Source organism: Nerophis ophidion, linkage group LG28, assembly GCF_033978795.1.
Source record: "Nerophis ophidion isolate RoL-2023_Sa linkage group LG28, RoL_Noph_v1.0, whole genome shotgun sequence".
NCBI classification, from domain to species: Eukaryota; Metazoa; Chordata; class Actinopteri; order Syngnathiformes; family Syngnathidae; genus Nerophis; species Nerophis ophidion.
In genome coordinates this window covers 19,432,524-19,498,310 of record NC_084638.1, presented here as the reverse complement: position 1 = coordinate 19,498,310, position 65,787 = coordinate 19,432,524, and the positions used below count along the sequence as shown (strand labels likewise).

The following is a 65,787-nucleotide window of genomic DNA, read 5'->3' as shown; positions in this document are numbered from 1 at the left end:
ATTAGGGTTGTACGATATACCAGTACTAGTATAGTAACGCGATACTAATGAATCATGTTCGGTACTATACCGTTTTCTGAAACGTAACCCCTGCTCCCTCGTCAAAGTCACGTCGTGACATTGCTGGTTTACGAGCAGACGAGCATGTTCGGCAGCACACAATCACGGAGTACTTACAAGCAGACACAGTGTGTAGACAGAAAAGGGACAACGGACGCATTTTGGCTAAAAAACTAACAATAAAGGTGAAGTTATAAAACTGAAACACCCTCAGGAAGAGGTGTTTTAAGACATGGCTAGCTATCTAGCGGCTAACGTCCATCCGCAGTGTTTTAGCTACTTCTAAATCACTAATCCTCGCCTCCATGGCGACAAATAAAGTAAGTTTCTTACAAATAACATTATCACTGCAGGACGTGGAAAAGCTAAACATGCTTCACTACACATCGTAGCTCACCGGCATCAAAATGTAAAAAAAAGGCCACGTATCTAGCCGATACTACTATGATTACGTCAACATTTTTGGGTATCACAACATCTCTTTCATTTTCTTAAAAAGTATATTATGTTTGAAAACCCAGGAAATATGTCCGTGGACACATGAAGACTTTGAAGATGACCAATGTATGATCCTGTAACTACTTGGTATCGGAATGATACCCAAACTTGTGGTATCACCCAAAAACAAAAGTAAAGTATCAAACAAGAGAAGAATAAGTGATTATTACATTTTAACAGAAGTGTAGACAGAAGATGTTAAAAGAGAAAGTAAGCGAATATTAACAGTAAATGAACAAGTAGATTAATAATTCATTTTCTACCACTTGTCCTCAATAATGTTGAGAAAATAATAGGTGTATAAATGAGACAATATGTTACTGCATATGTCAGCAGACTAATTAGGAGTCTTTGTTTGTTTACTTACTACTAAAAGACAAGTTGTCTAGTATGTTCACTATTTTATTTAAGGACTTATCTGCAATAATAAACATATATTTAATGTACCCTAAGTTTTTTTGGTCCCCTTTATTTAGAAAAGTACCGGTACCAAATTATTGGTATGGTTACAACACTACCACCTATAATTGAATATTTTCTAATGGAAATTTTATTTAAGGACTTATCTGCAATAATAAACATATATTTAATGTACCCTAAGTTTTTTTGGTCCCCTTTATTTAGAAAAGTACCGGTACCAAATTATTGGTATGGTTACAACACTACCACCTATAATTGAATATTTTCTAATGGAAATGACTGCTGTCTGATAATCACATTAATAGCCAGTGTTGGCGTTAACACACTTTTTATGTCTTTGTACGCATTTAAATCAAAAAGGACGTGCATTTCCGTAAGTCCGCGCGTCCCTGGGATGCAGAGTTTTATTTGTTTTAACCCAGCTGCCTTCTCCGGGTTAAAACTCCAGTTTGCCTGTTAGTTTTTTATAGATTATTGCTTTCCGCCGGTGTTTTGTTTTGTTTATTGTGACGGTGCGCTATTATCACGCCGTCACTTGAGGACCGGCACGTCAGCGGGAGCAAGCGCCCTGTCGGTTGGTAGAGTGGCCGAGCCAGCAACTTGAGGTTTCCAAGTTCGATCCCCGCTTCCTCCATCCTAGCCACTGCCGTTGTGTCTTTGGGCAAGACACTTTACCCACCTGCTCCCAGTGCCACCCACACTGGTTTAAATGTAACTTACATATTGGGTTTCACTATGTAAAAGTGCTTTGAGTCACTAGAGAAAAGCGCTATATAAATATAATTCACTGCCCTAATTCACACAATTGATGAGAATTCATTTTTAAATGGACGAGTTAAAAAGCAAGTATATCTCCATCTTTAGTCATAAGTGTGGCCCCCAGATGAACATGTGTGACAAACATTGTATTAATTGATATGTGGATGTTGTGCTTACTTGGACTGTGATGAAGCTGTGAGGACTCAGGTGGTTTGTCTTCATGCTCTTCAGTCTTCACGGAGACAATAGTCAGTGGATACTTGCTGAAATCAGCCTGCTCCTGCCCTGGAACAAACTCTTCCTCCAGAGTAACCCAGAGATCCTCCTCTTCCTCTTTAATGTGGGGGGGCTGTGGATCCTCCTGCTGCTGAAGGGGACGATCTTCTTGACGAGCGTTCATCTGTTGGACGTCCGCAAGACAACACAAACAAACTTCAGCTCACATGTGTCAAATATTTTTTAGTCTATCAAATATAATATTTTCCAAGTGGACTGACACCACTTTTGGGTGATGGTCTTCTACACATGGAATAATAATCAGTTATTGATTATTATGAATTGATCTTGTTTTCTGCATTTACATTAATTATTGACAAAAAGTTACAACTTATAGAAAACCTCCTTCTGGGATTTTAATACCGTCATGACTGCATTAAGTCAGTCTGCACAAATAAAAGTGTCATTGTGCTGCAGCATCAAGTGACGCCAACTCGCTCCTCCCACTACCAACCTACCAGCCAACCTTGACGTGCACCTCCAAAATAGTCCCACCTTGCGTCAACGGTGACCAAGACTGCAGAGCTGTGACTATTTGGCTTTACTTTTACGCACAATATCCTGTCCTTGTTCTTCCTTCTACGAAAGCAACATTTTTAACCCAACAGAAAATAAACAGAAGTGCAGCGAAGCACGTGTAACAAGTGCCAGCGAGTGTGGCCGTGCGATAGTATGTTGGTTGAACCAAACTCACACCTTAAGAAATGTGCTGGCGTGAGAAGATATATAGCCACTATATTGCCAAAAGTATTTGGCCACCCATCCAAATGATGAGAATCAGGTGTTGTAATCACTTATAAAATCAAGCACTTAGGCATGGAGACTGTTTCTACAAACATTTTGTGAAAGAATGGGCCGCTCTCAGTGATTTCCAGCGTGGAACTGTCATAGGATGCCACCTGTGCAACAAATCCAGTCGTAAAATGTCCTCGCTCCTAAATATTCCAAAGTCAACTTTATTACAAGAAAAGTGAAGAGTTTGGGAACAACAGCAACTCAGCCATCAAGTGGTAGGCCACTTAAATGTGAATGGGTGAATGTGGAAGTAGTGTCAAAGCGCTTTGAGTACCTTGAAGGTAGAAAAGCGCTATACAAGTACAACCCATTTAATTGTTTGTATATATTGTATATATAATTAGTGCAAAGGTCTATATGTACACAGGGATATTTCACATGCCTGTACTGTGTATAAAATTGAACTACGTTCATGTTGTTTATAATGTGTATTTATAATAAGTTGTGCAAAGGACTTTTTATAACTTTCGGAAGTTTATTTTGTACTTGAAATTGTTTATAGGGTTAGGCGCAATAAGTGTTTAACTTCAGCCTAAACCCTTTCGGTCTGTAACATTTTTTATTTTCAATCTATGAATGTACAACTTTTTATTTTCAATCTATGAATGTACAACTGTTTTTTTTGCTTTGTTGACCATTGACCGAAGAACAATAAACTTGAACTTAAACGGACAGAGAGGGGTCAGCAGATGCTGAAGCACATAGTGCAAAGAATTTCTGCACAGTCAGTTGCTACAGAGCTCCAAACTTCATGTGACCTTCCAATTAACCCACTTACAATAGGCAGAGAGCTTCACGGAATGGCTTTCCATGGTCGTGCAACAGCATCCAAGCCATACATTACCTAGTCCAATGCCCAAAGCGTGGGATGCAGTGGTGTAAAGCACGTCGCCACTGGACTCTAGAGCAGTGGATACGCCTTCTCTGGACTGATGAGTCACGCTTTTTCCATCTGGCAATCTGATGGACCAGTCTGGGTTTGGAGGTTGCCAAGAGATTGCTACATTTCCGACAGCATTGTGCCGAGTGTGAAATTTGATGGGGGAGGAATTATGGTGTGGGGTCGGTTTTTCAGGAGTTGGGCTTTTAACCTTAGTTCCAGTGAAAGGAACTTTGAATGCTCCAACATTTTGGACAATTCCTTGGGATGATAATTCAAGTTCATATATGAGTAAAGGCAGGTGGCCAAATACTTTTGCCAATATAGTGTATATCAGGGGTCACCAACGCGGTGCCCGCGGGCACCACATAGCCCGTAAGGACCAGATGAGTGGCCCGCTGGCCTGTTCTAAAAATAGCTCAAATAGCAGCACTTACCAGTGAGCTGCCTCTATTTTTTTTAAATTGTACTTATAGAATTTGAAAATCCCAAAAAATACTTTAAATATTTGGTCTTCACGTGTTTAAATAAATTCTTTTTTTTTTTTTTAACTTTGCTTCTTATAACTTTCAGAAAGACAATTTCAGAGAAAAAATACAACCTTAAAAATGATTTTAGGATTTTTAAACACATATACTTTTTTACCTTTTAAATTCCTTCCTCTTCTTTTCTGACAATTTAAATCAATGTTCAAGTATTTTTTTTTTTTATTGTAAAGAATAATAAAAAAAATAATTTAATTCTTCATTTTAACTTCTGTTTTTTTCGACGAAGAATATTTGTGAAATTTTTCTTCAAACTTATTATGATTAAAATTCAAAAAAACTATTCTGGCAAATCTAGAAAATCTGTAGAATGAAATTTAAATCCTATTTCAAAGTCTTTTGAATTTATTTTACATTTTTGGTACTGGAAAATCAGAACAAAATAATGATTTGTCTTTGTTAAAAATATAGCTTGGTCCAATTTGTTATATATTCTAACAAAGTGCAGATTGGATTTTAAACTATTTAAAACATGTCATCAAAAACATATATTTATTGTGAGAAATCATTAAGATGATCAGTGTTTACACAAAGATAAATATAATTAATTATTGATAATAACATAAAGTAAAAGGTAAATTGAGCAAATTGGCTATTTCTGGCAATTTATTTAAGTGCGTATCAAACTGGTAGCCCTTCGCATTAATCAGTTCCCAAGAAGTAGCTCTTGGTTTCAAAAAGGTTGGGGACCCCTGGTGTACATATATACATATATATATATATATATATATATATATATATATATATATATATATATACACATATATATATATATATATATATATATATATATTTGAATATTTGGGTACCTCATGCTTTGATTACAAACAAAATATTGATGCATGTTCAATTTGTGTGCAGTATATTAAAGCCATTTTTAATATTTAACATTTATTTCATTAAATATTTAATTTTGTCTAACTGAATGAGCAATAATTGCTTACAATTGTGCAAATAGTGTATTTGTAATAACATGCATCAGTTGATTTAATTTCCATGATATGTCTGCCCGAATGCAGCTGAGATAGGCTCCAGCACATACGGATGGGTGGATGTAAAGGTAATAGAAGTGCGTGCAAACAACATCATTTGTATTTATTGCTAATAAAGTTAGCACCAACACAACGTAGACTACTGCAATGTATGTGTAATACATTATATTACACTGTCATAATAATCCATCCATCCATTTTCGACCGCTTATTCCCTTTGGGGTAATAATAATTGTATTTTTGATCCTGTAAACTGTCTTTGAGTGCACTAAAAAGCGCTATAGCTAATGAAATGTATTATTATGATTATTATTATTGTTATTATAATAACATGTGACTTATTCCAGACTTAAATTACGAGACGTTCGTTCCTTTCTAGTGACAAATATTTAACAATGTTAACCGTGACTGTAATATACAACAACAACAAAAACAGTTAAAGTATTGAATAAGTCAATATACTTCTCACAGAGAACATATAAAATACACTCCTCAAAAAAACCCCGCTAACATTTGCCACAAAGGCCTGCTAACAATAGCACGTTATCTTCGAGCAACATATCAGGTAAATAAGATAAATAATATGAAAATATATACTTTATATTACCTCATAAGGCGCGTGTAGAAGAGAGGAGTGGAATATATTCTTCCAATTGTTACACCAGCAACTCTTAAAGGGGACTTTTTTTTGTTCTGTGGCCGGGCGAAGGAAGTGTGCACCACTCACTATTGTCCCAGTGAAACACGTGTTTGGCCAACATTTGTTCCGCGGTGGAGAACACTTCGAAGACGTCACACAGGAGGAAGAACAAAACAAGATGGCGTCTGGCGGAGAATACGTTGTTTTGGTTCTTATGGTTTCTTGGTCTTAATTACAACGTACATGTGCACATGCGTGTCGTTTAACAGAGTAAACGTCGTTATTAATTGTTTGTATGCGGATACATTAGTCTGAGTGCACTTTGACGTGCTAGCCAAGCCTGCTGGTTAGCTTAGCTTGTTAGCTGCTAACAAAGAGAGGCGGAAGTGATCGACACATCAAAGCAGAGATCCAATGTAAGTGTAAAGTGTTTGTATTGTGTGAACATGTCTACATTACAAATGATGTGAGTGTTGGTGAATCAGCGACTAACTGCTGCCGTTGAAGAAATATTTGTGATGTTGGAAAAAAAAAAAAACGATAGCAGAGTACAAAGAGGAATTTTGTCCAACAAAAGAGGAGAAGGAGCGACAATATCAACTACTGGACGCTGTTTTCAAGAAACATCAAGTTGTGTTACACATCCATCCATCCATTTATCTTCTTCTGCTTATCCGAGGTCGGGTCGCGGGGGTAGCAGCCTAAGCAGGGAAGCCCAGACTTTCCTCTCCCCAGCCGCTTCGTCCAGCTCTACCCGGGGGATCCCGAGGCGTTCCCAGGCCAGCCGAGAGACAAAAACTACCTAACGTGTCCTGGGTCTTCCCCGTGGCCTCATACATGTCCTAGGGAGGCGTTTGGGTGGCATCCTGACCAAATTCCAGAACCACCTCATCTGGCTCCTCTCCATGTGGAGGATCAGCAGCTTTACTTTGAGCTCCTCCCGGATGACAGAGCTTCTCACCCTATCTCTAAGGGAGAGCCTTATTTCGGCCGCTTGCACCCATGATCTTGTCCTTTCGATCATAACCCAAAGCTCATGACCATAGGTGAGGATGGGAACATAGATCGACCGGTAAAATGAGAGCTTTAACTTCCAGCTCAGCGCCGCACCGATCCGCTTGTCAAACTCACAATCCTCTATTCCCTCACTCGTGAACAAGACTCCTAGGTACTTGAACTCCTCCACTTGGGGCAGGGAACTCCACACTTTTCCGGACGAGAACCTTGGACTCGGACTTGGAGGTGTTAATTTTCATCACAGTCGCTTCACACTCTGCTGCGAACCGATCCAGTGAGAGCTGAAGATCCTGGCCAGTTGAAACCATCAGGACCACATCATCTGCAAAAAGCAGAGACCTAATCCTGCAGCCACTAAACCGGATCCCCTCAACGCCTTGACTGAACCTAGAAATTCTGTCCATAGAAGTTATGAACCTCCTCGGCGGAGTCCAACCCTCACTGGAAAAGTGTCCGACTTACTGGCGGCAATGCGGACCAAGTTCTGACACTGATCATACAGGGAGCGGACCGCCACTATCAGACAATCCGATACCCCATACTCTCTGAGCACTCCCCACAGGACTTTCCGGGGTACACGGCCGAATGCCTTCTCCAAGTCCACAAAGCACATGTAGACTGGTTGGGCAAACTCCCATGCACCCTCAAGGACCCTGCCGAGAGTATAGAGCTGGTCCACAGTTCCACGACCAGGACGAATACCACACTGTTCCTCCTGAATCCGAGGTTCGACTATCCGGCGAAGCCTCCTCTCCAGTACACCTGAATAAACCTTACCGGGATGGCTGAGGATGCTTGTACATATTTACACAAATATATAAAAAACACCAACCTTATGACAGATGCTTTTGCAATTGTTCGATTTGATCTTTCACAACAAGGTTAAATCACCAATAATGATTCCAGGGCGCGGCACCGCTACTGCCCACTGCTCCCCTCACTTCCCAGGGGGTGATCAAGGTGATCGGTCAAATGCAGAGGACAAATTTCACCACACCTAGTGTGTGTGTGACAATCATTGGTACTTTAACCTTAACTTAACTTAACCTAGTGGCCACAATAATTCATTAAGTCAAGCTCATGCCGCAGAAAGTTGAACGCTGCGGACACGTTTGTTACTGGATACTTTCTATCAGATTTCTGTTTTGAAGACTTTGTGTACGTATTAAGCAACTATAATTATTTGATATGCTTAAATGTGCTGTTTTAGCTTAGCTGTTGTGTAGCTGCTAGCTCTTTGTAGCCTACAGCAGGTGTGTCCAAAGTGCAGCCCATAGCTATGTTTTTAACCGACAACGGGGAGTGGTGAAAATGTGGTATTTGCGTGTCGGTCCAATCATCTGCAGCTACGCCCTGTTACGTCATTGGACTCAAGTCTTTGGCTTGGTAGGCGGGTACGAGCCTACCAAGCCAGGTGGTACGAGCACGAGCATGGAGGAGCCTTTGGTGTCGCAGCTTGGTGGTCGTGTCGTCAGGTAACACCAGGAATGTTCCTTCTGTGCGATATTGACTGGTGCTTTTTTTTCCCTGGACTCCGACTTCATATCTGGTGTTGTCTTTCAGACGTCGGCCAAGAAGCCACGTAAACAGTGGCAAGAATGTGGGCGATAAGAGTGTATGTGCGTGGGCGTGAACTTGCACCCAGTTTCAACTGGAACTCAGGACATATGATTAGTTGCACGGCCTATTCTAATCTATATTAAACATTTCTTAAACACTTCATCCTTCATTATCTTAGTTATATCCCAACTTTAGCTACTTGTAAAAATGTGTGACTTATCCTAGTCCATTTGTAAATAAAATGCTTTCCTAAATTATAGTCTCCTCACTTGAACCAGACAGTCATTAGGACAAAAGACCCTGCGAGGACTTTGCCCTATAAAAGGGAAAGCCAAAAAGTACAGTATTAAGATGAATTCATCACATTTACTTTGTGGCATTTTATCATTAATATATTATGTTCTTGTTATGTGGGACGGTATAGCTCGGTTGGTAGAGTTGCCGTGCCACCAACTTGAGGGTTCCAGGTTCGATCCCAGCTTCTGCCATCCGAGCAGTTGTGTCCTTGGGCAAGACACTTTACCCACCTGCTCCCAGTGTCCCCCACATTGGTTTAAATGTAACTTAGGTATTGGGTTTCACTATGTAAAGCGCTTTGAGTCACTAGAGAAAAGTGCTATATAAATATAATTAACTTCACTTCACATTATATTTTGTTGTTATATTTTCTAATTTCAAGGGGAACTGCACTTTTTGGAATCATTCACAGTCCCTATGTAAGTTAAAGTTAAGGTCCCAACGGTAGTCACACACTAGGTGTGGTGAAATTATCCTCTGCATTTGACCCATCCCCAAGTTCACCTCCTGAAAGGTGAGGACAGCGGAGACTGCACTCGGGAATCATTTGGTGATTTAACCCCCAACCCTTGATGCTGAGTGCCAAGCAAGGAGACAATTGGTCTGTTATAAAATGGTTGTATTACAAACCCCATTTCCATATGAGTTGGGAAATTGTGTTATATGTAAATATAAACAGAATACATCCATCCATCCATCATCTTCCGCTTATCCGAGGTCGGGTCGCGGGGGCAGCAGCCTAAGCAGGGAAGCCCAGACTTCCCTCTCTCCAGCCACTTTGTCAAGCTCTTCCCGGGGATCCCGAGGCGTTCCCAGGCCAGCCGGGAGACATAGTCTTCCCAACGTGTCCTGGGTCTTCCCCGTGGCCTCCTACCAGCTGGACGTGCCCTAAACACCTCCCTAGGGAGGCGTTCGGGTGGCATCCTGACCAGATGCCCGAACCACCTCATCTGGCTCCTCTCGATGTGGAGGAGCAGCAGCTTTACATTGAGCTCCTCCCGGATGGCAGAGCTTCTCACCCTATCTCTAAGGGAGAGCCCCGCCACCCGGCGGAGGAAACTCAAAGCTCATGACCATAGGTGAGGATGGGAACGTAGATCAACCGGTAAATTGAGAGCTTTACATTCCGGCTCAGCTCCTTCTTCACCACAACGGATCAATACAACGTCCGCATTACTGAAGACGCCGCACCGATCCGCCTGTCGATCTCACGATCCACTCTTCCCCCACTCATGAACAAGACTCCTAGGTACTTGAACTCCTCCACTTGGGGCAGGGTCTCCTCCCCAACCCGGAGATGGCACTCCACCCTTTTCCGGGCGAGAACCATGGACTCGGACTTGGAGGCGCTGATTCTCATTCCGGTCGCTTCACACTCGGCTGTGAACCGATCCAGTGAGAGCTGAAGATCCCGGCCAGATGAAGCCATCAGGACTATATCATCTACAAAAAGCAGAGACCTAATCCCGTGGCCACCAAACCAGATCCCCTCAACGCCTTGGCTGCGCCTAGAAATTCTGTCCATAAAAGTTAAGAACAGAATCGGTGAAAAAGGACAGCCTTGGCGGAGTCCAACCCTCACTGGAAACGTGTCCGACTTACTGCCAGCAATGCGGATCAAGCTCTGACACTGATCACACAGGGAGCGGACTGCCACAATAAGACAGTCCGGTACCCCATACTCTCTGAGCACTCCCCACAGGACTTCCCGAGGGACATGGTCGAATGCCTTCTCCAAGTCCACAAAGCACACGTAGACTGGTTGGGCAAACTCCCATGCACCCTCAAGAACCCTGCCGAGAGTATAGAGCTGGTCCACAGTTCCACGACCAGGACAAAAACCACATTGTTCCTCCTGAATCCGAGGTTCGACTATCCGGCGAAGCCTCCTCTCCAGTGCACCTGAATAAACCTTACCGGGAAGGCTGAGGAGTGTGATCCCACGATAGTTGGAACACACCCTACGGTCCCCCTTCTTAAAGAGAGGGACCACCACCCTGATCTGCCAATCCAAAGGTACCGCCCCCGATGTCCACGCGATGCTGCAGAGTCTTGTCAACCAAGACAGCCCCACAGCATCCAGAGCCTTAAGGAACTCCGGGCGGATCTCATCCACCCCTGGGGCCTTGCCGCCGAGGAGCTTTTTAACTACCTCAGCAACCTCAGCCCCAGAAATAGGAGAGTCCACTACAGATTCCCCAGGCACCGCTTCCTCAAAGAAAGACGTGTTGGTGGGATTGAGGAGGTCTTCGAAGTATTCCCTCCACCGATCCACAACATCCGCAGTCGAAGTCAGCAGAACACCATCCGCACCATACACGGTGTTGATAGTGCACTGCTTCCCCTTCCTGAGGCGCCGTATGGTGGTCCAGAATCGCTTCGAAGCCGTCCGGAAGTCGTTTTCCATGGCTTCCCCGAACTCTTCCCATGTCCGAGTTTTTGCCTCCGCGACCGCTAAAGCTGCACACCGCTTGGCCCGTCGGTACCCGTCCACTGCCTCCGGAGTCCTATGAGCCAAAAGGACCCGATAGGACTCCTTCTTCAGCTTGACAGCATCCCTCACTGCTGGTGTCCACCAACGGGTTCTGGGATTACCGCCACGACAGGCACCAACAACCTTGCGGCCACAGCTCCAATCAGCCGCCTCGACAATAGAGGTTCGGAACATGGTCCACTCGGACTCAATGTCCCGCATCTCCCTCGTGACATGTTCAAAGTTCTCCCGGAGGTGTGAAGGTGTGAATTGAAACTCTCTCTGACAGGAGACTCTGCCAGACGTTCCCAGCAGGCCCTCACAATGCGCTTGGGCATGCCAGGTCTGTCTGGCATCCTCCCCAACCATCGCAGCCAACTCACCACCAGGTGGTGATCGGTAGAAAGCTCCGCCCCTCTCTTCACCTGAGTGTCCAGAACATAAGGCCGCAAATCCGATGACACAACTACAAAGTCAATCATGGAACTGCGGCCTAGGGTGTCCTGGTGCCAAGTGCACATATGGACACCCTTATGTTTGAACATGGTGTTTGTTATGGACAATCCGTGACGAGCACAAAAGTCCAATAACAAAACACCACTCGGGTTTAGATCCGGGCGACCATTCTTCCCAATCACGCCTCTCCAGGTTTCACTGTCGTTGCCAACATGAGCGTTGAAGGCCCCCAGTAGGACAAGGGAATCACCCGGGGGAGCACTTTCCAGTACTCCCTCGAGTGTACCCAAAAAGGGTGGGTATTCTGAACTGCTGTTTGGCGCGTAAGCACAAACAACAGTCAGGACCCGTCCCCCCACCCAAAGGCGAAGGGAAGCTACCCTCTCGTCCACCGGGGTGAACTCAAACGTGCAGGCTTTGAACCGGGGGGCAACGAGAATTGCCACCCCAGCCCGTCGCCTCTCACTGCCGGCAACGCCAGAGTGGAAGAGGGTCCAGTCCCTCTCGAGAGAACTGGTTTCAGAGCCCTTGCTGTGCGTCGAGGTGAGTCCGACTATATCCAGCCGGAACTTCTCTACCTCGCGGACTAGCTCAGGCTCCTTCCCCCCCAGTGAGGTGACGTTCCACGTCCCAAGAGCTAGCTTCTGTAGCCGAGGGTCGGACCGCCAAGTGCCCTGCCTTCGGCTGCCGCCCAGCTCACAATGCACCCGACCTCTATGGCCCCTCCCATGAGTGGTGAGCCCATTGGAGGGATGACCCACGTTGCCTCTTCGGGCTGTGCCCGGCCGGGCCCCATGGGGACAGGCCCGGCTACCAGGCGCTTGCCATCGTGCCCCAACTCCGGGCCTGGCTCCAGAGGGGGGCCCCGGTGACCCGCGTCCGGGCAAGGGAAATCTGAGTTCATTTTGTTGTAATTCCATAGAAGTCTTTGAACTGCTCTTTGTCTGATCACTCACCTAGGACCTGTTTGTCTTGGGAGACCCTACCAGAGTGCATGAAAGCCCCCAGACAACATAGCTCCTAGGATCATTGGGACACGCAAATTCCTCTACCACGGTAAGGTAGCAGCTCAGAGAGGAGTAAACAGAATACAATGATTTGCAAATCCTTTTCAACCCATATTCAGTTGAATTCACTACAAAGACAAGATATTTGATGTTCAGACTCATAAACTTTCTTTTTTTTTTGCAAATAATAATTAACTTAGATTTTCATGGCTGCAACACGTGCCAAAGTAGTGGGGAAAGGGCATGTTCACCACTGTGTTACGTCACCTTTTCTTTTAATAACACTCAATAAGGTTTGGGAACTAAGGAAACTAATTGTTGAAGCTTTGAAAGTGGAATTCTTTCCCATTGTTGTTTTATGTAGAGCTTCAATCGTTCAACAGTGTGGTGTCTCCGCTGTCGTATTTTACACTTCATAATGCGCCACACATTTTCGATGGGAGACAGATCTGGACTGCAGGCGGGCCAGAAAAGTACCCGCACTCTATTTTTACAAAGCCACACTGTTGGAACATGTGCTGAATGTGGCTTGGCATTGTCTTGCTGAAATAAGAAGGGGCATCCATGAAACAGACGCCGCTTAGATGGCAGCATATGTTGTTCCAAAACCTGTATGTACCTTTCAGCATTAATGGTGCCTTCACAGATGTGTAAGTTACCCATGCCTTGGGCACTAATGCACCCCCATACCATCATAGATGCTGGCTTTTGAACTTTGCGTCGATAACAGTCTGGATGGTTCGTTTCCCCCTTGGTCCGGATGATACGATGTCGAATATTTCCAAAAACAAATTGGAATGTGGACTCGTCAGACCACAGAACACTTTTTCATTTTGCATTAGTCCATCTTAGATGATCTCGGGCCCAGAGAAGCCGGCGGCATTTCTGGATGTTGTTGATAAATGGCTTTCACTTTGCATTGTCGAGCTTTATAAGGAAACATTATCAAAATTTCAGAAGGGTTGAAACCAATAAAAATCAGTTCCCAGTGGCTTATTTAATTTTTAGAAGTTTTTTTCAAAATGTTACCCGTCATGGTATATCCCGAAAAAAGGCTTTAGAGTGCCTGATTTTTGCTATCTGTAAATCCACACGTCCATTTTCCTGTGACGTCACTGCGTGATGCCAATACAAACAAACATGGCAGATAGAACAGAAAGGTATAGCGACATTAGCTCGGATTCAGACTCGGATTTCAGCGGCTTAAGCGATTTAACAGATTACGCATGTATTGAAACGAATGGTTGGAGTGTGGAGGGCAGATAGCAAAGACGAAATTGAAGAAGAAACTGAAGCTATTGAGCCATATCACGACGGACAAAGGCAACGAGGACGAATTCGGCGATCGCCTTCTAACTAACGATTGTATTTTTTGACCACTGGAGCAACTTAAATCCGTTGATTGGTATGTGTTTGTTTGGCATTAAATATGGGTGGAGGGAAAGGCTGGATGCAAATATAGCTACAAATGTACATACAGCCAGCCTAAATAGCATGTTAGCATCGATTAGCTGGCAGTCATGCCGTGACCAAATATGTCTGATTAGCACATAAGTCAATAATATCAACAAAACTCCATCCATCCATCCATCCATTTTCTACCGCTTATTCCATTTCGGGGTCGCGCGGGGCGCTGGCGCCTATCTCAGCTACAATTGGGCGGAAGGCGGGGTACACCCTGGACAAGTCGCCACCTCATCGCAGGGCCAACACAGATAGACAAACAACATTCACACTCACATTCACACACTAGGGCCAATTTAGTGTTGCCAATCAACCTATACCCAGGTGCATGTCTTTGGAAGTGGGAGGAAGCCGGAGTACCCGGAGGGAACTCACGCATTCACGGGGAGAACATGCAAACTCCACACAGAAAGATCCCGAGCCTGGATTTGAACCCAGGACTGCAGGACCTTCGTATTGTGAGGCAGACGCACTAACCCCTCTGCCACCGTGAAGCCCTCAACAAAACTCACCTTTGTGATTTCGTTGACTTTATCATTGGAAATGCATCTGCTTTGAGTGTCGCAGGATATCCACACATCTCTGTTGTAGCATCGCTATCGTCGGTAAAATGTGCAGAACAAGCGAGGGACTTTCGCATCTTTTGACACTGGTGCAACATGAAGCCGTCGATTGGTATGTGTTTGTTTGGCATTAAATGTGGGTAGAGGGAAAGGCTGGATGCAAATATAGCTACAAATGATTCATAACGATGCAATATGTACATACAGCTAGCCTAAATAGCATTTTAGCATCGATTACCATGCCGTGCTAATCGATGCACACTCCACGTAAGTCAACTGGAATCCGTCCCTGATCGTGTTGTTACACCCTCCGACAACACACCGACGAGTTATGATGTCTCCAAGGTACGGAAAACAGTCGAAAAAACGTAAAATAACAGATCTGATTTGACTTGGTGTGTGTAATGTGTTTGAGAAAATGGCGGATTGCTTCCCGTTGTAACGTCACGGGTGAAAGGTCATCGCTCCGACAGCGAACAATTGAAAGGTGTTTGAATTGCCAAATTCACCCTTTTAGAGTTCGGGAATCAGTTAAAAACACGTATGGTCTTTTTTCTGCAACATCAAAGTATATATTGACGCTTACATAGGTCTGGTGATAATGTTCCCCTTTAACTTGCACTTACAGATGTAGCGACAAACTGTATTTAGTGACAGTGGTTTTCTGAAGTGTTCCTGAGCCCATGTGGTGATATCCTTTAGAGATTGATGTCGGTTTTGGATACAGTGCCGTCTGAGGACTCGAAGGTCAGAGTCATTCAATGTTGGTTTCTGGCCATGCCGCTTACGTGGAGTGATTTCTCCAGATTCTTTGAACCTTTTGATGATATTATGTATATGTTGAAATCCCTAAATTTCTTGCAATTGCACTTTGAGAAACGTTGTTCTTAAACTGTTTGACTATTTGCTCATGCAGTTGTGGACAAAGGGGTGTACCTCGCCCCATCCTTTCTTGTGAAAGACTGAGCATTGTTTGGGAAGCTGTTTTTATACCCAATCATGGCACCCACCTGTTCCCAATTAGCGTATTTCCTTGAATAGCCCCTGGGGCGCTAATTATTTTAAAACCTCTTCTCACTTCTGTGCTTATTCAAGGCATGCGGTAAAAGTAAGCAGGCGCTATTAATTTTAAAACCTCTTCTCACCTCTGCGCTTACCAATGGCATGCAGTAAAAAATGAGTGTGATGTAAGGATACCATCATGAAAAGCACATTTAATAAATAAAAAAAAAAACGTTATTATGATTATTATTTTCAGCACCGAAGGCTTGGAATAACCCACAATCGAATATTTTTCTTAAAACCCTTGTTACATTAAATGAGTTTAAAGCTTCTGTGAAAGGATTGCAGTCTACCTGTATGCACATGTGTCATATGAGCAAGTTTTAATGTTGTAAATGTGATTTTTTATGTGTTGTTTACTGTTTTTAATGTAACCTTGCTGCTGCCCTCTTGGCCAGGTCTCCCTTGGAAAAGAGATATTTAATCTCAATGGGACTGTACCTACTTAAAAAGGCTACCGGTAAATAAAAAATGAATGAAAAATGGTCTTACCTTTACTTATAAATGAAATCCATGCCAGCTCCCTCTGATCAAAAGCATCGATAACTTGTTCATGGAAGTATTCCTTATCTTTCTTCAGTTTTAAAAAGTCTCTCAGAAAACTGCTATCAGACTGCTGCTATCCGTTAGCTCGGGTGCGGGCGACTCCCCTCTCGTTCTGCTCCGTGGGTGATCTCTTTATCCTAGGACCACCAAGAAACGACATGGCTTGAGCAGTTTGACTTTGTCTATTTTTCAATAAAACCTCAGTCCAGGTCGCTCTTCCTCTTGCTCGCCGGTATCTTGGGCAGGGCTGCTGCTACAGCTAGCTGCTACAGCTAGCGTGCCCTGCCTGTCTCTCAGACCGTCGGCTCCACAGGTGTTACTGGAATATTAATAAAACATAGCTGCTTACTGTTCTTTTTAGCATACCTGTATTCAATAGCTTGGACCTTAAATCCTACCAAATAGCTCTTAATCTTCTTCCCTTTAAGCGATTTCAAATTGTTGAAATAAGCCCCCTCCATTTTGAAAATGATGACAGGGGAAGCGTCACTTCTGACGTCACAAATTTGACCCGGCGGTAATAGTAAGCATGCGCTAATAAATTTGCGAAGCGAGTTTGACCCGGCAGTAATTCAAGGCAAGCGCATATTACATGCCCGGCGGCATTTCAAGGAAATACGGTAGCCTGCACACCTGTGGGATGCTCCAAATTAGTGTTTGATGAGCATTCCTCAACTTTATCAGTATTTATTGCCACCTTTCCCAACTTCTTTGTCACGTGTTCCTGGAATCAAATCCTAAAGTTAATGATTATTGCAAAAAATAATGTTTTTTTATCAGTTTGAACATCAACTATGTTGTCTTTGTAGCATAACTGACTATGGGTTGAAAAGGATTTGCAAATCATTGTATTCCGTTCATATTTACATCTATTGCAATTTCCCAACTCATATAAAAAAAACAGGGTTTGTAGTAATTCTATACGAAATAATATATGGTAAAATCAATTTTAAACCATATCTTTTATCCATAGTAAAAAGTCCTGTCGTCCTGGTTTGTTTTTCTTTTCCTGTTAATAATGTTGTGAAGAGCAGCGTGTTTGTGGTTACTGAGATTTAAAGACAGTTCATACAATAACTTGTTTTTTCTAAGTGCATGTAAAAGTACTGAATGTATTGTGTGACTGAGCAGAGATGGTGTGTTTGTCTTGCAGACGTCTGTTAAGAACATCTTCACCCTGAGCAACAGAAGTGGAGCTTTAGGATGCGGATGGAGGATCCACAGCCCTCCCACATTAAGAAGGAAGAGGAATACCCACCGATCCCCCATTTTAAAGAGGAAGAGGAGGACCCACTGACACCCGGATTTAAAGAGGAAGAGGTAGAGCCACTGAGCCCTCACATCAAGGATGAAAAGGAGGACCCACTGACCCCTCACATTAAGGATGAAGAGGAGGATCCACTGACCCCTCACATTAAAGAGGAAGAGGAGGAACTCAGCATCAGTCAGCAGGGAGAGCATCTTGAAGGACTGGAGGAGGTTGATGTCACCAAGATGCCAGTGACTGGTGTCCCTGTGAAGAGTGAAGATGATGAGGTCAAAAGTGAAAGTGAGGAGAGGGGAGGGGCGGAGCCTCCAAGCAGCAGCTCAACACAACACATGACAACAGAAGCTGATGGAGACCACTGTGGAGGATCACAAGCAGACAAGCTCTTAGCTCCACTATCAGATAGTGAGGACACAACGTCACACTCTCCTGACACTGATGATGAAGACTCTAAAGATGATAAGACATGTCACACTGACAACACTCACTTCACATGTTCTCACTGTGACAAAACTTTTAAATACCATTGGTATCTGAAAAGACATATGAGAATGCACACCGGAGAAAAACCTTTTATCTGTTCAATATGTGGTAAAGGTTTTGTAGAAAGTCAGAGTTTGAAAAAACACACAATATTACACACTGGAGAAAAATCTTTTGTATGTTTAATCTGTACTAAAGGTTTTGTTGAAAGTCGCAATTTGAAAGTACACATGAGAACACACACTGGTGAAAAACCTTTTATCTGTTCAATCTGTGGTAAAGGTTTTGGACAAAGTCACCATTTGAAAGCACACATGAAAATACACACTGGTGAAAAACCTTTTTCTTGTTCAATATGTGGTAAAGGATTTGCACACAGTTCCTGTTTGAAAAAACACAGAACAAGACATACTGGAGAAAAATCTTTTATCTGTTCAATCTGTAGTAAAGGTTTTGTTCTAAGTAACGATTTGAAAGTGCACAAGAGAACACACTCTGGTGAAAAACCTTTTATCTGTTCAATCTGTGGTAAAGGTTTTACAGAAAGTCAATATTTGAAAGTACACATGAGAAGACACACTGGTGAAAAACCTTTTATCTGTTCAATCTGTAGTAAAGGTTTTGTAGAAAGTCGCAAATTGAAAGAACACATGAGAACACACACTGGTGAAAAAACTTTTTCTTGTTCAATCTGTGGCTTATCTTTTAAAAGGAAGGAACATTTAAAAGTGCACTTTGGATCACACACTGGTAAAATACCGTTTACCTGTTCAATTTGTAGTAAAGGTTTTGTAGAAAGTCGCAACTTAAAAGTACACATGAGAATACACACTGGTGAAAAACCTTTTATCTGTTCAATCTGTGGTAAAAGTTTTGTACAATGTAACCATTTGAAAAGACACATGAGAACACACACTGGCGAGAAACCTTTCTCTTGTTCAATCTGTGATAAAGGTTTTGCACAAAGTCACAATTTAAAAGTGCACATGAGAACACACACTGGTGAAAAAACGTTTTCCTGTTCAATCTGTAGTAAAGGTTTTTTAGAAAGTCGCAATTTGAAAGTTCACATGAGAACACACACTGGTGAAAAACCTTTTATTTGTTCAATCTGTGGTAAAAGTTTTGTCCAATGTGGCCATTTGAAAAGACACATGAGAGCACACACTGGTGAAAAACCTTTTTCTTGTTTAATCTGTGGCTTATCTTTTACAAGGAAGGAACATTTGAAAGTACACATGAGAACACACACTAGTGAAAAACCCTTTTCCTGTTGAACCTGTGGTAAAGGTTTTACACAAAATCAGTGTTTGAAAAGACACACAAGAACACAACACTGGTGAAAAATCACATTCTTGTTCAATCTGCAACAGAAGCTTTTGTGAACAATCAAACCTTGTAGCACACATGAGAACACACCCAGGAGAGAAAGTGTTGAGTTGCAGTGTGTGTGGTGAAAGATTCTCTTCTAAGTACCAGTGTAAGAAACACAAGTGTGCTGGTGAGAACAGCAGCAGCAAATGAAACTGCAGGATTTGAAATAAACTGTCAAGACTTTAATGTTGACTTTCTAACAACATCAGCACATATAACATGTGTGACATTGTTGTTTGTGGAACAATATCTTTAATATGCTTCTACATTTAATATTATATTAGTGTTTTTTCAGTCATGTAAATGCATTAATATGCAACATCGTGTACTTTTATTAAAAAATAAACAGAACAATTTGCTGAGCGTGAACAGTAGAAGACACATGTTGTATACAATAAACATTGTATGTGTATATATATTCATAGTACAATTTTAGACTTATTCATAATAGTCTTTTATATGTGTCTGAAATATTGAAGTATTACATATTTGTATTTCTAATTGTTAATAATCCCATAGATTAACAACTTTATATGATATACATATTTACTGGTTCACATCTGAAACATCTTCTGGACCACTTCAGGAAGCATATTAATAATAACTTTATACATCATTTTAACAGTTGTCTTTTATACCATTTTAAAATGTGTAACTTTTTGAATCATTTGTTGTCTCAATACCATTTTATTAATGATCTTTATTACTCTCTTTTGTAAAATGAGTATTGTGTTGTGATTGTTTTATATGTATGTCCCAAGACCTTATTGTAATAAAAAAATGGGAGAGAAATTGGCTGAATTGTTTTACAAATTTCAATTTGTGGATTTAAAAAAAAATCCCCATGGCCTCAATAAATAAACGGGACGTCCCACAGAGTACATTAGACTGCATGCTACTCTTTGATACACAATCCACAAAATTATTTATTCTAGTCTTTAATCGTTTGTTCTTCTCTTGAACTACACAGCTAGAGGAACATGAGCGAAAAAAAGTCGAAAGTGAAGCCATGAAAATGCTTTTAAGCACAAGAAAGCTGCTGTTTTACTTAATGATTGGGTGCTTTTCTGATGTGTAAAAACATGTATAGTTATTTCATTTTACATCTTCTCATTTATTTATTTTTTCTCACCTCGGTCTTTGACATACTTAGGCTACTTTTGTACTTCTCTGATTTGGGACATTTGGTTTGAGCATCTTCCTGGTTCAATTTGTGTTTGGAATCACAGACATACCCGCACACTTTCTGTGCATCTGGTTTTTGGAGTTGTTGAAAAGAAAAAAAGTCTGTGATTTGAAGCATCCTGGCAGGTGGCTTGTTCAGTCTCCTGACCGTGGCTTTCTCACAAGGTGACTCCATCATTTTTCACAGAAATGATGCCTCAGCTTGGACATATTACACTCGCATATCTTTCACTTGTTCCCATTCCAGACAATGCTGTTGCTATTACGGCTCTTGTAACGACAGGGAAGTTCTTCTTGGACTGGAATATTTCGGTGTGTATGGTCTACTCTCAGGAACTGTTCCACACTTCAGTCAGGGAAGCAATAGTAATAGTTCGGAAATATCATGTCTAGCACTGGTGTGAACGATGAGGTTCGCCCTTCAAAATGGATTCCGGCATGTGCTTCCGGTAAAAATTCAAACCCTTCTATACCAGTCTGGTTCATGCAGCAGGTGGCACAGAGCCCACATCACGATTGGTATTTTTTTTAAAGAAAATATTCCAATTAAGTGTACAGAGTGCACATTATACAAAAAGTTGTGCTTACGTACTTCTCTTTGTTACGTGCGGTGGAGAAGGAGACGGCACTGAGACAATAAAGGAATGATGTGGGCAAGTAACCCAAATATGTATGGTGTGACTATGTGTTGAGTTTAGCTGGGTGTTACCAGGAGCTGTTGAAGGTGCTTGTTGAGGAAGGTGCGGAAGTCCAGAAGGAGCAAGGCAGTTTCGGAGGTCCGTAGGAGAAATCCCTGTTCTCCAGCAAGCGTTGCAGGACCAGGCGGACATTCTTGTTGATGCTCCTGCAGGTTCTGGGGAAAAGAATCTAAATTTCATCAAGAAAAAACACAATAAAGTGGTCCAACATGTCCCAAAAAAAATGATTAACTAATGCCTGAATGGCATTAGTTAATTGAAACGGCATGAACCTATAACCGAAATGTCCAACATGGGTGTTGAAGGCTGTCTTCCATTCATCACACTCCTTGATGCGCACCAGGTGGTAAGCGTTGTAGAGGTCAAGTTTACTGAATATGGTGGCGGGAGCGAGGTGCTTAAAAGAGGAACTCAGGAGGGGTAGAGGATACTTGTTCTTGATCGTAATGAAGTTCAGCTGTCGATAGTAAATGCAGGGCCTTAATGACTCGTCCTTCTTGCTCACCAAGAAGAATCCCGCTGCCACCGGGGACTTTGATGCCTGAGGTGAGAGATTCAGAGATGTGGTCCTGCATGGCCTGTATAGAAAGGTTGTAAAGCCGGCTGGAGGGAAGGACAGCGTTGGGAAGCACATCAATGGGGCGGCATAGCTCGGTTGGTAGAGTGGCCGTGTCAGCAACTTGAGGGTTGCAGGTTCGATTCCCGCTTGTGCCATCCTAGTTACTGCCGTTGTGTCCTTGGGCAAGACACTTTACCCACCTGCTCCCAGTGCCACCCACACTGGTTTAAATGTAACTTAGGTATTGGGTGTCACTATGTAAAGCGCTTTGAGTCACTTGAGAAAAGCGCTATATAAATATAATTCACTTCACAATTGCGCAGTCATAGGGCTTTTGCGGGGGAAGGGAAAGCGCACGTTCCTTGTCAAATAATGCCGCTACATCATGGTACACAAAAGGAACATTGGAACGATCTGTGGGAGGTGAGACGCTTTTAGGCCTGTCGGCTGAGGGAACTGCCGCTTTAAGGCAGCGTGCGTGGCATGCTGTGCTCCATGCTAGGACCTTTTTCCGTGGGCCAAGAAATATGGGGGACGTGTTTACGATGCCATGAGCGCCCGAGGACTAAGGGAGCGACGGTTGCGTCAAGCACCCAGAGGCTGAGGGTCTCAGTGTAGTTCCCTGAGATGGTCAGGGATGGGACTCTCTGCGGTGCTTTATGGGACAGAGGGGATGGCCGTCCAGGGCTTGTGCATGTAAGAAAGTCTCCAGGTGCAGGAGGGTTATTTAGGCCTGGCAAGCAAACTCCTGGTCAATGAAGCTGTCGTTTGCTCCAGACTCCAGGTAGGCCCCCCCGGATAGAGTTCCAGAGCTCCAGGACAGGGTCGCCGGGAAGAGAATGCCTGGGTCCTTGTTAGTCTGAGGAACGGAGGTATGGCTTGCCAGGATTGCCATAGTTAGTGAGCCTTGTCTTTTGGCCGGGTCGGACAGCTGATGACGTGCCTGGCCATCCTGCAGTAGAGGCAGAGGCGCAGCAGAGACCTCCTCTCCCTTTCCTCCGCCACTAGGCGTGACCTGCCTAGCTGCATGAGCTCCTCAGTTCCAGTCGGAATAGACGGAGATACAGGTCAAAACACAGTGGTGTGGTCAGCTGGTCGAAACTTAGGGGTCGGAGTGGGGCTAGCAGTAGTCTGCGCTCGCTCCGCTGCTCTCGTGACAAGCCTTCGGTCCATCAGGAGCGCCAGATTAAGGGCTTGGTATGAGGTAGGTTGGTCTCGCAACAAGTTGTCCTTATGGCCTTGCTCAGTCCCCTTCTGTATGCGCTCTGGAGCACCTTGTCTCCCCACTCGCTGTCAGCAGCAAGGGTGCAGAACTCGAGGGTGTAGGCTGCAACCGAGCTAGAGCGTTGCTGGATGGAGTCCAGTATGAAGGCGGCGTCCCCCCGTCCATGGGGTGATCGAACACTGCCTAGAATTGGGAGCGGAAGGCAACATAGTTGGTGTCCAGCTCATCGGACTTGTTGACCCCTGTTGTGGCCCCTCTAAGCGACTGACCCGAGAGTAGCGAAAAAATTAAAGCAATTTTTGCCCCGTCAGAAGCGTAACAAGAGGGTTTATGCTTAAAAATGAGCTCCCATTGTACCAAAAAACCCCGGCAAAACTCAAAGCCCCCCTCGAATGGTCTGGGACTAGCAATCTTGGGTTCTCAGGTGTGGGAGGGGTGCCAGGCAGCGGTTGCTGCCGGCGCGCTTGGATCTGACACAGAAGGAGAATCAAGGCTAAGACTAATGCTGTCCAATCTTGCAAGCAGGCTGGCAAAGGAGACCTCGAGCTTGTTCTTCAGGTTTCGAGAAATGCTCTTGGTGCTGCTGGAGTACCGTGTGCAAAGCCAAGATTTCAGTAATCGTGGGGGGTCGGGTAGGAAGCGTGGATCGCGCTCTGCCACTGCATGAGGTCACACTCATATTAAAACATTGATGCTAAGGTTTCGTCCAGAGTGGACCAGCAACGTCTGATAATGATGACGATGACGATGACGATGATGATGATGATGATGATGATGATGATGATGTATCTGTGCAACTGAACAATTTGATCCACAAGGGACAACAACCCTTTCCACAGTAGACTACACACACATCATAAACATGAATCTTAAAAGCCTACAACAATATTTGAAGACTTTAGGATTAAAAGTGAAGATGTGAGGTGAAATAAGTACAAATGCAGCAATAAAAACAACCAACTCCACACGCGATGGCTCTTAAGTTCAGTGATGTGTTGCTAACGTCAGCTTTTTTCTTCTTTGTTGATGTTTTGCAGTAGTTAACATCCATGATATAACAATGCTGCTGATCTACCAGAGTCCATAAACTTATTAAATCATACTTTTAATTGGATAATAACATCAATACATTGCAATGGAAAATTTGTGGAAAACAACAAATGAAAATAATAAGATGTCCTCTCTTCAGCAATGAGAAAATAGAATACAATAGTAGCTACTTGTACAATATTCAATATATGCACACAACTTAAAAAGTAAGTACAGGACAACATATAACACTAAAAGATGAGAAGCACTACATACAACATCAAATACACATTCATATTAAACATGCTGTGTTTTTAGAATACTTTTAGCACAATCACTGTTCAAGTGTTTTTAAATCCCTGCAGCTTCCGTGACTGTTACACACTTGTGTTTACTGACCTGATACTTAAACCTAAATGTTTTATCACACACAGTGCAACTAAATGGTTTCTCTCCAGTGTGTGTTCTCAAGTGTGTGGTGATGTATTGTTTTCTGGAGAAACTCTTCTTACAAACAGGGCAGGTAAAAGGTTTCTCTCCAGTATGTGTTCTCATGTGTATGGTCATGTCAATCTTTCTGGAGAAACTCTTCTTACAAACAGAGCAAGAAAAAGGTTTCTCTCCAGTATGTGTTCTCATGTGTCTGGTCATGACAAGCTTTGTGGAGAAACTCTTCTTACAAACAGAGCAAGTAAAAGGTTTCTCTACAGTATGTGTTCTCATGTGAGTGGTCATGTCAAGCTTTCTGGAGAAACTTTTCTTACAAACAGAGCAAGTGAAAGGTTTCTCTCCAGTATGTATTCTCATGTGTGTGGTCATGGTGAGCTTTCTGGAGAAATTCTTCTTACACACAGAGCAAGTAAAAGGTGTCTCTCCAGTATGTGTTCTCATGTGTGTGGTCATGTTACGCTTTCTGGAGAAACTCTTCTTACAAACAGGGCAAGTAAAAGGTTTCTCACCAGTATGTGTTCTCATGTGCATGGACATGTCAGGCTTTGTGGAGAAACCCCTCTTACAAACAGAGCAAGTAAAAGTCTTCTCTCCAGTGTGTGTTCTCATGTGTCTTTTCATTTGCTCATTTATGGAGAATTTTTTGGGACACACTGAGCACGGAAAAGGTTTTTCTCCAGTGTGTGTTCTCATGTGTGTGGTCATGTCAACCTTTCTGGAGAAACTCTTCTTACAAACAGAGCAAGTAAAAGGTTTCTCTCCAGTATGTGTTCTCATGTGTCTGGTCATGACAAGCTTTGTGGAGAAACGCTTCTTACAAACAGAGCAAGGAAAAGGTTTCTCTCCAGTGTGTGTTCTCATGTGTGTGGTCATAGCAGGCTTCACGGAGAAACTCTTCCTACAAAAAGAGCAAGCAAAAGCTTTCTCTCCAGTGTGTGTTCTTATGTGTGTGGTCATTTGTTGCTTTGTGGAGAAACTCTTCATACAAACAGAGCAAGTAAAAGGTTTCTCTCCAGTATGTGTTCTCATGTGTCTGGTCATGGCACGCTTCGTGGGGAAACTCTTCTTACAAACAGAGCAAGGAAAAGGTTTCTCTCCAGTATGTATTCTCATGTGTACTGTAAAATTACTCTTGAGTCTAAATGATTTCCCACATTCACAGCAGTCAAAGTGTTTGTTGTTAGTGTGATGTCTAGTATCACCTTTAGAGTCATTTTTACTCTCCAAAGGTTTTTGGATGTGGTCACTGTAATCAGAAGAGTCTGACATCATGTGGTCCATGTCTGACAGTGGAGCAAAGATGCTGTCTGGTTCTGACTTTATATCTTCACAATGCTCTCCATCAGCTTCTGTGATGTGTTGACTTACAAGCTCCGCCCCTATGTTCTCCTCACTTTGACTGTGATGAAGCTGTAAGGACCGAGCTACATCTTCATCATGAAGCTGCTCCTCTTTAATGTGGGAGGGGGCCTGTAGCTCCTTCTGTCCCACACTGGAGCTCCATTCCTGCTGCTTGGAGGGAATCTCTTCATGACTCTCTGCTGACACCTGCTGGACGTCTACAGAACATAAAACACAAATGAGGTGTTACTGTATTGAAGTTTGCAGTATTCAAACTATTCACATGTGAGGTAGGCCAAATAGACAGTGATGGGCAAGCGACCTGGAAAATGTAGTAAGCTAAGCTACAATCAATCAATCAATCAATCAATGTTTACTTATATAGCCCTAAATCACTAGTGTCTCAAAGGGCTGCACAAACCACCACGACATCCTCGGTAGGCCCACATAAGGGCAAGGAAAACTCACACCCAGTGGGACATCGGTGACAATGATGACCCAGTGGGACGTCGGTGACAATGATGACTATGAGAACCTTAGAGAGGAGGAAAGCAATGGATGTCGAGCGGGTCTAACATGATACTGTGAAAGTTCAATCCACAATGGATACAACACAGTCGCGAGAGTCCAGTCCAAAGAGGATCCAAGACACAGCAGCGAGAGTCCCGTTCACAGCGGAGCCAGCAGGAAACCATCCGAAGCGTAGGCGGACCAGCAGCGCAGAGATGTCCCCAGCCGATACACAGGCGAGCAGTACATGGCCACCGGATCGGACCGGACCCCCTCCACACGGGAGAGTGGGACATAGAAGAAAAAGAAAAGAAACGGCAGATCAACTGGTCTAAAAAGGGAGTCTATTTAAAGGCTAGAGTATACAAATGAGTTTTAAGGTGAGACTTAAATGCTTCTACTGAGGTGGCATCGCAAACTGTTACCGGGAGGGCATTCCAGAGTACTGGAGCCCGAACGGAAAACGCTCTATAGCCCGCAAGTTACTCTTCATTAAATGTAGCAAAACTATTCTCAGAAAATTGTAGCAAGCTACACGGCAAAAGTAGCTGGCCACATCAAAGCTACATTTAACATCATTTCTATCTATTGGTCCACATGTATAATATCCATGTTAATGTAACTGAAAGTGTACAAATAGACCCATTGAGGGTTCATTGCTCTTAACTATCTGTCATTTAGCTGGGGACACCTTACAACTACCTCAAGGAGTCCCTGCAATCCACTGCATGTATTTTTTGAATTTATTTTATTTCTACCCTTCTTGAGACACCATCAAGGAAAAGTAGCTTCCGTATGAGGAGGTGTGAACAAGTTAGGACATACATCATGGTCCCAATACGGAAAACCATTGCATCTAATAGAGAATGTCTCATTTGCACCCCTAGTGGTGAAATCTATCAAAATTAGGTTGGTCCCAAAAAGGAGGAATTTTTCAAATTGACTGTGTGTCAGTTTTAAAAGTGCTCCCCTTCTGGTCAACATATGAAATAACAAATGTGTATAAAAGTTTTAAGTGCTTCCGTTCTGGTCAACATATGTAATAACAAGTGTATGTAAGAAATTTAAATGTGCCTCCTTTGGCCAAAATGTATAAAATAAATATGTATACTGAGACATACTGTAATAACTAGAAGTAAATAATGAATATTAAAAAACAATTTCAAACAAAACATTTAAAACTAAACTTATTAAAATGAACTAAAAGCTTATTTTTTTATATTTACGTAGTATGTACATACTAATGGTGTAAATACAAATCGTTATATATCTAGAAAGGGTGGTCCTAAAGAGGTAGGCGCTGCTACATTTAATAGAGAGACAAATACTAGAGTCTGTGAACATTGCACCAAAGTCAAGAGTTTTTGTTGATTTAATGTGCATACGAAAGTGAACATTGACAGGTGCAAAGGCAGCAATATATGATACAACAAGACGGCAACTAAAGAAGGACTTTTATATTCATCCCCAAAAAACCCGCAAGCTGAGCAGCTGATGTTACCACTTCCGGTGCTCACGTAAGACAACCCGCATCCCATATGTTTTTTTTTTGTTTTTGTTTTTATGAAATGAGCTTTTTTCCGTCATATAATCAACCATTTTGTGTGATCAGTTTAACAGTACAGATTATACATATTTAACAGTCATACACATTTACACACAAAATAAAAGAAAAAGAAAGACGGAAAAAGGAAGAGGATGAAGCCTTGGCACTAAGAGGGATTACCCCCAATACTTCTTAGACGTAAAACAAAAATAATGACAACATAAAGGAAGTAGTTGAAAGCTTCAATAATTACTTTGTAAATATTGGACCAAAATTGGAAGAAAGGATTCCGGACCCAGTTTTAGCTGAAGACTATAATGAATCCATAGAGCGAAATCCCAACTCCATGTTCCTCAGTAATGTGACACAGGAAGAATTAGTTATAATCGTGAAAAAAGGCAAATCTAAGACTACAACTGATTGTAATGGAATTGATATGGAAACGATAAAAAAAAGGTTATTGAAGAGATCTCAGGACCATTAATGTATATTAGTAACCTATCATCTCAGAAAGGCAAATTCCCAAACAAAATGAAAATAGCTAAAGTTGCACCAATTTATAAGAATGGAGACAAACACCAATTTACAAATAATAGACCTGTTTTTTTACTTCCACAATTTTCAAAAATAATTGAAAAACTGTTCAAAAACAGATTAGAGAGTTCCACAAACTAACATAGAATATTACAAACCCGTTTCCATATGAGTTTGGAAATTGTGTTGGATGTAAATATAAACGGAATGCAATGATTTGCAAATAATTTTCAACCCTTATTCAATTGAATATGCTACAAAGAAAACATACCGTATTTCCTTGAATTGCCGCCGGGGTGCTAATTAATTTAAAACCTCTTCTCACTCCTGCACTTACCAAAGGTATGCGGAAAAAGTAAGCATGCGCTAATTATTTTAAAAGCTATTCTCACTCTGGTACTTACCAAAGGCATGCGGTAAAAGTAAGCATGCGCTAATTGTTTTAAAACCTTTTCTCACTCCGGCACTTACCAAAGGCATGCAGTAAAAAATTGAGTGTGATGTAATCTTGGACCTTAAATTCGACAGAATAGCTCTTAATCTTCTTCTCTTTGTGCGATTTCAAATCACCGGTATTGAAATCAGCCTCCTCCATTTTGAAAATGATGACAGGGGAAGTGTCACTCATGACGTCACGAGTTTGACCAGGCGGTGATACTAAGCATGCGCTAATTATTTTGCGAAGCGAGTTTGACCCGGCAGTAATTCAAGGCAGGCGCATACTATATGCCCTGCGGCAATTCAAGGAAATACAGTATTTGATCTTCAAACTGATTAACTTTTTTTTTTGTTGCAAATTTGATGCCAGCAACACCTGACAAAGAAGTTGGGAAAGGTGGCAATAAATACTGATAAAGTTGAGGAATGCTCATCAAACACTTATTTGGAACATCCCACAGGTGTGCAGGCTAATTGGGAACAGGTGGGTGGCATGATTGGGTATAAAAGCAGCTTCCATGAAATGCTCAGTAATTCACAAACAAGGATGAGGCGAGGGTCACCACTTTGAAAGCAAATTGTCAAACAGTTTTAGAACAACATTTCTCAACAAGCTATTGCAAGGAATTTAGGGATTTTACCATCTACGGTCTGTAAAATCATCAAAAGGTTCACAGAATCTGAAGAAATTACTGAACCTTTGATCCCACAAGCGGAACTGCATCAAAAAGCAACATCAGTGTGTAAAGGATATCACCACATGGGCTCAGGAACACTTCATAAAACCACTGTCAGTAACTACAGTTGGTCGCTACATCTGTAAGTGCAAGTTTAAACTCTACTATGCAAAGCCAAACCCATTTATCAACAGCACCCAGAAACGCCGTCCGCTTCGCTGGGCCTGAGCTCATCTAATATGGACTGATGCAAAGTGGAAAAGTGTCCTGTGGTCTGACGAGTCCACATTTCCAATTATATTTGGAAACTGTGGACGTGGTGTCCTCTGGAACAAAGAGGAAAATAACCCTCTGGATTGTTATGGGCGCAAAGTTCAAAAGCCAGCATCTGTGATGGTATGGGGGTGTATTAGTGCCCAAGGCATGGGTAACTTACACATCTGTGAAGGCACCATTAATGCTGAATGGTCCATACAGGTTTTGGAGCAACATATGTTGTCATCCAAGCAACGTTATCATGGACGCCCCTGCTTATTTCAGCAGGAAAATGCCAAGCCACGTGTCACAACAGCGTGGCTTCGTAGTAAAAGATTGCGGGTACTTTCCTGGCCCGCCTGCAGTCCAGACCTGTCTTCCATCGAAAATGTGTGGCGCATTATGAAGCGTAAAATACAACAGCGGAGACCCCGGACTGTTGAACGACTGAAGCTCTACGTAAAACAAGAATGGTAAAGAATTCCACTTTCAAAGCTTCAACAATAAGTTTCCTCAGTTCCCAAACGTTTATTGACTGTTGTTAAAGGAAAAGGTGATGTAACACAGTGGTGAACATGCCTGTGACAGGTTTCCAGCCGTCATTGTGCGGGTTACATGGACCATCGATGCAAGATGCATTGTAGCAGGTTTGACTCTTGTTTATTGTTTCTATAAACATGCTTTCGTTCCAGTCGATTGCGCCAATTTCTAGCACGACCTCCTTCCCTGCTCGTCTCGGCGCGCCTTTCGGTGGCCTGTGGCTGCGTCTTCCACGGGGGCTCATCTTTCTCCTGGTCGCTGTCGTCGTCTTCGTTTTTGGGTGTTTCTTCTCCTACTTCTGCCACGATTGCTTCTCTTTCTCCCCTTTTATGCTGCAGCAGAAGATGCAGGGATTGAGAGCAGGTGTGTCGTTTATGCACCTGACTCTGATGGCTGCAGTGTCGCTCCAGGCGTGTCCCGCCTCTCCGCTCCGCCGCATGCTCCTCCTCCTGGCCGCCATCTTGGGCAGGACCGCTGTTTGTCCTAGCCTGCTGTCGGCTCGTCGGCTCCGTCTCTCCACCACAATGCCCTTTCCCAACTACTTTGGCACGTGTTGCAGCCATGAAATTCTGCGTCAATTATTATTTGCAAAAAAAAATAAAGTTTATGAGTTTGAACATCAAATATCTTGTCTTTGTAGTGCATTCAACTGAATATGGGTTGAAAAGGATTGGTAAATCATTGTATTCCGTTTATATTTACATCAAACACAATTTCCCTACTCATATGGAAACGGGGTTTGTAATACTTGGTCGATATTCAAGCCACAAAATGCAAATGGGGTACTGTTGGCGGTTGGCGTTTTTTGGATGCTTAGAGAGGACCTCCTATTGGCTCCATTGCAAGTGGACTTTTGTTTACATTTATGAGTTAGAATTAGGGCTGGGCGATCTATGGAATATACTCGATATATTGTGGGTTTGTCTCTGTGCGATATAGAAAATGACTATATCGTGCTATTGGAGTATACTTTCTCACGCAGTTGCTTTAGCTGCGGGCATTACACTCAGAGGTGGGTAGAGTAGCCAGAAATTGTACTCAAGTAAGAGTACTGTTACTTTAGAGACTCATTACTCAAGTAAAAGTAAGGAGTAGTCACCCAAATATTTACTTCAGTAAAAGTAAAAAGTATGTTGTGAAAAAACTACTCAAATACTGAGTAACTGATGAGTAACCTGTTCGTTTAAAGATGAAGGCAACAAGTGATGCACAAAAAAATTAAAAAAGCAATGAACAAATTCAGAGCCAGGAATATCTCTTAAGCAACTAAAACAATAATATGTATTAAATAATATATATTTGGTTTTACACTGTATTGAAAAACATTTTCAAAATGAATTTTACATTTGCAAGCTCATGATACTATTGGCTAAGTTTTATATTCATAAATGTAAGTTTTTCAATAACCGACCTGTTTTTGTGCCTTTAAAAAAGATTTAGAACTCTACATTGAAACACTCTACCTCTAACAACCAAAAAGCTGTGAAAACGATGATGCTGTGTTCCAAATGTAAGTTAATTACTGAGATTGAGTGAGCGTATGGCTTTGCACTTTGTTTATTTTATATATGTTTTTTTTTGCATTCTATTTTAGTTACTTTGAATTTACAACCCCCTGGCGCTGTCTTGTACGTTTTTTATACTGTTTTGTACTGTTTTTGTACTTACTTTGATTATTATTTTCAACTGTTTGTAAATGTTGAAATTTATAAATAAAGATTTATTTAAAAAAAAAAGTGTGCAGTTAATCATGTGACCGCCTGGCTCTGTTTGATTGGTGAAACGGAGTCAAACGTCACCAGTGACTGCATTTGATTGGTGAAACGAAGGCATGTGATAGATCCTACTTTGAAGGTCTGTCTGACAAAACAAAAACAAACAAAGCGTTCATTAACAGATTGATAAAAATCCGTAGCGAGTAGCGAGCTGAATGTAGGTAAATGGAGCGGAGTAAAAATAGTGTTTCTTCTCTATAAATATACTCAAGTAAAAGTAAAAGTATGTTGCATTAAAACTACTCTTAGGAGTACAATTTATCCCAAAAGTTACTCAAGTAGATGTAACGGAGTAAATGTAGCGCGTTACTACCCACCTCTGATTACACTACAGGCTCTACTCACTCTTTCTCTTCTCTCCTTCTCACAGAGACATAAAGCAAGCGCACCTTCTTACATACGTCACATACTGTCGCACGTGCAACGTCATACGCACTCGCAGAGCAGACAGGTAGCGGCATGGTGACGTTAGCTGTGGTGCAAACGGAGTGGTGCTAGTGGTAATACCAGAGAAAGAACGTGCTAATCTGGTAACAAATGAAGGAATAATTAATTCTCAAGAAAAACGGCACAAAGTCCATCGTCTGGCGGTGGTTTGGCTTGTGGCGGGAAGAAGTTGAACAGACAACCGTAATATGTCAAGTATGCGGCAAAAGCGTTGCTACAAAAAAGCAGCAGCACTGCTAATGTGTAGCATAATTTGAAAAGTCACCCGCTAGAGAATGAGGAATGCTTGAAACTCCGCATGTCAACATCTCAGTTTGGTGCCACACCAACAAAATGCCCAAGCAACACCGTATGAAAAAAATAGTCAACAACAGAAGGAGATAACGTCCGCAGGAACCTACCACATAGCGAAGGACATACACTTTGATTTCCTATTATGCAGCACATTTTTATTTGACATTTATTGAAATATGTTGTGTAACATCATGCACAAAAGTGCTCTTCATTTGTTTTCAACAATTGTAGTTGCGTTCTGTACAAAAAGTGCACATTAATTTAGTGTTTTGATATGTCATCTTCCTGACATCATGCACAAAAGTGCACTAATAGCTTGTTTTAAAATGTCTCTGACAATCTTGCACTTTCTGTTTGGATGACATGAATGTTTGTGCCACTGCTTAATAACTGTTTAATTAATACAGTTTTGCTAAATTGACTAGGTTGTGGTTTCACTTTCAGCATGAAAGTTTAAAATGATCGTATATTAATGCAGTATGAACAAGATTGTTTTAATGTAGACACATAGAATCATCTTACTGCTGTGATTATATGCATCAAGTGTTCATTCAAGGCTAAGTGCAGTTCCCCTCTAAATTCAAATGATTAGATTTAAGACTTTAAGTTTATGAGCATGAACTGATGAAGCCTACTTGGATGAGAGGACAAACGTCTTCTAAGACAAAGTGAAGAGTCCAGTTGTGATGGATTGAATGCCCTGAGAATAAAATGATATGTGGATGTTGTGCTTACTTGGACTGTGATGAAGCTGTGAGGACTCAGGTGGTTTGTCTTCATGCTTTTCAGTCTTCACAGAGACAACAGTCAGTGGAAACTTGCTGAGATCAGCCTCCTCCTGCCCTAGAAGACACTCTTCCTCCTGAGTGATCCACACTTCCTCCTCATCCTCTTTAATGTGAGGGGGCTGCTGGACGTCTGTTGGGTAAATAAGTAAATAAGATAAAGAGAGAATAGAAATAGTTTTGGACTGACACTGTTAACACAATGACATTAGTTCTGTTCTTCTGTGTGTTGTGTTAAAAGTGTGTAGCAAAACAACCAATAAAAACATGGGAAATACCTCCCTTTTACCTAAAATTAATTCAAAAGTGGTACAGTGTGTACAAAAACAGACTTGGAAATTTGATGGATGGCAATTTGAAACGTTTTTATAAGTACGAGACAGTATTAATTGAGGCATTCTTAACTTTACAACCACTGATGTCCATCCATCCATTTTCTAAGTGTGTAAATATTTTATTTTGTATATGGTCTATGACACCTACAATTTAACTGTTAACTTAACTATGATTTTGTAATGACCATAACTTCAATACCATGGAAAAAAAAAAATCTTAATTCCAAAATCAATTAAAAAACATTCATGGTATGTTATTGTCATCATGCAAAATGCTTTTTTGTGGTCATTTTGTTGGCTGGGGCAAAAGGAACTTTTACAAAAAACATGTTTTATTATGTGTTTTTTTTTATGGAGTATCTCCATCAACAATTCCTCTTTAGGAATTAGAGACGATCTACGACACACTGAAGGGAAGTCAGTCACCTTCATGTTCTTTTAATAAATCAAGTGTTGACTACTTTGGTTATTCAACATAAATGTTACTTTCAATTATTGATGTATGTAGGTCAGAATCAGGAAGTGAAATCATAATTTTAATTAGATTTGATTACAGTATAAAATGTATTTAGTGACTGTGTGAGTTTGGTGTAAACATGTGACACAGGTTTACATCTTCTTGGGGACTGGAACACACATATGTCCCGAAAGGATGCACCCATTTTAAAACCTTCACTAAGCTGTGCCACCAACATTGTCTCACTTAGCTCATTAAGCAAACTACCAGGGTGAGTGAGTCCTTTTAAACCTTCATAGTTACTTCTGACCAGTTTAAGAACACCACAAGTGTGTACCTTAAGTGATCATTCCATGATTTTCTGTACCTATAAAGAACATAGTGTTATGTTTTTATTTCCCTGCCTTCTCTTTTGTGGTGATTTGTTCCCTCAACTCGTTAGTCTCCAGCGAGGGGCGGACACTAAGGCACACCTGCAACCTATTTCTACCGAGGAGTATTTAAGCTCAGTCACCCACAGCTGGTCTTGTCGGTTAATTTATCCTGCACCTCCTACGTGCATGCGCCTGCTTCACCTCGTCTGTCCTGGTACGTTGATTTTCCTTAATCTTGTATTTCCTAACGTTGTTGTGTTTGTTGAAATTCTGTTCTTACTAGTGTTGTCCCGATACCAATATTTTGGTACCGGGACCTGTACCAAAATGTATTTAGATATTTTTCTAAATAAAAGTGACCACAAAAAACTGCACCATTGGCTTTATTTAAACCAAAAAATCGTAGGATATATTAAACATATGTTTCTTATTGCACGTTTGTCCTTAAATAAAATAGTGAACATACTGGACAACTTGTCTTTTAGTAGTAAGTAAGCAAACAAAGGCTCCTAATTAAGTCTGCTGACATATGCAGTAACATATTGTGTCATTTATATTCTATTAGTGTGTGTGTTTGTACAAACAGGGTGTGTGTGATGCGTCAGTGCAGTAGCACTGCGTAGAAATGCTTGTAGTTAGAGCATGTTGCATGTTGCATGTTGCATTTTGCATGTTGCATTTTGCATGTTGCATGTTGCATGCTGCTTCTGCCTGCTACTGTCTGCTCTCAGCTACTGCCACCGGCTAGCCCTCCTTACGGCGGGTGAAAAGAGGAGCCGAGTGCGTAAGCCTCCTCTTGCCAGTACACAGCCTCTCCACCACCAAGACTCCTACAGTGCCTCCTCGCGGCCACACACGGTAACTGGGACCTCGCGGTCTCAGGCTAAACTGTAGGGGATCTCGGAGCAGCAGTGGGCCCCAGAGGCGAGGTGTGCAGACCCACCGGTGTGTGGACACGCCCTGGCATCCGCTAACCACTGCCCCATCTATGGGTCAAATAGTTGTCACCCCCCCCCCACCCGCTACCTTGTGGTACCTTTGGGAGAAAGAAAGGCTACGGGAGAAAACCCAGACAGAAAATCAGGAGTGGAGCCGCTGAGGCAACTGGGTGTCATTGCTGACCCCCCCCCGCCGGCAGCTCCTGCAGCCAAGCCGATGCCAGATGTATTGCCTTGCTTTCCTCTGGGTCACATCGACACGGCCGAGAGGGGGATCTTGATTTCTGGGCAACCCAAGATCTCCATACTTTCTGCCCAGGCTTGCGCCACGGAGAGGTCACTCCAGCCTCCCCCCAAAAGGGAGGAAACAACACGGAAGCTGGCAGTCTTAAGTTCCACTCGATTGGCGCCAGCTTCGACGGTGGGAGGAATCATTGACTAATGATTGGCCACCGCCTGCCTCAAGCCAGGCATCCCCCGGTCAATTAGGTGCCAACCCGCCAGAGCCGTCATCATCCTGGCGGGGAATAGGGTAAAGCACGACTAGCAAACGTCAACAATTGCACCAAAGATGATTAGAAAAAAAGCGAAAACTGTGAGAAAGAAAACGAAGATACCAGCTCTTCGAGTATCAAGCTGGAATGTCAAAACAATGCGCACAGGGCTCTTGGACAGCTTTGATCTCATTGGCAACTCGCGCAAGACCGCTATCATTCGACATTGCTGCGCTCCAAGAGACACGTCTTGCTAACTTTGGCTCTCTGAAGGAAAAGCACTATACTTTTTTCTGGCAGGGAAAGAGTGCAGAGGAATCCCGGGAATATGGTGTGGGATTTGCAGTGAATAACACTCTGCTTACTATGATGGACTCACCGACAGGAGGGTCTGAGCGGATCCTTGTAATCCGCCTTTCTACCAGCAGCGGACCAGCAAACCGGTTGTGTGCTTATGCCCCGACCCTCACCACCAGAGTCAAAAGACAAGTTCTACAAGGACTCGACGCGGCTGTCAACACCCTCCCAAAAAATGAGCATCTGATACTTCTGGGAGACTTCAATGCCAGGGTAGGTGCTGACCACAAATCCTGGCCAGACAGCCTTGGTCACTTTGGAGTGGGTAGTATGAACGAAAATGGACAACGTCTGCTAGAGCTGTGCTGCTACCACAAGCGGTGCATCACGAACACCTTCTTCCAGACTAAGCCTCTGCACCAGGTATCCTGGAGACACCCCAGATCCAAACATTGGCACCAGCTCGACCTCATCATCACAAGGCGAGAGGCCATAACAGCGTGCTTCTCACAAGGACGTTTCACAGTGCTGACTGCGACACGGACCATTCACTAGTCCTCAGCAAGGTCAAGCTTCGACCAAAACAGATCCATCACACCAAGCAGAAGGCCCGTCCACGCATCAATGCCAGCCGTTATACCAAACCGGCTGTCACACAACGCTTCCTCACCTCCCTTGACCAAGCACTCTATGGACCATCAATCAGGCAAAGTGCTGTGGACAAATGGAATTGCTTGCGTGATACCATCTACGACCAAGTCATTGCAACATATGGGAAGACAACGAGAAGAAATGCAGACTGGTTTGAGGCTAGTGCTGCTGTGATGGAGCCAGTTATAGAGGCAAAGTGTACCGCTTTCCTCAAGCACAAGGGAAACCCCTCACAGAGGAACCTTGACGCTTTGAGAAAGGCCAAGAGCGAAGCCCAGCGAATGGCACGTAGCTGTGCCAACAACTACTGGCTCGAGCTCTCCTCAAACATACAAAGGGCCTCAGACATGGGACATGTAAAGGGGCATGTATGATGGGAAGATGGGCCGAACACTATACAGAATTATATGCCACTGAGAGCATTGTGTCAGAAGCGGGTCTGAATGAAGTTGCAAACCTGCCTGTTATGATGGAGCTCGACAAGGAACCCACGCAGGAAGAGCTCAGCAAAGCTATTGACAACCTTGCATGCGGCAAGGCCCCAGGTGCTGACAGGATAACACCTGATGTCCTAAAACTTGGGAAACCTTCGTTACTGCCGCCCCTTCACGATCTCCTTTGCCTCTGTTGGAAAGATGGAGCCGTCCCCCAGGATCTGCGTGACTCCAAGATTGTCACACTGTATAAGAACAAAGGAGACCGTAGTGACTGTAATAATTACCGCAGCATCTCCCTGCTTAACATCATGGGGAAAGTCTTCGCTCGTGTCGCCCTTGCTAGACTCCACCTCATTGCAGAACGTGTCCACCCTGAGTCACAATGTGGCTTGAGGGCAGCAAGATCCACAGTGGACATGATTTTCACCATTCAGCAGCTGCAGGAGAAATGCTGGGAACAGAGGAGACCCTTATATCTCGATCTCACTAAAGCATTCGACTTTGTCAGCAGAGATGGTCTTTTCAAGCTGCTTGCAAAGATCGGCTGCCCCCCAAAACTCCTCGCCGTCATAAGATCATTACACGAAAAGGACTTAACTGCAATAACAAACATATGTTTAATGAACCCTAAGTTTTTTTTAATTAAAATAAATCCAATAATGCCATTTTTGTGGTACACTTTATTGAGAAAAGTACCAAAATAATTGTATTACCGGTACCAAAATATTGGTATGGTTACAACACTCCCACCTATATTTAAATATTGTCTAATGGAAATGACTGCTGTCTGATAATCACATTAAAAACCAGTGTTGGCGTTAACACACTTTTTATGTCTTTTTATGCATTGAAATAAAAAAAGGACGTGAATTTCCTTAAGTCCGCGCGTCCCTGGGATGCAGAGTTTTTGTTTTTATTAACCGAACTGCCTTCTCCGGGTCAAAACTCCAGTTTGTTTGTTTGTTTTTTTATCGATTATTGCTTTCCGCCGGTGTTTTGTTTTGTTTATTGTGACAGTTTGCTCATATCAAGCCGTCACTTGAGGACCGGCACGTCAGCGGGAGCAAGCGCCCTGTCAGTTGGTAGAGGGGCCGTGCCCTCGACTTGAGAGTTCCAGGTTCGATCCCTGCTTCCACCATCCTAGTCACTAACATTGTGTCCTTGGGCAAGACACTTTACCCACCTGCTCCCAGTGCCACCCACATTGGTTGAAATGTAACTTATATATCAAGTTTCACTATGTAAAAGCGCTTTGAGTCACAAAAAAAAAGCGCTATATAAATATAATTCACTTTACTAATTCACACAATTGATAAGCATTCATTTTTGAATGGTGGTGTTAAAAAGCAAGTATATCTCCATCTTTAGTCATAAGTGTGGCCCTCGGATGAACATGTGTGACAAACATTGTATTAGATGATATGTGGATGTTGTGCTTACTTGGACTGTGATGAAGCTGTGAGGACTCAGGTGGTTTGTCTTCATGCTCTTCAGTCTTCACAGAGACAACAGTCAATGGAAACTTGCTGAGATCAGTCTCATCCTGCCCTGGAAGAAACTCTTCCTCCTGAGTGATCCACACTTCCTCCTCTTCCTCTTTAATGTGGGGGGGCTGTGGATCCTCCTGCTGCTGAAGAGGACGTTCTTCTTGACGAGCGTTCATCTGTTGGACGTCCGCAAGACAACACAAACAAACTTCAGATCAGACATGTCAAATATTTTTTAGTCAATCAAATATAATATTTTCCAAGTGGACTGACACCACTTTGTGGTGATGTTCTTCTACACATGGAATAATCATCAGTTATTGATTATTATGAATTGTGTAATTGATCTTGTTTTCTGCATTTACATTAATTATTGATAAAAAGTAACAACTTATGAAAAACCTCCTGCTGGGATTTTAATACTGTCATGACTGCATGAAGTCAGTCTGCACGTATAAAAGTTTCATTGTGCTGCAGCATCAAGTGACGCCAACTCGCTCCTCCCACTACCAACCTACCAGCCAACCTTGACGTGCACCTCCAAAATAGTCCCACCTCACGTCAACGGTGACCAGGACTGCAGAGCTGGGACTAGTTGGCTTTACTTTTACGCACAATATCCTCTCCTTGTTCTTCCTTCTACGAAAGCAACATTTTTAACCCAACAGAAAACAAACAGAAGTGCAGCGAAGCACGTGTAACAAGTGCCAGTGAGTGTGGCCGTGTGATAGTATGTTGGTTGAACCTCACTCACACCTTAAGAAATGTGCTGGCGTGAGAATATATATATATATATATACACACCAATAGATATATATATATTTTTTAGAATATTTGGGTACCTCATGATTCTATTACAAACAAAATATTGATGCAAGTTCAATTTGTGTGCAGTATATTAAAATCATTTTTAATATTTAACATTTATTTCATTAAATATAAATTTTTGTCTAACTGAATGAGCATTAATTGCTTACAATTGTGCAAATAGTGTATTCGTAATAACATGCATCAGTTGATTTAATTTTCATGATATGTCTGCCCGAATGCAGCTGATAGGCCGCCTTTAGCAACACAAACACAGCCAGTGTTTCATTGTTTACATTCCCGAAAGATGACGGTGAAGCTTTACTATGGAAGAGAGCGGTCAAGCGAACATGGTTCCCTACCACATGTCGACCAGCAGGTTTCGGTGAGAAAATGGTGGTAATAAGTCGACTCTTACCGTAGACATTAGCAGAGAGCTTGCGTCGTTTCCTCCTGCGCCTGTCAAAGAGGCAGCTGCGGACTCTTTTGCCTACTCCCACCGGCCGCCCCTGACCGTCGGATGCTTCCACCGTGGAGGAAGGGAAAAAAAATAAAAATCTCAGCCCAGCCCCACCAGCCGCCTTTGCCTCATCGAGAAAAGTGGCTTCCCGCAGACACACTGGCGGTCGCCACACCCGTGGCCACACCCCTCCGACTTTCAGGTTGTACAGGTACGACCATATAATGTCACTAAAACACTAGTAACACAATAAGCAGATAAGGGATTTTCCAGAATGATTTTTGTAAATTTGTCTAATAACATCTGCCGTCTAGTTTTTTTTTTCTTCTAGTCCTCCACTCTCACTTTCCTCATCCACAAATCTTTCATCCTCGCTCAAATTAATGGGGAAATCGTTGCTTTCTCGGTCCGAACCGCTCTCGTTGCTGGTGGCCATGATTCCAAACAATGTGCGGATGTGAGGAGCTCCACAACCCGTGATGTCACGCGCACATCGTCTGCTACTTCCGGTACAGTCAAGGCTTTTTTATTAGCGACCAAAAGTTGCAAACTTTATCATGGATGTTCTCTACTAAATCCTTTCAGCAAAAATTTGGCAATATCTCGAAATGATCAAGTATGACACATAGAATGGACCTGCTATCCCCGTTTAAATAAGAAAATCTCATTTCAGTAGGCCTTTAAGCATACAATGTCTGCTCTCACTGGGATGCCGACTGATGGGATGTTCATATCTTCCCGTTTAGATGAAGAATTCCTCCTCGTAAAGGGGGAAAAAAAGAGTTTGTGCAAAAGAGCGTATTTTTGTGTCTTTCTTGCCATCTCCAAGTCTAAGTTGGATGTCAAAGTTGACCAAGTTCTCGGTTTTTGTCCACAACCTTCTACTACATAAGTGAGAAGCATGATTTCTAATGAAGAATTAGCTTTCACCATCTTAGAGGCGAGAAAGCAGCTCAGTATGTCAATATAGCAGCATAAGCTAGTTACTTCTGTGATCAATCACCGCTAAAAGTAGGTCCTTAACGTTAGCGCTTAAAATAACAATATTGCCAAAACTTTGTTAATATTTCCATCCATCCATCCATCCATCATCTTCCGCTTATCCGAGGTCGGGTCGCGGGGGCAGCAGCCTAAGCAGGGAAGCCCAGACTTCCCTATCTCCAGCCACTTCGTCTTGCTCTTCCCGGAGGATCCCGAGGCGTTCCCAGGCCAGCCGGGAGACATAGTCTTCCCAACGTGTCCTGGGTCTTCCCCGTGGCCTCCTACCAGCTGGACGTGCCCTAAACACATCCCTAGGGAGGCGTTCGGGTGGCATCCTGACCAGATGCCCGAACCACTTCATCTGGCTCCTCTCGATGTGGAGGAGCAGCGGCTTTACGTTGAGCTCCTCCCGGATGGCAGAGCTTCTCACCCTATCTCTAAGGGAGAGCCCCGCCACACGGCGGAGGAAACTCATTTCGGCCGCTTGTACCCGTGATCTTATCCTTTCGGTCATGACCCAAAGCTCGTGACCATAGGTGAGGATGGGAACGTAGATCGACCGGTAAATTGAGAGCTTTGCCTTCCGGCTCAGCTCCTTCTTCACCACAACGGATCGATACAACGTCCGCATTACTGAAGACGCCGCACCGATCCGCCTGTCGATCTCACGATCCACTCTTCCCCCACTCGTGAACAAGACTCCTAGGTACTTGAACTCCTCCACTTGGGGCAGGGTCTCCTCCCCAACCCGGAGATGGCACTCCACTTTTTTCCGGGCGAGAACCATGGACTCGGACTTGGAGGTGCTGATTCTCATTCCGGTCGCTTCACACTCGGCTGCGAACCGATCCAGTGAGAGCTGAAGATCCCGGCCAGATGAAGCCATCAGGACTACATCATCTGCAAAAAGCAGAGACCTAATCCCGTGGCCACCAAACCGGAACCCCTCAACGCCTTGGCTGCGCCTAGAAATTCTGTCAATAAAAGTTATGAACAGAATCGGTGACAAAGGACAGCCTTGGCGGAGTCCAACCCTCACTGGAAACGTGTCCGACTTACTGCCAGCAATGCGGACCAAGCTCTGACACTGATCATACAGGGAGCGGACTGCCACAATAAGACAGTCCGATACCCCATACTCTCTGAGCACTCCCCACAGGACTTCCCGAGGGACACGGTCGAATGCCTTCTCCAAGTCCACAAAGCACATGTAGACTGGTTGGGCAAACTCCCATGCACACTCAAGAACCCTGCCGAGAGTATAGAGCTGGTCCACAGTTCCACGACCAGGACGAAAACCACACTGTTCCTCCTGAATCCGAGGTTCGACTATCCGGCGAAGCCTCCTCTCCAGTACACCTGAATAAACCTTACCGGGAAGGCTGAGGAGTGTGATACCACGATATTTGGAACACAGCCTCCAGTCCCCCTTCTTAAAGAGAGGGACCACCACCCCGGTCTGCCAATCCAGAGGTACCGCCCCCGATGTCCACGCGATGCTGCAGAGTCTTGTCAACCAAGACAGCCCCACAGCATCCAGAGCCTTAAGGAACTCCGGGCGGATCTCATCCACCCCTGGGGCTTTGCCGCCGAGGAGCTTTTTAACTACCTCAGCGACCTCAGCCCCAGAAATAGGAGAGTCCACCACAGATTCCCCAGGCACTGCTTCGTCAAAGAAAGACGTGTTGGTGGGATTGAGGAGGTCTTCGAAGTATTCCCTCCACCGATCCACAACTTCCGCAGTCGAACTCAGCAGACCACCATCCGCACCATACACGGTGTTGATAGTGCACTGCTTCCCCTTCCTGAGGCGCCGTATGGTGGTCCAGAATCGCTTCGAAGCCGTCCGGAAGTCGTTTTCCATGGCTTCCCCGAACTCTTCCCATGTCCGAGTTTTTGCCTCCGCGACCGCCAAAGCTGCACACCGCTTGGCCCGTCGGTACCTGTCCACTGCCTCCGGAGTCCTATGAGCCAAAAGAACCCGATAGGACTCCTTCTTCAGCTTGACGGCATCCCTCACTGCTGGTGTCCACCAACGGGTTCTGGGATTACCGCCACGACAGGCACCAACAACCTTGCGGCCACAGCTCCAATCAGCCGCCTCGACAATAGAGGTTCGGAACATGGTCCACTCGGACTCAATGTCCCGCACCTCCCTCGTGACATGTTCAAACTTCTCCCGGAGGTGTGAATTGAAACTCTCTCTGACAGGAGACTCTGCCAGACGTTCCCAGCAGACCCTCACAATGCGCTTGGGCCTGCCAGGTCTGTCCGGCATCCTCCCCCACCATCGCAGCCAACTCACCACCAGGTGGTGATCGGTAGAAAGCTCCGCCCCTCTCTTCACCCGAGTGTCCAAAACATAAGGCCGCAAATCCGATGACACAACTCAAAAGTCGATCATGGAACTGCGGCCTAGGGTGTCCTGGTGCCAAGTGCACATATGGGCACCCTTATGTTTGAACATGGTGTTTGTTATGGACAATCCGTGACGAGCACAAAAGTCCAATAACAAAACACCACTCGGGTTTAGATCCGGGCGACCATTCTTCCCAATCACGCCTCTCCAGGTTTCACTGTCGTTGCCAACATGAGCGTTGAAGTCTCCCAGTAGGACAAGGGAATCACCCGGAGGAGCACTTTCCAGTACTCCCTCGAGTGTACCCAAAAAGGGTGGGTATTCTGAACTGCTGTTTGGTGCGTAAGCACAAACAACAGTCAGGACCCGTCCCCCCACCCGAAGGCGAAGGGAAGCTACCCTCTCGTCCACCGGGTTGAACTCCAACGTGCAGGCTTTGAGCCGGGGGGCAACGAGAATTGCCACCCCAGCCCGTCGCCTCTCACTGCCGGCAACGCCAGAGTGGAAGAGGGTCCAGTCCCTCTCGAGAGAACTGGTTCCAGAGCCCTTGCTGTGCGTCGAGGTGAGTCCGACTATATCCAGCCGGAACTTCTCTACCTCACGCACTAGCTCAGGCTCCTTCCCCCCCAGTGAGGTGACGTTCCAGGTCCCAAGAGCTAGCTTCTGTAGCCGAGGATCGGACCGCCAAGTGCCCTGCCTTCGGCTGCCGCCCAGCTCACAATGCACCCGACCTCTATGGCCCCTCCTATGAGTGGTGAGCCCATTGGAGGGATGACCCACGTTGCCTCTTCGGGCTGTGCCCGGCCGGGCCCCATGGGGACAGGCCCGACCACCAGGCGCTCGCCATCGTGCCCCAACTCCGGGCCTGGCTCCAGAGCGGGGCCCCGGTGACCCACGTCCGGGCGAGGGAAATCTGGGTTCATTTTGTTGTAATTCCATAGAAGTCTTTGAGCTGCTCTTTGTCTGATCACTCACCTAGGACCTGTTTGTCTTGGGAGACCCTCACAAAATGTAAATGGAGTATTGTTGGCAGTTTTTGGATGGTTATTTGGATGACTTTGTGGGTCTAATGGAGGAGCTCCCATTGACTTCAATATTAGCAGATTTTTGCTCACGTTTATTTACTAATTAGAATTCATAAACATTTAAAACATATGTCTTACATAAGGATTGTGAATGACAGGCGACATTTTTGAAAAAGTGCAGTTTCCTTTGAATTTGTCAGATAAGTAAATAGTCCTTAAATAAAAGATGAAAAACAATTGAGGTTGTTTATAGATATTATCCACAATGAAGTTACAGTAAAACTAAGCACATAAGAGAAAGTACATTCATATACACATGAAGTACACATATGTGTAAGAATCATGTTAACCACAAAAATATTGTCTCGTTCTCCTAAAGCCAATATCCAGTATCCTTTGGTGAGCTGACCGTATCATCACACCCTTAGTTGAAAGCATACCAATTCCATGACATGACACTTCCACGTGATGTAGAACAGTAATACCACATTTTAAACATACACACACATCAGAAGAATATAAAATATATATATATATATATATTTGGTGGGCCAAACCAAATGACTCGGCGAACCAATGTTTGGTATGGGCGATATGACCTAAAAATATATCCTAATAAAATATTAGTCACGATATATCATTTGGTATATGAATGGTGATAGAAGAATTTCAAAATGGGTTACAAAAGCTCCTAATTTGGCAGCTGACATATGCAGTAACATATTGGGTCATTTATAATTGTATTATTTTGTCGAAACATTTATTATTAATGGACTTGTTTATTTACTGTTAATATGTGGTTACTTTATCTGAGAAAATAATCCTGGAAATTATGTAACATTTTACTGCATATTACAGCAACTAAATTAGGAGCCTGTGTAGCCTGTTTTAAAATGGTTCTATTAGTAATTCTATATGAAATAATAAATCGCAAAATCCATTTTAAACCATATCGTCTATCCATAGTAAAACGTCCTGTCGTCCTTGTTTGTTTTTCTTTTCCTGTAAATAATGTTGTAAAGGGCAGCGTGTTTGTGCGTCACTGAGATTTCAAGACAGTTCATATGATAACTTGTTTTTCCTAAGTGCATGTAAAATAACTGAAAGCATTGTGTGACTGAGCAGAGATGGTGTTTTGTCTTGCAGACGTCTGTGAAGAACATCTTCACCCTGAGCAACAGAAGTGGAGCTTCAGGTTGTGGACAGAGGTGCCACAGCCCTCCCACATTAAGAAGGAAGAGGAATACCCACTGATCCCCCATTTTAAAAAGGAAGATGAGGAACCACTGACACCCCATTTTAAAGAGCAAGCGGTGGATCCACTGAGCCCTCACATTAAGGACGAAGAGGAGGACCCACTGAGCCCTCACATTAAAGAGGAAGAGGAGGAACTCAGCATCAGTCAGCAGGGAGAGCATCTTGAAGGACTGGAGGAAGTTGATGTCACCAAGATGCCAGTGACTGGTGTCCCTGTGAAGAGTGAAGAAGATGAGGTCAAAGGTGAAAGTGAGGAGAGGGGAGGGGGTGAGCCTCCAAGCAGCAGTTCAACACAGCACATGACAACAGAAGCTGATGGAGACCACTGTGGAGGATCACAAGCAGACAAGCTCTTAGCTCCACTATCAGATAGTGAAGACACAACGTCACACTCTCCTGACACTGATGATGAAGACTCTAAAGATGATAAGACATGTCACACTGACAAGACTCACTTCAAATGTTCTCTCTGTGACAAAACTTTTAAATATCCTAGTAAATTGAAAAGACACATGACAACACACACTGGAGAAAAACCTTTTTCATGTTCAATCTGTGGTAAAGATTTTACTCATAGGCACAATTTGAAAACACACATGAGAATACACACTGGAGAAAAACCTTTCTCCTGCTCAGAATGTGGTAAAGCTTTTGTACGAAGAAACACTTTGAAAGTACACATGAGAGCACACACTGGAGAAAAAAAATTTTCTTGTTCAATCTGCGGTAACATTTTTGTAAGAAGTCAGTGTTTAAAAGTACAGATGAGAACACACACTGGAGTAAAAACGTTTTCTTGCTCAGAATGTGGTAAAGCTTTTGTACGAAGAAGCACTTTGAAAGTACACATGAGAACACACACTGGAGAAAAACCTTAAAGGGGAACATTATCACAATTTCAGGATGGTTAAAACCAATAAAAATCAGTTCCCAGTGGCTTATTTTATTTTTTGAAGTTTTTTAAAACATTTTACCCATCATGGAATATCCCAAAAAAAGGCTTTAAAGTGCCTGATTTTCGCTATCTGTAAATCCACCGTCCATTTTCCTGTGAAGTCATCTAGCGATGCCAATACAAACAACGTGGCGGAATAGCACAGCAAGATATTACGACATTAGCTCGGATTCAGAGTTGGATTCAGACTCGGATTTCAGCGGCTTAAGCGATTCAACAGATTACGCATGTATTGAAATGGATCGTTGGAGTGTGGAGGCAGATAGTGAAAACGAAATTGAAGAAGAAACTGAAGCTATTGAGCGAATAGCTATTGAAGCTATTCAGCGATCGCCTTCTAACCAACGATTGCATCTTTTGACCACTGGTGCAACTTAAATCCGTCGCTTGGTAAGTGTTTGTTTGGCATTAAATGTGGGTGGAGGGAAAGGCCGGATGCAAATATAGCTACAAATGTACATACAGCTAGCCTAAATAGCATGTTAGCATAGATTAGCTTGCAGTCATGCCGTGAACAAATATGTCTGATTAGCTCATAATTCAATAACATCAACAAAACTCACCTTTGTGATTTCGTTGACTTTATCGTTGGAAATGCATCTGCTTTGAGTGTCGCAGGATATCCACATGTTTCTCTGTGCCATGTCTGTCGTAGCATCGCGGTACATACATTACATACAGCTAGCCTAAATATCATGTTAGCATCGATTAGCATGCCGTGCTAATCGATGCACACTCTACATAAATCAACTTGAATCCGTCCCTGATCGTGTTGTTACACCCTCCGACAACACACCGACGAGGCATGATGTCTCCAAGGTACGGAAAACAGTCGAAAAAATGGAAAATAACACCTGATTTCCCTCTGTGTTTGTAATGAGTTTGAGAAAATGGCGGATTGATTACCTATGTGACGTCACGTTGTGACGTCATCGCTGCGAGAGAGAATAATAGAAAGGCGTTTAATTCGCCGAATTCACCCATTTAGAGTTTGGAAATCGGTTAGAAAAATATATGGTCTTTTTTCTGCACCATCAAGGTATATATTGACGCTTACATCGGTCTGGTGATGATGTTCCCCTTTAAACAAGTTCAGTATGTTGTAAAAGTTTTATACAAAGTCCGTATTTAGAAAGTGGTTAGAAAGTGTTGAGTTGCAGTGTGTGTGGTGAAAGATTCTCTTCTAAGTACCAGTGTAAGAAACACAAGTGTGCTGGTGAGAACAGCAGCAGCAAATGAAATAAACTGTCAAAACTTTAACTTTGACTTTCTAACAACATCGGCACAAAGATTCTAACATTTATAGATTAGATATTTTAGATTATTGCTTTTTTTCAGTCACGTACATGTTTTAATATACAACATTGTCTACTTTTATTTAAAAGTGAACACAACACATTGACTGTAAAGGTGAGAATAAACAGGAAAAAACATGTTGCAAATTATTTTTATGTGTAAAGAGATATTCGGAAATCATTTTTAATTATTTATGATGTTATAGATGAACTCCTTTATATGATGTACATATTTGTTTTACATGTGTTCATACCTTTGCTTTTGAGTACACATAAATCCCTCTTAGTTCATATTTACTGGTTCACATCTGAAACATCTTCTGGACCACTTCTGGAAGCATATTATTTTTTACTTTGTACATCATTTGAGCAGTTGTATTTTATACAAGATCATTTACTTTTAAAATGTGTGACTTTATGAATAATTTGCTGGGTCTCAATAATCCATTCCTTTAATTACCCTTATTACTCTCTTTTGTAATGTGAATGTTGTTTTATATGTATGTGGCCTTTATGCAATATGTAGATTAGAGAAAATGGCAACATTATATGTGGAAGGTTATGAAAGATAATTTTGTTTTTAATAATCTACATTTTTTTATTAAAAAACTACATGACAATTGTTTTTTGAAGTTGTTCATGTTTGTTTCCCTCTTTTAGAATCCCTCAAACATTATCAATTACAGAAAACTTGGGGACATTTTGAATGTTAGGGAAAAGTCAATAATGTACGTCCATCCATTTTTTTCTACCATTTGTCCCCCTTCATTTTATATGTACAGCCTTTAATCACAAACTTGTCCGCCAAAGGGTGTTGCGTTTTGGAGAAACTCCTGTCAGAGTGCTGTTCAACACAATAAAGAGGAACCCAATAATGTGCAGGACGTTAAGTAAAATGCTTCTTTTACTCCGGAAATCTACTGACGAAAACAATCCAAACTGGAGATAACAAAAAGCGATGGTGCGAAAGAGAGAAACAAATGTGCAAAAAACAAAAGCTACTTACAAACAAAAATAAACTCAACTTGGTTTGGAGTTACAAGACGTGCACACTACAAAACAACACCAAGATGGATGGCACTGGGAATGGCCAAGGTAGCAAAATACTCAAAGCATGGAATCAACTGACGTGGAGTGGAATCGCCGAGTGCCATCCAGCTGTCAAGGTGCTGCTTAAGTAGCACCAGGGTCAATTGGAAGCAGCTGTGCACGTCCCATAACTCCGCCCACAAGGGCAACACAGGGACTCTAGGAGGAAGGAGAAATGTAAGAACAAGGTCAACTGCACCAAAAGAGGAAAACTGACAATACAAACCACAAGGTGGCAGCAGGCGGTGACAACTTCCCTCAAATTAATTTGGGAATAAATAGACTGAGCATAAGAGATAAATAATCATAAATGAAGTGAAATCATTCAAAAGGTTTACCTTTGTAAGTCACTTCTATCCAAATTTATCCAGGATGTTTCTCCAGAATGTTCCATTGAAAAATGCTGTCAAACTGTTATGTCTACTAGGAAAATGTAAACCGAATATTTTTTGTTAAATTCTGTCATTGTGTGTGTGTGTGTGTGTGTGTGTGTGTGTGTGTGTGTGTGTGTGTGTGTGTGTGTGTGTGTGTGTTTATATATTGTACATTGTAAAATACATTATAAAAACTAATAACATCAAAGACAAAACATAATATGAGTGTGATATTTATTTTGTTTGTTTTTTTCTTTCCTTATACTACTGTTGTTTCAATACATTGTTAAATATTTGGATATTTTTACGGAAATAAGTTTTATGTCTTTTCCACCACTTATTCCAAAGGGAATAGGAGGTGGAAAAGACATTCCAAAGGGAATAAGTGGTAGAAAATGGATGAATGGATAATTAGTGCATCGTAAAATAGTTTTACTGGGGGTGGAAAGCTGGTTTTACTTTTTTCTCTCGTGAGATTTGGAAAAGATCTGGTTACTTGTTTCTCTCGCGAGATCTGACAACACTGCGCGCGAACCAAACACGGCGGGGATAAAGCAAGATGGCGTGTGGCGGTGTTCAGTGTTCCTAATCTGTGCCTCCATGTACACATATATGTCCTTTATTAGACTCTATTAAATATAGTAAACATTGTTAATAACTGTTTGCATCCGGTTGTATTAGTCTGAGCGCACTTTGATGCTTCTCGAGCAAGCTTAGCCTGCTAGTTAGCTTAGCTTGTTAGCTGCTAACAAAGAGAGGCGGAAGTGATCAAAACACATCGCTAAGCAGAGATCAAGTGTGAGTGTAAAGTGTTGTGATTGTGTGAAAATGTGCGAAAGAACGATAGCAAAGTACGAGGAGGAACTTTGTCCAACAAAAGAGGAGAAGAAGCGACGACATCAAAAACATCAAGTTGTGTTACACAGAACAGGTTTGTTTACTTCTTACTCTCACATCTTTACTAACTTTATATTTAATTATTAACACTATTCTTGAATATATTGTCTACAGAAATATGAATTGTCATGTGAGGATGATGCACTGATTGTTTTACATTGTTCATAAAAACGAGACAGTTTCAGACACACAATATTTATGAGAGGATGATGTTCCTCTCAGTTTGTAACAATGTGTATCAACATGTTTACACAAAACTCACACAGTCACCGGGGGAATATTCCAGAGAGCAGGTTAAAGGCCTACTGAAATGAGATTTTCTTATTTAAACGGGGATAGCAGGTCCTTTCTATGTGTCATACTTGATCATTTCATGATATTGCCATATTTTTGCTGAAAGGATTTAGTAGAGAACATCGACGATAAAGTTCGCAACTATTTGTCGCTAATAAAAAAGCCTTGCCTGTACCGGAAGTAGCAGACGATGTGCGCGTGACATCACTGGTTGTAGAGGTCCTCACATCCGCAGATTGTTTACAATCATGGCCACCAGCAGCTGGAGCGATCCGGACCGAGAAAGCGACAGTTTCCCCATTAATTTGAGCATGGATGAAAGATTCGTGGATGAGGATAGTGAGAGTGAAGGACTAGAAGAAAAAAAAAGACGAGGGCAGTGAGTGCGATTCAGATGTTATTAAACACATTTACTAGGATAATTCTGGAAAATCCCTTATCTGCTTATTGTGTTACTAGTGTTTTAGTGAGATTACATAGTCATACCTGAAAGTCGGAGGGGTGTGGTCTCTGAGGGAAGCCACGGAGGAGCCAAGAGAGTCGCAGCTGCCTCTTTGACAGCTGCAGGAGGAACGACACAAGCTCCGCTCATGTTTACGGTAAGAGCCGACTTATTACCACAACTTTCTCACCAAAACCTGCAGGTTGACATGTGGTAGAGAACCATGTTCGCTTGACCGCTCTGTTCCATATTAAGGCTTCACCGTCATCTTTAGGAAATGTAAACAAAGAAACACCGGCTTTGTTTGTGTTGCTACAGCCGGCTACAATACACCGTTTTCCACCAACATCTTTCTTCTTTGTAGTCTCCATTATTAATTGAACAAACTGCAAAAGATTCAGCAACACAGATGTCCATAATACTGTGTAATTATGTGATAAAAACAGACTACTTTTGGATGTGATCGGTGCTGGAAGAACATGTCGGCTACAACCAGTGATGTCACGCACACGCGCCATAATACGCGTCATCATTCCACAACATTTTCAACAGGATACTTCGCGGGAAATTAAAAATTGCAATTTAGTAAACTAAACATTTCATCTTTGATATATAAACTATCAGACTGCGTGGTCGGTAGTAGTGGGTTTCAGTAGGCCTTTAAGTGCAAAGTCCTGAGTATGTAAAGCTCGAGAGTTTTACCTCCAAAAATAAGATAGGTAAGACAATGTCAGAGTCAGTGTAGCTCCTTTCAATACACGGCAATACAGGGAAGTTATTTTTTGTAAAACGGGCGTTTATTGACTCCTTCTTGCTGTATACACCATCCACGCCGACACGCCTCCACACCAACGCCAACACCAACGCCGTGAGAACTTACAAATGCAGTACAATACAGTACATCAGTCTTTGAATTTACATCAATAAACACCCATCCATACATCCATTTTCTACCGCTTATTCCCTTTCGGGGTCGCGGGGGGCGCTGGCGCCTATCTCAGCTACAATCGGGCGGAAGGCGGGGTACACCCTGGACAAGTCGCCACCTCATCGCAGGGCCAACACAGATAGACAGACAACATTCACACTTACATTCACACACTAGGGCCAATTTAGTGTTGCCAATCCCCAGGTGCATGTCTTTGGAGGTGGGAGGAAGCCGGAGTACCCGGAGGGAACCCACGCATTCACGGGGAGAACATGCAAACTCCACACAGAAAGATCCAGAGCCTGGATTTGAACCCAGGACTGCAGGACCTTCGTATTGTGAGGCAGAAATAAATTTAATTACAAAAAATACAATACCTCGTTGGCTGCTTGTAACGAAAAGAGGTTCTAATAATCAGTTGCTTGAAGTTTTATACAAATTATCGAATACACTCAAATCTTTTTAGGAGCTGAAGACAACGTGCTCAAGCACCCTCCCCTCTTGCATGTTCTACTTTGTCTACGGTCCGTGTGTTCGCAACATCACAACAATCGTTCCGCTTTGCAACACAATTAACACAATACATTTACATTTTGCTCAGGATATTTTACAATCACACATTTTCTGATAATATTTTATAACTCTGCATCATTAACTTATTTATTAATATTTATTTATTTATGAAACATATTTAAAGTATGAAAACTCTCAGAAACAGCTACAGTCAGTTACCATGGTAACTGACACTGTAAACCTTGCCTGCTAGCTGGCAGGTTTGACAAGTTATATATGTGTGTCAAAACTATACTGACCTGCTATTTCCTTCAGATTGGTGCAGCCATTAACCTACTACAACACCTACTACACTGACCTACTCAGTGGCCTAGTGGTTAGAGTGTCCGCCTTGAGATCGGTAGGTTGTGAGTTCAAACCCTGACTGAGTCATACCAAAGACTATAAAAACGTGACCCATTACTTCCCTACTTAGGGACGGCGTGGCGCAGTGGGAGAGTGGCCGTGCGCAACCCGAGGGGCCCTGGTTCAAATCCCACCTAGTACCAACCTCGTCACGTCCGTTGTGTCCTGAGCAAGACACTTCACCCTTGCTCCTGATGGGTGCTGGTTGGCGCCTTGCATGGCAGCTCCCTCCATCAGTGTGTGAATGTGTGTGTGAATGGGTAAATGTGGAAGTAGTGTCAAAGCGCTTTGAGTACCTTGAAGGTAGAAAAGCGCTATACAAGTACAACCCATTTATCATTTATCGTTTACTTGGCACTCAGCATCAAAAGTTGGAATTGGGGGTTAAATCACCATCAAAAATATTCTCGGGCGTGGCCAACGCTGCTTCTCATTCATCATCTCCATAGAGCTTTTCAACAGATACAGCTACAATAGCCATATTCCCATGGTTAAGCCACTCCTGAACTCACTTCATTGGAAGAAGCGTCTGACTTGGGCTATGGAAAAGAAGCACTGGACAGTTGCAGAGTGGTCCACAGTCCTGTTTTCAGACGAAAGCAAGTTTTGTATTTCATTTGGAAGTCAAGGCGCTAGAGGCTGGAGAGGAGCAAAATCCAAGTTGCTTGAAATCCAGTGTGAAGTTCCCACAGTCAGCAATGGTTTGAAGAGCCATGTCAGCTGCTGGTGTTGGTCCACTGTCTTTCATCAAGTCCACAGTTAATTGAGCTGTGTACCAAGAGATTTTAGAGCCCTACATGCTTCCATCTGTTGAAAAGCTCTATGGAGATGATGATTTAATTTTCCAGCATTATCTGGCACCTGCCCACAGTGCCAAAACCACCAGTAACTGGTTTACTGATCATGGCATTACTGTCCTCGATTGGCCTGCCAGCTCCCCTGACCTGAACCCCATAGAGAATTTGTGGGGTATTGTGAAGAAGAAGCTGAAAGACACCAGACTCAATAATGCAAATGAGCTAAAGGCCGCTATTGAAGCATCGTGGGCATCCATAACACCTCAGCAGTGCCACAGGCTGATTGCCTCCATGCCACGCCACATTGATGCAGTAATCCGTGCAAAAGGATTCCCAACCAAGTACTGAGTCCATTAATTGACATTTTTAAATGTTTAATTTTGTTTTGCTGTTATCAATCTTTTTTTTTTACTTGCTCTGAGGAAATATTCAAATTTTTTGAGATAGGATTTTTGAGTTTTCTTAAGCCGTATGCCATAATTAGCAATATTAAAATAATAAAAGGCTTGTAATATTTCAGTTGGTGAGTAATTAATCCAGAATGTATGACATTTTCATATTTCTAGTTGCATTACAGAAAAAAAAGGACTTTATCGCAATGTTTTAATTTTTCGAGACAGTCCTGTAGTAGTTAAAATGTGTTTTGTTTGTGTCCTGTAGACATCCATCAGCTGATTGAACACCAAGAAGAATGTCTCCCTCATCTGCAGGGGGACAGTTTGACTTTAGAGTATCCACAGCCCTCACATTTCAAAGGGGACAAGGAGGACCCACAGCCCCCTTATTTTAAAGAAGAAGAGGAGGGAGAGTGTCCTGTAAGGCAGGAGGAGGCTGATCTCAGCAAGTTTCCACTGACTGTTGTTTCTGTGAAGACTGAAGAGCATGAAGACAAACCACCTGAGTCCTCACAGCTTCAACACAGTCCAAGTAAGCACAACATCCACATATCATCTAATACAATGTTTGTGACACATGTTCATCCGGGGGCCACATTTATGACTAAAGATGGAGATATATTTGCTTTTGAACACCACCATTTAAAAATCAATCATCAACAGTGTAATTGCTGGGATGTAACCATGTGACCTGGAGGCCGTCCTTCTTACTCACGTGGTCAAATGAAGGCAAACATTCAATATGGCTACTGTTTATTTACCTTTAGCACCACGTATGTCAGCATATTTAAAAGGTTTAGTGGTGAAGATAAGAGATGTATACCAAGTACCATTTTTTTAGTCCTGGTTCCTAATTATGTTGTCCATGAGGACCGTGAAGATTCTGGACTAACGACGCAACTATTTGTATTTTTAATTCCAGCTGACTGAGGTAACTATGACACGTTGTCACATTGAGTTCAGCTGCCGCTGCTACACATTACAATCAGCTTTGAATAATGACAAATAAGGACGCAACAAAAGTTTGATGTGTGTGTTATTGACAAGAAGATGACATAACTGCATTTCAACTTGCACTGCACACATAGTTGACTTCTTTAAGACTTCAAATAAACAGCTGTTGATAAAAGACTTCCCTGCTCTGAGATGTTACAGAACATCATGTTGGAGGTGTTCAACCTCTTGTGCTAATAGGAATGCTATTTAAAAAGCCTTTTTTTCACTTTTTTATTTACACAAATTACATGTAGTACCGATAAATACTGGTATCAATAAGGAATATCAATTAGGGTATCATATCGATAAATTCTCAGCGCTTAACATCCCTACTGAAGATACAAGCCAGATATTTTTAAAACATATATTCAACGTTTGTTTGGATTTAGTTACTTCTCTGCTGTCCAGCAATGTTTCAATCAGTAATTAGTCTGCTGACGTATGCAGTAACATGTTGTGTCATATATCTACCTATTATTTTGTCAACATTATTAAGGACAAACTGTAAAAATTGATTATTAATCTACTTGTTCATGTACTGTTAATATCTGCTTATTTTCTCTTTTAACATGTTCTGTCAACACTTCTGTAAATTGTAATAGTCAAGTATTCTTCTGTTGTTTGATACTTTACATTAGTTTTTGGATGATACCACAAATGTGGTTATCAATCTGATACCAAGTAGTTACAGGATCATACATTGGTCATATTCAAAGTCTTCATGTGTCCAGGGACATATTTCCTGAGTTTATAAACATAAGTTTTTTAAATAGAAAGAAGATTTTGTGATGCCAAAAAATATCAACGTAATCGTAGTAGTATTGACTAGGTACGTGGCGTTTGTTAACATTTTGATGCCGGTGAGCTACGGTGTATAATGACGCTGTTCTTCGTCCTCCAGTGATAATGTACATGTAAGAAACATACTTTATTTGTCGCCGTTGAGGCGAGGATTAGTGATTCAGAAGTAGCTAAAACACTGCCTACAGCGGGTGGATGTTAGCCGCTAGATACCTAGCCATATCTTAAAGCACCTCTTCCTGAGGGTGTTTCAGTGTTATAACTTCACCTTTATTGTTAGTTTATTAGCCAAAATGCATCCGTTCTCCTTTTTCTGTCTACACACTGTGTCTGCTTGTAAGTACTCCGTGATTGTGTGCCGCCGAACATGCTCGTCTGCTCGTAAACCAGCAATGTAATGACGTGACTTCTACGTGGGAGAGGGGCAGTGCGAGACCGGTACGTTTCAAAGACAGTATCGTTCCGGAAAAGTATATCATTAGTATAGCTGTACTATACTAATACCGGTATATCGTACAACCCTAATAGGTGGTATGGCCCACTTATGATTAAAATAACAAAATAATGTTGTTTTTCATCAGATATGTTCTAGTATTTTATATGTGGATGGGGGCCCTGCTTTGAAAATAATGCGTACCCCTTTCAGAGATCATGTTTAGTTCCATTTCAAACATTCACATGTTGCACATTGAGATGAGTGCTGTAGCACAAGGGTGGGATAACATGAACAGTTGTGGAACTTTCTAACAAACGCAGTATTGTGGCCAAACAGCTCAATTTTTGTTGTATCTGACATCACAAGGACAAAGATAAGACCTTCTGGAAGAAAGTTCTGTGGTCAGATGAAAAAAAAATGGAGCTCCTTGGCCACAATACAGCGATATGTTTGGAGGAGGGAAGGTGAGGCTTTTAATCCTAGTAACATCATGCCTACTGTCAAGGATGGTGGTGATAGTATTATGCTCTGGGCCTGTTTTTCAGCCAATGGAACTGGTGCTTTAAATGGGACAATGAAAAAGGAGGATTACCTCCAAATTCTTCAGGACAACCTAAAATCATCAGCCCGGAGGTTGGGTCTTGGGCGCAGTTGGGTGTTTCAACAGGACAATCACCCCAAACACACGTCAAAAGTGGTCAAGGAATGTCTAAATCAGGCTAGAATCAAGGTTTTAGAACGGCCTTCCCAAAGTCGTGTGGACAATGCTGAAGAAACAAGTCTACGTCAGAAAACCAACAAATTTAACTGAACTGCAACAATTTTGGTCAAAAACTAAAGCAGAAGTGCGTGGGTGGCTACCAAAACTATACTATATGGCCTGGGCTACTGGGTGTGAAGTTGGAGAAGATGCAGATGGAGGCCCCCTTGTTTTCCTGGGTTGTAGAATACCTGACTGACAGACCACAGTACGTTCAACTGCAGGACTGTGTGTCTGACAGGCTGGTCAGCAACACCGGGGCCCCGCAGGGTACAATTCTCTCCCCCTTCCTCTTCACCATTTACACCACCTATTTCCACTATCAGTCAGAGTCCTGCCACCTTCAGAAGTTTTCTGATGACTCTGCGATAGTGGGGTGTAATGAGGATGGCGATGACAAGGAATACAGGGCACAGGTGGAGGAGTTTGTCACATGGTGTGGAAAGAACCACCTCCAGCTCAATGTGACAAATACCAAGGAGCTGGTTGTGGACCTGGGAAGGAGGAGGAGTACTCCGGCGACCCCTGTTTCCATCAGGGGGCTGATTGTGAACATGGTTGAGGATTATAAATACCTTCTTGACTGCACAGCTTCTTCTACGCGACAGTTGAGTCCGTTCTCCTCTATGGTAGCGAATGCTGGACCCTGAAGCCAACCCTGGAGAGGTCTCTGGATGGTTGCTACACCATGATGCTGCGTGCAGTGCTTAACATCGACAAGAGTGCGCACGTAACCAACAGAATCCTCTACAAAGGAATAGCAAGGGTGAGCGAGAAGATTGCTGTAAGGAGAATGAGACTTGCAGGACACTGCCAAAGACATCAAGAGCTGCCAGCCAGCAAATTGGTGCTGTGGGAACCAACACATGGGCATCGGTCAAGAGGACGTCCCACACAAACATACGTGGACGTACTCAAGAAGGATGCAGGAGCTCAGAGTACCAAGGAACTGGCCAAATGTTTGGAGAATCGGGATGACTGGAAAGAACAACGATGGAAGGCTTGTCTGAGGACGACCTAGAGAGAGAGTACACATGGACAACAAGCTGAATGGGTCAAAACACGCTGAGGTCCTCTGCAAGAAGGGACAGAGCCGCCTCTACTTCCTCAGGAGTCTAGGATCCTTCAACATCTGTACAAAGATGTTGAAGGTGTTCTATGAGCCGGTGGTGGCGGGCGCCTTCTTGTATGCCGTGGCTTGCTGGGGTAGCTGGCTAAGAGTGAGGGACGCAAACAGACTGGACAAGTTGGTAGAAAAGGCCAGTAACGTAGTGGGAGTGGAGCTGGACTCTCTGGCGGTGGTGTCAGAGAGGACAAGTCTAGCAAAACTCCTAGTCATTGTGGACAACACCTCCCACCCACTACACTCGGACCTTGCGGAGAGAATGAGCACGTTCAGTGGAAGGCTCAGACTCCCTAAATGTAACATGGAACGACACAGGAGGTCCTTCATACCGACAGCCATGAGACTGTATAATGCATATGTTCCTTCTTGACTGCACTTAAATGTAGAATATATGTAGAATATATTTATATTATTCATATATTATATATAATATATATATATAATATGTTATATATTATTTATTATTATTATTGTTTATTGTGAGCGAACTGTGGTGCTGTCTTTCCCCCAGGGATCAGTAAAGTACTTTCTATTCTATTCTATTCCATTCTAAAAAAACGGAACAAATCTGTAGCCGTGGGGCCGCCGTTCCACATCCAGTGGAAATCTCAGGTTAAACTTACAAGCGTTGTTTGGCGAGATACAACAAAGAAACCACACTTCGGGTTCAAGGAACGAAGCAAAATGAAATATTCTCTCAATTCACAGCCCTCACAGTGATCAAACTCGACCACTAGATGGTGTCATAGCAGAGACAACAATACGGAATACAGATTTACACTGTAAACAGCCTCATCTTTTCTTCAAGTTGATTAAAGGCCTACTAAAATGAGATTTTCTTATTTAAACAGGGATAGTAGGTCCATTCTATGTGTCATACTTGATCATTTCGACGATAAATTTGCAACTTTTGGTCGCTAATAAAAAAGCCGTGCCTGTACCGGAAGTAGCAGAAGATGTGCGCGTGACGTCACTGCTTGTAAAGCTCCTCACATCTTCACATTGTTTACAATCATGGCCACCAGCAGCTAGAGTGTTTCGGACCGAGAAAGCAACAATTTGAGTGAGGATGAAAGATTCGTGGATGAGGATAGTGAAAGTGAAGGACTTGAATAAAAAAATTTAAAAAATAAAAATGAAAAAAAGAAGAGGGCAGTGGGAGCGATTCAGATGTTATTAGACATATTTACTAGGATAATTCTGGAAAATTCCTTATCTGCTTATTGTGTTACGAGTGTTTTAGTGAGAATATATAGTCATACCTGAAAGTCGGAGGGGTGTGGTGACCGCCAGTGTCTCTCAGAGAAGCCATGGAGAAGCCAAGAAAGTCACAGCTGCCTCTTTGACAGCTGCACAAGGAACCACACAAGCTCCGCTCATGTTTACGGTAAGAGCCGACTTATTACCACTATTTTCTCACTGAAACCTGCCGGTTGACATGTGGTAGAGAACCATGTTCGCTTGACCGCTCTGTTCCATATTAAAGCTTCACAACAAACAAAGAAACACCGGCTGTGTTTGTGTTGCTACAGCCGGCTGCAATATACCGCTTTCCATCAACATCTTTCTTCTTTGTAGTCTCCATTATTAATTGAACAAATTGCAAAAGATTCAGCAACACAGAAGTCCAGAATACTGTGTATTTATGTAATAAAAACGAAAACTTTTAGCCTTGATCGGTGCTGGGAGAACATGTCCGCTACAACTGGTGGCATCACGCGCACGCATCATCATTCCACAACGTTTTCAACAGGATACCTCGCGGGAAATTCATAATTGCAATTTAGTAAACTAAACCGGCCATATTGGCACGTGTTGCAATGTTAATATTTCATCATTGATGTATAAACTATCAGACTGCGTGCTCGGTAGTAGTGGGTTTCAGTAGGCCTTTAAGATTAAGATGAGTTTATTTCAAAGGGGACTTTGGAAGTCGCTTCCTAGCGGTCCCACTGACAAACACTTCACAGGATCCAAGCTAGCAGGTTTTAACAAAGTTTTAATGCTCAAATGTTTTATCAACTGTTTCCTTCTCCCAGAACGTGACTTTTCTGCAACGGCCGTACATCTCTTCCCCTCTGCTCCTAGCTGCTTACTGTTAAAGACAACAGATGAAGATGAATGTGAAAATCACAGTAATTATTGTCCACCAGCGCGGGGCGCTCATCACCAGTACTACTGCATAGAGGCTGGCATGTGGTACATTATTTCCTGTGTGTGTATGACTTATTCAGAGGGAGAACAGCACACATTCATGTATGGCGTCTACCATTAAGGATTGCAGGAATGACTTTTAGGATGTTTTTATATGAATAAGGTGGATTGGACGTTGGCCTGGGAAGGCATTCCCCTGAAGGTCTTCTTCATGTGTCAGCTGGAAGTACCCTGACTGCTGTGATGGGAAACTGATGAGATTGTGGGATCATATCTTGGTGCAGGACAATGTCTCATGAGACTGAGCAAAGCTGGACTTTTCTAAAGAATGTTTGTTTTATCCTGTCCCGCAGACCTCGATGAAGAACATCTTCCTCATGAGCAGGAGGAGGAACCACAGTCCCCCCACATACACGAGGGAGAAGAGGTACCACATTCCCAACACATCAAAAAGGGAGGAGAAGAGCCACAGCCCCCCCACATTAAAGAGGAAGACAAGACGCCACAGACCCATAATGTTAAACTGACCCTTCACATTAAAGGGCAAGCGGAGAACCCACTGATCTTACACATCAAAAAGGAAGAGGAGGACCCACTGACCCCTCACTTTAAGGAGCAAGAGAACCCGCTGACCCCTCACATTAAAGAGGAAGAGGTGGACCCACTGACCCCCTACTTTAAAGAGGAAGCGGAGGACAAAAAGCCGCCGCACATTAAAGAGGAAGAGGAGGAACACCGCATCAGTCAGCCTAAATGGTTGGAGGAGTTCCCAGTGACTGGTGTCCCTGTGAAGAGTGAAGATGATGAGGTCAAAGGTGAAAGTGAGGAGAAGAGAGAGGCGGAGCCTCCAAGCAGCAGCTCAACACAACACATGACAACAGAAGCTGATGGAGACCACTGTGGAGGATCACAAGCAGACAAGCTCTTAGCTCCACTATCAGATAGTGAGGACACAACGTCACACTCTCCTGACACTGATGATGAAGACTCTAAAGATGATAAGATATGTCACACTGACAACACTCACTTCAAGTGTTCTCACTGTGACAAAACCTTCAAATACCATAGTAAGCTGAAAGTACACATAAGAATACACACTGGTGAAAAACCTTTCATCTGTTCAATCTGTGGTAAACGTTTTAGTGTATGTCACAATTTGAACGTACACATGAGAACACACACTGGTGAAAAAACATTTTCCTGTTCAATCTGTGGTAAAGATTTTACACAAAGTCACTATTTGAAAGTACACATGAGAACACACACTAGTGAAAAACATTTTTCCTGTTCAACCTGCGGTAAAAGTTTTACAGAAAGTCAGAATGTGAAAAGACACATGAGAACGCACACTGGAGAAAGACCTTTTTCCTGTTCAACTTGTGGTAAAGGTTTTACACAAAGTCAACATTTGAAAAGACACATGAGAACACACAATGGAGAAAAAACTTTTTCTTGTTCAACTTGTGGTAAATGTTTTACAAAAAGTCATTTTTTGAAAAGACACATGAGAACACACACTGGTGAAAAATCACATTCCTGCTCAATCTGCAACAGAAGCTTTTGTGAACGATCATACCTTGTAAGACACATGAGAAGAAACAAGAGAGAAAGTGTTGAGTTGCAGTGTGTGTGGTGAAAGATTCTCTTATAAGTACAAGTGTAATAAAACACAAGTGTGCTGGTGAGAGCAGCAGCAGCAAATGAAACTGCAGGATTTATAAATGATAAATGGGTTGTACTTGTTCAGCGCTTTTCTACCTTCAAGGTACTCAAAGCGCTTTGACACTACTTCCACATTTACCCATTCACACACACATTCACACACTGATGGAGGGAGCTGCCATGCAAGGCGCCAACCAGCACCCATCAGGAGCAAGGGTGAAGTGTCTTGCTCAGGACACAACGGACGTGACGAGGTTGGTACTTGGTGGGATTTGAACCAGTGACCCTCGGGTTGCGCACGGCCACTATCCCACTGCGCCACGCCGTCCCTTGAGATTTGAAATAAACTGTCCACACTTTCATTTTAACTTTGTAACAACATCAGCACATATAACATGTGGGACATTGTTGTTTGTGTAACAATCTGTTTAATATGTTTCTAAATATATGATTGCTTTTTTCAGTCAAGTACGTACATTAGTATGCAATCACAGTTCAGAGTGTCAGGCAAAAGCCAATATTGTACATCATCCCACAGAGATTTACTGTACATACATTCATAAAATAAACTGTTTATTTTGTTTCCCTATCACAGAACGAAAACGTGTTGTCTTCAATTGCAAAACATCCTAAAAATAAATTCTAGTAGTCAATTCTGTCTTTTTTTATTAAATGAACTCCTTTGTGTTTGGAAGAATGGAAGCTTTCAAGTTACGGCTATTGTTTTTGTTCCACAGAAAATACAGTAAAGAAGAAATAGTAAATAATTGAAAAACATAAAATGCTGTAATTAAAGTATTTTGAACGAAAGCCTTTATATATATTGTTTTGTATATTTTTCTATTTGCAGGTCGTACTTAATGATGTCTTCAAATAATAAAATACTTTTATCACTCAATAAGTGCATCAGCGACCAAATGCCTTTTTCAAACCATTGCTGTACAAAGATGGATTTGTTTCTCATTTAATATAACAACAATTCCATAGTGGAGTATTGTGTGTGATGAAAATTAATTGTAACTAATTGTAAATTAGTTTCCAGTACAACAACACTTGCTGGCAGGGATGGGTACCGTTCACTTTTCAACCGATACGGCACAGATTACGGTACCCTGAAATTGATACCTGTTCTCAATGTTCTGACTTTTTGGTGCTTTTGTGTGTGGTAATAATATTGTTTGTGATAATAAATCTCAATTTTTATTGCAACATTTAAAATGGTACTGTAATGATAACGGTTGTCCTTTTGTTACATCTTGTTTAATTATTATCATATCATCATTTACAAGAAAGTTTATTTACAGTTGCAAGTCCAATACACTAGATGACAGTTGTTAGAGCCATATTCTCTTTTTGTCTGTCAAATTCATGACGTCACTGAAGGGGTTGGCTCAAAGCCAAGTGCCAGTCTACTTAGGGAGAAGCTGGGATCCTGCTCAGGTGTTGCTGAGTGGAGGCTCAACAGTTTTTGACTGTGCCAGGCTAGTATTTGTTACAAAATGAGTTTTATAACGTGACTTTATGATAATAAATATTTTTGTAAAACATGAACACAATTCTGGACATGGATTATTAGTTTGCTGCAAACGTCTGAGCTTGCTTCATTTATATTCGGCAACCAGTAGCAGTAATAGTTCAGGACTTTACTGCTACACAAAGTCAAAAACTGCCTCACTGGAACGCGAGTTGTTTATAGGGAAACAACAATAATGCAAACATTGCCATTGTTAAAATGTGTACACAAATATTGACAAATCCAAAGCATTGGTGACTATTTGACTTGACTTGCACGTGGGTTGACTTTTCCAAATGGAGGAGGAGGGAACATACACCTGCACTGACGAACATAAACAGCCACAGGAGGACAGTGTGCAGCCCTTTGAGACACCTGTGATTTAGGGCTATATAAATAAACATTGATTGATTAATTGATACAATTTTCAGAGAGGGATACTGTGGTCACTGCTCAAGGTTAAAGAAGATTTTTACTAATGAAAATAAGAGGAACCAAAATTTCCTCCCCGTCAGGGAATCGAACCCTGGTCTTCCGCGTGACAGGCGGAGATACTGTCCACTATACTAACGAGGACTGTATTTAACAGTGTTTTCTAAACGTCAAGCAAACAATCCAAGCCTATCCCTGCCACGCCACAACCAAAGTGATGCCATGTCATACGTTTTCCGTCTCATAATGCTGATAAATTGATAATCTAAAACACATTTAAGGCGGTTGTGTGGCCGAGTGGTCTAAGGTGCTGGATTTAGGCTTTAGTCTTTCAGGAGGTGTGGGTTCAAATCCCGCCACAGCCATTTCCGTTCTGGTAACCCACTTGTTTCTTTCCTGACCTAAGCAATTTGATCTAGCTTGGTCCTCATTTGGAATGCTCTGGAAAACTTGTGGAAATCAGGCCAAAACATTAGCTTGAGAGTTCTTTACGTTAGGAATGTGATCAAAAAGTACACAACCCGGGGTGAGGATGTGTGCAGCAGTCCAAATACAACATAAAATGAGTGAAAGTGTAAATATGCCTTGTCTTATCAACCTAAATCATTTTTTTACGTATGCAGATTACAAAGGCTTTTGGTCTGACTTTCCCACACAGTTATAAGGACGAAGCCCCGGGATAGTGAAAAAGGTAGACTTTCCAAAAGTGAAGCGGATTCAGAAAGGTCCATGGCATCTGTGCCAGAAACAAAAATGCAAAAATGTATTCATCTTCAACATCAAATATTTAATATAGCAAAGGACAGTTTTGTTTCATTGACTTGGTATGGTTATAAGGTGGATATGTATGTTTTTGTCAACCTGTCTTCTGAAAATCTGCACCCCTACCGTAAACATTCAGGCCACTTGTATTTGTTCCTGTATTCGGATCACACCACAGTGACGTATCGCTGGTCGGCACGGAGCGACTTGCTGGAGGGAGATGGCCTGTCTGGTGACATTGTGTGGAAACAACAACCTCAACCTCAACACAGACTACACCAAGGAGTCAAAAGAGGACATAAGAAAGGAACGTCTGTTCGCTCTTGTTAGAGTTGTATACTTTTTCCAAGTCCAAGTAGGAGTTTCCTAAGACACAAAAGTTCCTGCTCAAAGACTTTTGCAAAACACATTTCTGACTTTGTGCAACTGACATGGTGTGGGGGCTTCGTGCATCTGTCAAAAAGCCAGGCAGAAGGCAAGTGTCTGGGCAAGTTGTCATTTCCCTGGTGGTCTAGTGGCTAAGAGTCGGTGTTTTCACCGTCGCGTCCCGGGTTCAATTCCCGGTCAGGGGATCACTGTCTACCATGTCTGGAAGCAGTTAATTTATAATTTATTTCCCATCTCATGTTTATGCTCATTGGATGCAAAGCATTAACATTGACGTTTTCAAAAAGGCAACA

At 42.6% G+C, this 65,787-nt stretch overlaps 3 protein-coding genes and 2 non-coding genes across 9 annotated transcripts; 3 read left to right on the top strand and 2 right to left on the bottom strand.

Moving 5' to 3' along the window:
• Positions 1-5,989: 5,989 nt before the first annotated feature.
• On the top strand, positions 5,990-20,315 carry LOC133545397 (gastrula zinc finger protein XlCGF57.1-like). 2 transcript variants are annotated; one of them, XM_061890939.1, is made up of 3 exons: positions 5,990-6,281; positions 12,629-12,724; positions 17,464-20,315. In XM_061890939.1, exon 3 carries the CDS (start codon positions 17,514-17,516, stop codon positions 19,335-19,337), a length of 1,824 nt encoding a protein of 607 aa, XP_061746923.1. In that variant the 5' UTR covers positions 5,990-6,281; positions 12,629-12,724; positions 17,464-17,513; the 3' UTR covers positions 19,338-20,315. The 2 variants fall into 2 exon arrangements, with proteins under 2 accessions (XP_061746923.1, XP_061746924.1); XM_061890940.1 differs by lacking the exon at positions 12,629-12,724.
• A 3,625-nt stretch (positions 20,316-23,940) lies between these two features.
• LOC133545392 (gastrula zinc finger protein XlCGF57.1-like) lies at positions 23,941-39,395 on the bottom strand. Of its 3 annotated transcripts, none has more exons than XM_061890926.1 (3): positions 39,146-39,395; positions 33,673-33,855; positions 23,941-26,139 (listed from the first exon to the last, which is right to left on the bottom strand). In XM_061890926.1, the coding sequence occupies exons 1-3, from the start codon at positions 39,366-39,368 to the stop codon at positions 24,482-24,484; spliced, it is 2,064 nt and encodes a 687-aa protein (XP_061746910.1). In that variant the 5' UTR covers positions 39,369-39,395; the 3' UTR covers positions 23,941-24,481. The 3 variants fall into 3 exon arrangements, with proteins under 3 accessions (XP_061746910.1, XP_061746911.1, XP_061746912.1); XM_061890928.1 differs by lacking the exon at positions 23,941-26,139 and adding an exon at positions 30,568-30,990; XM_061890927.1 differs by lacking the exon at positions 33,673-33,855.
• A 10,938-nt stretch (positions 39,396-50,333) lies between these two features.
• LOC133545412 (oocyte zinc finger protein XlCOF8.4-like) lies at positions 50,334-63,583 on the top strand. 2 transcript variants are annotated; one of them, XM_061890980.1, is made up of 3 exons: positions 50,334-50,725; positions 54,731-54,997; positions 61,092-63,583. In XM_061890980.1, the coding sequence occupies exons 1-3, from the start codon at positions 50,623-50,625 to the stop codon at positions 62,372-62,374; spliced, it is 1,653 nt and encodes a 550-aa protein (XP_061746964.1). In that variant the 5' UTR covers positions 50,334-50,622; the 3' UTR covers positions 62,375-63,583. The 2 variants fall into 2 exon arrangements, with proteins under 2 accessions (XP_061746964.1, XP_061746965.1); XM_061890981.1 differs by lacking the exon at positions 61,092-63,583 and adding an exon at positions 60,624-61,079.
• Positions 63,584-64,417: 834 nt separating this feature from the next.
• trnad-guc (transfer RNA aspartic acid (anticodon GUC)) lies at positions 64,418-64,489 on the bottom strand. Its single transcript has one exon. It is a non-coding gene; the product is annotated as a tRNA-Asp (tRNA).
• Positions 64,490-64,628: 139 nt separating this feature from the next.
• trnal-uag (transfer RNA leucine (anticodon UAG)) lies at positions 64,629-64,710 on the top strand. Its single transcript has one exon. It is a non-coding gene; the product is annotated as a tRNA-Leu (tRNA).
• The last annotated feature ends 1,077 nt before the right edge of the window (positions 64,711-65,787 follow it).

Bases quoted from the DNA above. Each gene is read 5' to 3' on its own strand.
- LOC133545397 (XM_061890940.1), top strand. From the start codon at position 17,514: ATGCGGATGGAGGATCCACAGCCCTCCCACATTAAGAAGGAAGAGGAA.
- LOC133545392 (XM_061890926.1), bottom strand. From the start codon at position 39,368: ATGAACGCTCGTCAAGAAGAACGTCCTCTTCAGCAGCAGGAGGATCCA. The intron at 33,856-39,145 runs GTAAGCACAACA...TTTACCCAACAG, and splicing joins ACAGCTTCATCACAGTCCAA to ACGTCCAGCAGCCCCCTCAC. The intron at 26,140-33,672 runs GTAAGCACAACA...TATGTTCTGTAG, and splicing joins ACAGCTTCATCACAGTCCAA to ACGTCCAGCAGGTGTCAGCA.
- LOC133545412 (XM_061890980.1), top strand. From the start codon at position 50,623: ATGTGCGAAAGAACGATAGCAAAGTACGAGGAGGAACTTTGTCCAACA. The intron at 50,726-54,730 runs GTTTGTTTACTT...TGTGTCCTGTAG, and splicing joins AGTTGTGTTACACAGAACAG to ACATCCATCAGCTGATTGAA. The intron at 54,998-61,091 runs GTAAGCACAACA...CCTGTCCCGCAG, and splicing joins ACAGCTTCAACACAGTCCAA to ACCTCGATGAAGAACATCTT.